Genomic DNA, 72,089 nt, shown 5'->3' with positions numbered 1-72,089 from the left:
TTTGTCAGGGCCTGGCAGGCATGGCTCAACTGTGTTCCCTGCAGCATCAGCAGGGGTGACTTCCCTGGGGATGGCAGATCATTTTCTAGATGGCTCACTCACATGGCTAACAAGTTGGTGCTGCTGTCAGCTGTGAGTTCTGGGGGCTTTGGATGGGGTTTGCTTCCTCTTCACCTGGGCCTTTATGTGGGCTGCTTGGGCTTCCTCACAGCATGGAGGTGGATGCTAAGCAGAAACACTCCAGGAGAGCAAGGTGGAAGGTATATTGTCTTTTAAGACGTAGCCTCACAAGTCATATAGCATCATTGCCACTGTGGTCATGAGCCTGCCTAGATTCAAAGGGAGGGTGCATAGACTCAACTGCTGCATGGTAGGGGTGTCGAAGTCACATTGCAAGAAGAGCATGCACATGGGAGTTACTGTTTGGTCAGTGTTTGGAGGATATAATCTGCCAAAGAGGCTGAGGACTTCAACCCAGGTCTGAGTGACCCTAGGCTGAACTTGAATGGGGAAGTCCTCGCCTGTGTGGAGTGAGGCGGCTCTGGACAAGCCTAACCGGGCTTTCCAAGAACCAAACAGAAAAGCCAGATTCTCCTTCCCTGAGGCCTCCTCCTCCCACCTGGCTGTGCAGATGTGTCACTTTTACTCCAGAGCAAACCATTCCATTGGTCCCCAGGGCCTGGGCTTTGCCAGGAGGCTGGAGCCAGAGCCTGGCACCATGGACATCTCTCAGGGGCGAGCTTGGCCCATGTTGCTGGGGTGCCTGGAAGAACTGCTCCCATCTTTTTTTCAGCTAGAATTCTCCAATTCTGGGTCACTCTAGTATCAGGGGTCTTCTGGGGGGTCTGCTTTCTGACATTGGTCTTCCCCATCTCAGCAAAGGACACCATGACCACCCAGAATTGAGGCCTCCTGAAAACCCCCTCCCCTTTCATTTCATTCCCCAGAAGGTCTCGTGGATTCTCCCTGCACCACGGCTCCCGAGCCACGTGCATCTCCCATCCCCACTGCCACCTCCTGTGCCCAGTCATGCCCAGCTCTCCCTGCAGTGGCCACCTAACTGGCCTCTCTCTGCCTACTCTCTGGCTCCGAACCTGCAAATCGGATCCAATTTCTCTCCTTAAAACCTCCTGTGCTTTGCCACTATTCTTTCAGCGTGATCCCAAATCCGTACCATGGCCCTGAGGCCTTGATTGAATTTGCCATTTCACCTCCTCCCTGTCCTGTGCACCCACTTGACCCCCAGCCACAGTGGTCCTTGCCCCATTCCTCACACACGCCCAGCTTCTTCCCACCTCAGAGCCATTGTGCTTTGTTGATTCCTCTGCCCAGAGGCTGTTTCCATGCCCTTTGCATGCCTCTTTACTTCTTATTCTTCTGAGTTGAGCTTAAATGCCTCATTTTGACCCTCTTGTCTCCCTCCCCAAGACGACCCTGTGTCAGAGGCACCGGTTGCCCCCGTTTGTCCTCTTCTTCCATAGAAACAGCAGCCGTGGGTGTCACTGAGACCATAACCATGCAGAACAGGGGGAACACTTCTCCTTCCCCACTGGATGGCTGGGGTGGTCATGTGCCCATGCCTGGCCAGTGGGATGTGAGGATGAGATGTGTGCCCTAATGGGCACTGCAGTCACCCAGGGAGAGATGACAGTGCCTGGACTGAGCTGTAAGCAATTGTGGTGCTGAGAGGCAGTCCGATTCTGGGTGTACTTTGAAGACAGAGTTAGCATAGTCTGCTCCAGGATTGGACATGGGGGTGGTGAAAGAAGGAGAGAAGTAAAATGGCCTCCAAGTGTGGTCTGGACAGCCAAGAGAAAGAGTTGGCTTTAGCTGAGCTAGGGATACTCCTGGGGAGGAAGATGATGTGGAGTTCACTTTGGGCCATGTGAATCTCTGATGTTTGGTAGACATCCAGCTAGAGAGGGGAATAGGAATCCAGGTACCCAGAGTTGGGGGAGATGTCTGGGCTGGAGATGTAAATTTGAGAGTTGTCAGTGTATAGATGGTTTCAAAACCACAAGACTGGATGGCATCCCCAAGGGCACAAGTGTAAACAGTAGATGAATAAAGTCCAATCCTCAGCATTAAGAGGTTAGAGACTGAGACAGGACAGCCACGAAGGTTTCCCAGAAGCCAATGAAGGACATGGTTTAGGGAGGGGACATGGCCAGCTGTGTCAAGGGAATGAACATGCCAAGTCTGCTGAGGACTAAGGGTTGATACTGCATTCAGCAACATGGAGGTCATAGGTCACATAAAGATCATAGGTGATGTGGAGGTCACAGGTGACATGGAGGTTATAGATGACATGGAGGCCATAGATAATGTGGAGGTCGTAGGTGATATAGAGGTCATAGGTGATGTAGAGGTCATAGGTGATGCAGAGGTCATAAGTGATATGGGGGTCATAGGTGATGCAGAGGTCATAAGCGATATGGGGGTCATAGGTGATGCAGAGGTCATAAGTGATATGGGAGTCACAGATGATGCAGAGGTCCTAGGTCATATAGGAGTCATAGGTGGCGTACAGCTATTGGTGGAGTGGTAGGAGTGAGAGGTTGAGGGGAGAGGAGTTGGAGCCAGGGATGGCAGACAGCTCCTTGGAAGCGTTTTCTTGGGAAAGCGTTATAGAATATGGCAGAAAGGGTGGCAGTGTCAGGACAAGAGCCAGCCACCTGCTCTGCACAGTGGCCAGTAGCTTTGCTCTTCACCCTGTTGGATGTTGAGCTCCTCGAGGGAAGAAAGCTCATCTGTTTTATCCCCATGTGTCCATCACCCAGTGAAGGGCTGGGTGATGTGGTTGGGCAGTGTTGGCAAGAGGGAGAGAGGAATGGAGGGAGGCTAGACCTACATACCGACTGACCAGGGGCCTTGCTTGGCCTCTCAGAGGAGCTGGGGAGGTGAGCTGTGTATTAGGAGGAGCACCAGCTCCAGAACCCACAGGCCAAGGTCCCGCCCCCAGCTCCACACCCCACAGTCGGGTGACCTTGCACAATCCCCTAACAACCCTGCAACAAACATAACAGGACCTATCTGCAGGATTGGTTGTGAGGTCTAGGGACAAAATATTTTAAAAGAGCCAGCATGGTTCCTGGTGACGTAATTGGCCCTCAATAAAGGGCATCTTACACAGTAATACCGAAGCCCCTGGATAATGAAAATGGTGACGGTCACCTTTCATTTAGTGCCTATTCCTGTGTTGTGTGCCCTACAGCCTTTATCTCTTCCTTACTCCATACAGCAGCTCTTTAAAGTGGGGATTCCTACCCCTTCAGTTCAGAGATGAGACACGGAGGCACAGGGAAGTGAGTTTACTCACCCAAGGTCACCTGGCCAACATATGGCAGAGCAGGGACTTGAACCCATGTTTAGGCTGACTCCACACCTGGGCCTTTACCTGCTCTGGTCTGTGGCTTCCCTGGGGTCAACAGCCCAAGGATCCCCTCAGTGCAATGCCAGATGTGTAATTTGTGGCCCAAGCACTGCTTCCCAAATGCTGTGAAATGTGTCAGAGGTGGTGGCCTCTTGGACAAAGTGGCCTGGAGCACAGGAAGATGAATGGTCCAGCCGGGTTCTGTCCAGGGCCTCTGGCCAAGCAGGTGTGGGTAGAAACCTCCACCTATCTAGGCCTCAGCAAATAAGATTTCTACAAGCGTGGATGGGCCGGCTGTTTGTTACTGCCAGGAGCTAAGTTGTTTCTTTATGCCATAATAAATCTGGCAGCAGGAGTCAGCGAAAGCAATGATTACTTCTACGACCTCTCTGCTGGTCCCTGATTGGGGCACATTATATACCCCAGGCACCCAGGAGATGGAGCCGTGACACTGATGGATGCCAAAGCCACTTGCAAGGCCCTCACTGGGAGAGGGGCCTGGCCACTCTCTCTCCCTGAGCTCCATGGACCTCTCCCTGCTGACCTCTGATGGACAGGAGCTTAATGAGCTTTGGCCTCAACACCCCCATGGCTAAGGGCAGTGCAGAAATAATGGAGTCATTGCATAGGCAGGATCAACAGGTTAAAGTCAGATGGTGGAGAATGAGGGCTTTGGATATGGGGATGTGAGAAAGCAAAGTTTATTCAGCCCTTAAATACATGGGTCGCATTGCTAAGTGCTCTCCAGATTGTCACATAGCAGCCTCCAGTGATGCCTGTGAGGTGGGTACTATGATCATCCTCATTTTACAGATGAGGAGACTGAGGCTCAGAGAGCTTAAACAACTTGCCCCAGGTCAGACAGCCAACAAGGTCATACAAGCAGCAGCAACCAGTGTGATCCTTTGAGAAAACAGGCCAGAACCCATCACTCATCTGCTCAAACCCTCCAGTGCCTCCTACTGCTCTGCGCGTGAGCACTGTACTCCTGACCATGACCTCTGAGGCCCACCTGCCCTGGCTCCGCCCTCTCTGGCCACATCCCTCTTGCACACTCCTGCATGCTCTAGCCTCTTCCCTTCCCCCATCACTCCGAGCTCCTTGCCTGGATACCCTTCTCCAGTACCACATACCTGGCTCCTGCCTTGTGTCCAGTCCCCAGATCATTGTCCCCTTCCTGAGATGCCCTCCCTGAATGCCCTGAGTGGCCCTCCAGCAGCCACTGCCCCCGTCTCTTTCAGGGCCCATGCTGTGTCTGTCCCTCATTGCTTTCTCACAGTGGGTGATGAGCTTGTTCATTCACTGGGTATTTGTTCCCACCAGACTGTGAGCAGCGAGAGGCCAGGGCCATGGAGGTCTTGTCCTCCTGTGTCCCTTGCACTGGACATGTGCCTGGCATTTGACAGGAATTCAAGTATTTGTTGAATACTTGAATTCCTGTCCAAGTGAGTATTTGTTGAATAGCAAAAGTTGTGAGTTGGGACTGGAGCTCAGGTCTGTCTGGCTCCAAAGCCTATACTTTTAAGCACATCATTTTTAGTCCTTGGATGACCACATGGCTTGATGTCATGAGGCTGGATTCCAGTGCTGGCTCAGCTGCTACCATGCTATGTGGCATTGAGCAAACTCCTGGGGCTCAGTCCTCTGAACTGTCCATGAGGAGGTGGAACTAGGTGCTTTCTATGAGTGTATTCTAAATAGGACAGCATTGGGTTCAACATCCCTCAGACAATAGGGCTGACATTGCTCAGCGGGGCCCAGGCCATTGGCCTAAGCATCTAGTTTCTGAGCCCAGTGGCTTTGCGCTGACTTTAGTCTTAGGGCCTGCACCCCTACCCTGGCTGGTCCTGGTGATCACAATAGTGACTGTTGTGCATTGTCCCTAATACACTGTTTCTAATATTCTCAGCGCCCCCAGAGGTGGGTATCACCAAGCCCATTTGACAGACAAGAAAGCCAAGGCTCAGGGAAGAGCTCTCAATGTCAGAGCTAGAAAAGAATCAGTCTCTGGACTAGAACTTGGGACTGACTCCAAAGCCAGTGCTCAAGCAAACTCAGCAACAACAGCCAGTCTATGCCTGCACCACACCAGCTACTTGAGGCTGCTCTCAACCCTCAGCCAGGCTGTTCTCCCAAGTCTGCTCTAGCTGGGCTCACCTCCACTGAACCTCACCATCAACAGCCTCTCCAGGCCCAGGGCTGGCAGGCGGCGGGCCGGCTTGAAACACTGCCGGATCATCCTAGCCTGCTGAATTCTCACGGTGAGGGTGGCCTGAGTCAGCGGGAGCGCAGGAGCTGAGAACTCCTTTCAAGAAAAAGGAAACTGGTCTAAGCTCACCTCCTACTCTCACCCTGGGGTGGGAAGAGGGACCTGACCAGAAATGTCATTTTCTGCTCATTTCAAAGTGAATAATGTGGCTGTCTTGGGCTGTGTTTATTCTCTTGATTTAATGCATTCTCTGTTTGAAAAGAACTGGAGGCAGAGTCCCCTCCCTGGGTCTCTTTCCTTGCTGAGCTCTGGGCTCCCTTCCCCTACCCCTTCCTCTCATACCCTCACCCTGTCCTCTGGTCAACTCTGAGTACCTCTCCCCATCAAGGTCCTTTAAAGATCCAGGTCCCTTATGCTCCCGTCATCAGCCTCTCTCCTCACCTCTGACTCTTTTGGACCCATCCGGAGAATTTGTATTCTTGTGCAGAGATAAGGATGAGCTTGAGTATCGAGGAATCATGGAACTTCTCATTTAACCACATTCTGTGAGAGAACCTCACAAAATGGCAAAATGTCCCAAGGCTGGTGGCACGGAAAGAGCCAGGGTCTTTCCTCGGCCTCAGGATCAGGGTGACTGTGGTCCACGCTCAGCTCAGCTTCCATCCCACACATTTTACAGATGGGAAAACTGAGGAGGAGAAGAATTTGTGACAAATAGCTGCTCACCTCTGCACTGCTCAAACCAGCCTCCAAAGGACTTCTCCATCCACAAAGACCTTAGTTATTTATGCAACTTTCACGGGAATCAATGTGCAACTGGCTGGGCAGGTCTTATCATTATTTCAATGAATGGGTATGGAAACAGGTCCAGAGAGGGAAAGTGACTTGCCCAAGGTTATTCAGCAAGTGAACTAGCAGGGCTATTTCAAAAGTCAGTCCTCTAACACCCAGTGGGATCTTTTCCATGCCTCCTACTCCTTACTTTAACCAGGACTAAAAGTAGGAGGGGAGGAGATGGGGAGCTGGCAAGGTTCTGCCCCAGGACCATGGCATGCACACTGGCTAGTGTCCTCTTTGTGCCACCCATATCCTGCCAAGCTCAGCAAAGGACCAAAGTGACCATTGACTTTTACTACTCTGGTCCTGAGACATGGAGGGGCTGCCTGTAATGACAACAATGCTGCTAAGCTGTATGCCGAGTCTGGCACCAGCACCGTCCATCCCTCCCCTGACCTTCCTGTGGTCCATACCCACTCCCACTGCTCTACACTTCAAATGCTACTTCAGGCCTGGGCCCTCTTCACAGCCCGTGTCCAGTCACCAGTCACCATTTGCTCCCAGCAAATGGTCTGACTTTCTCCCTGTTTGGGAAGTAGAGGCCATGAAACACATGGCCTTCTTCTCTTCCTTCTATGGAAGGGCACATTTACCTGTTCTCAGCCATTTTGTGGCAAAATCCACCCTCCCCCAGTGGAAGGCACCTTCCCACCTGGATCCATTCCCTCTGCCTCTGCAGGGTTCCATCCACATCCGCATCTCTGGAGTTCTGGCTCCATGTACTGGTAAAAAAAAAATGTGTGCTCAGCTCTCTCCTACTGCGTTAGCTCACCCAACTCTACCAGCCAAGGCTTCTCTGCATCCAGCATGCTCAACGTTCCCCCATGTAATCTCCCTGGTCCCTGGGACCGTTTCCGTTTTCTCCCCTCCCTTCCACACACTGTTCCCGGAAGTGCAAGGGCAGGTGCAGGGGCGGGAGGGGTTAATGTCTCAAGAGGTGGTGGTTAGTGCTCACACAGGAAGGTGGCTCTGGGGCACTCCAGCAGTCTCCCCAGCAGGACTGAGCTCCGCAGCTGCTGTCGCTGTAACCCATTCCTAATACACGCTGCATTGACTTTTCTCCCTGCCTTGCCTCAGTCGCCCGATTTCCTCATGTGTGCTCCTGGGGTACCCTCCCAGATAAACTGCCAGCACTGGGGCCCTTGACTCAGCCCCTGCTTTTAGGGCAGCTGCCCTAAGACACACGCCTGTCCCCCTAATTCTGGAAGGAGTTAACTGCTCCCTCCTCCTGTTCTTTGATGTCTGTTATTGTTTCTTGATGGAGAGTTTCTGACTCTTGTTCCAGACTGTGAGTCCCCGAGGTAAAGGCAGGCTCTTCCCCATCTCTGTGTCTCCTTAAACTGGCACGTCACCCCGGTACATCAGTGGCCAAGAAATATTTGCTGAGTGAGAAAGGGAATGGGTGAAGGGGACAGGAGTCTCCAGGACCACATACGCTGGGTGACTAGCCCTGTAAAGAGAATTGTCCCATGGGTGTGGTCCTCTCAACCCCGCCTTCTCCTCTCCATCCCTGCCTGCTCCTGCCTGGCCCAGAGCCCCTCACCCTGTCGTGGACCCCTGTCCTACCCACTATGATGCAGTCTGCCTGGTGTAGGCCAGGAAAAGTCCCCAGACGCGGGAGTGGGCGTCTCAGCAGGAGATTCTGGCTCTGGCTAAATGAAGGTCACAGGAACCGAGTGAAATGCTGTTATAATGCGACGTAATTCAGTGCTGCCTTCCAGCAGATGTTGCTTTGGAGGGATGGATTTGTCCCAGCTGGACTCTGGGGCGCTTTCTGAAGCACACGGAAGAACCACCTGCTGCTTCCAATGTGAACAGCCTCAGGAAATAGTATTTCGACAAACCAACTTATTCAGGCCAAACGTATGGATCCAGTTTCCAGCAGGAGGAATTACAATCCTGGCTGAGGAAGTGAAGCAGCTGCTGCAGAGCCAAGTGGCCATGCAGGCCACGTCCAGCCCTGAAGCCCCTGTGGAACGGGATGCTCCGAGCACAGATTGCCGGGAGTCAAACTCAGTGCCCTGGTCCCGTGAAAGACCATTTTACAGATGAGAAAACTGAGGCCAGTGGAGGCAAAGGAGGGCTTGCCCAAGGTCACACACCATGAGTCAGTGGCAGTCCCTGTCTGGGGACTTTTCCTGGGCTGCACAAGGCAGACTGCGTCATAGGGGGTAGGACAGGGGTCAATGGCAGGGTGAGGGGCTCTGGCGGGGGCAGGCAGGGCTCTGAGCTGAATCCAGACTGCTCTGGCCCCACCCTCCCCCATGGCTCTGAAGAGCAGGCAGGTGAGACTCGTGCTGAAATAAAAACTAAAATAACCAACATCCTGACCGACTCACAGGTTGGGCCTGCCCTTTTGTTACAGATGCTGACCTGGGAATGAGAGACTCTGGGATCTGATGCTGGTTCTGCCCCTACCTTCCGATGTGACCTGTTTCCCCACTCAAGCGGCATAATCTCTGCTTCCCAGGATGCTGTGATATCACATGAGGTCCAGGAGAAACTCCTTGGCATACTCTGTGAAAGTAAACCTGGGAACAGCATTATTGTCACCCACACACCTGCAGCAACGCGATGCTGAGGATGGGGATGGTTCCTCAGGTGAGCTGCTAGAAGTGAAGGAGAAATCAACGCCTCTTCTTCCAGGCATACAGCTCCGAGCCAGGGGAGGGGCCTCGAGTGGGCTGTAAGTCTGGAGGCCTTGGCCTTCCTCCCATAATGCAAGGGTGTCTCTGAAGCCATATCCCCCTTGCTGTTGCAGAAGGTGATATGGAATCTCATATCTCAAGCTGCTTGTCCACAGAAACTTGGTGGTGTGGGTTGTGGGGAAAAGACCAGGGAGATAGATGAAGAAAAGGAGGAAAAAAGGGGAGAGTGAGGAGGAGGAGTTCTGGCTCCATGTGTTAGTAGAAAAATGTGTGCTCACCTGGCTTATCACTCAGTATTTGCAGGACTTTGGTCAAGTCACTAAACACTGCTAACCCTGCAAAGTTTTCACATCTGTAAAATGGGGATGAGAATGGCACCTTTTTCTGAGAGTCAGGCTGGCAAGGCACTTAGTACCATACTAGGTTCAGTTTAAGTTCTCAAAACTTGGCAGCCAGCAGCGCAGGATGAGTCTCTGGATGGCCTTGGTGACCCAGCTCTTCCCCCTTTCCTCACTTGAAGTTCTCAGAATAACTGTACAGGGTGGTGATAATGCAACACATTCCAAAGATTAGGAGGAACTGGCAGGAATAGCCCAGGTTCTGTTCCTGTCCCTCCTAGAGCTGGATATCCTACAATGCTGTGGCCCAGTGAGTCATATTCTCCCCGGGGTACAAAACCCAGAGCAAACTGCTTTCAGAATCTCTTGGTTGCAGTGCAAGTGGAGCACATGCAGGCAAGACTCTGTCTACCTTGGGCAGTTTTCCTGAGCCTTGGAGGACTCTCCATTAATCAAAGACTTCTTTTGTCCTTTGCTGCCTTTCTATGAATAATAAAATTGCTTCACTTAACTTGTGTGAGTGTCCTGTCTCACCAGACTCATAAAATGGGTTGATACTGGTGCATAGTATTGGGCAAATGTTTAGAGTCTTCCTCTGAGATTGATAAGGGCACACAGAGCCTGCTTCACAAGCAGTGCAGTGGCAAAGCCAGAGTAGTCATTGCAGATCTACAGTGATGTGTTCCTCAGGGAGGGGCTACCCACTCCACGCTGCTGACCGTGGGGACAGGAGAATGAATGAGCTTGTTCATGGAGAGGAGCAGAAGGGCTCGCCCAAGCTGACAAAGACCTGAAGGACAGATTCCCAGACCACACAGGTGACAGATTGCATTTACCTACTTTTTGTCATGTTAATGGGGCTAGGAATTATTGATATCTGTCTAAGTGCAATTATATTAGTGGAGATTATAGTCGTGAGTTCATTGACTAGTGGTGATTATAATAATTAGTATAGTAAGAAGCTGAAGGCATGCCAGTAGATCAATCAGGAAGAAATGTGAATGGAGAGCTGTGTTAGTCTGCTTTCACACTGCTCATAAAGACATACCCAAGACTGGGAAGACAAAGAAGTTTAATTGGACTTACAGTTCCACATGGCTGGGGAGGCCTCAGAATCATGGTGAAAGGCAAAAAGCACTTCTTAAATGGTGGAGGCAAGAGAAAATGAGAAAGAAGCAAAAGCGGAAACACTTGATAAACCCATCAGATCTTGTGAGACTTATTCACTATCACGAGAATAGCACAGGAAAGACTGGCCCCCATGATTCAATTACCTCCCCCGGGTCACTCTTACAACATGTGGGAATTCTGGGAAATACAGCTCAAGTTGAGATTTGGATAGGGACACAGCCAAACCATATCATTCCCACCATGGCCCCTCCAAATCTCATGTCCTCACATTTTATAACCAGTAATGCCTTCCCAACAGTCCCCCAAAGTCTTAACTCATTTCAGCATTAATCCAAAAGTCCACAGTCCAAAGTCTAATCTGAGACAAGGCAAGTCCCTTCCACCTATGAGCCTGTAAAATCAAAAGCAAGCTAGTTACTTCCTAGATACAATGGGGGTACAGGTATTGGGTAAATACAGCTCTTCCAAATAGAAGAAATTGGCCAAAAAAGGGGTTACAGGGCCCACACAAATCCAAAACCTAGTGGGGCAGTCAAACTTCAAAGCTCCAAAATGATCTCCTTTGACTCCATGTCTCACATCCAGGTTATGCTGATGCAAGAGGTGGGTTCCCACGGTCTTGGGCAGCTCCACCCCTGTGACTTACTCCCTCCTGGCTGCTTTCACGGGCTGGCATTGACTGTCTGTGGCTTTTCCAGGTGCATGGTGCAAGCTGTCAGTGGATCTACTATTCTGGGGTCTGGAGGATGGTGGCCCTCTTCTCACAGTTCCACTAGGTGGTGCCCCAGTAGGGACTCTGTGTGGGGGCTCTGACCCCACATTTCCCTTCTGTAGTGCCCTAGCAGAGGTTCTTCATGAGGGCCCCACCCCTGTAACAAACTTTTGCCTGGGCATCCAGGTGTTTCCGTATATCTTCTGAAATCTAGGTAGAGGTTCCCAAATCTCAATTCTTGGCTTCTGTGCATCCACAGGCTCAGCACCATATAGAAGCTTCCAAGGCTTGGGGCTCTCACCCTCTGAAGTCACAGCCTGAGCTGTACATTGGCCCCTTTCAGCCACGGCTGGAGCCACTGGGACACAGGGCACCAAGTCCCAAGGCTACACACAGCCCGGGGACTCTGGGCCTGGCTGATGAAACCAGTTTTTCCTCCTGGGCCTCCAGGCCTGTGATGGGAAGGGCTACTGGGAAGTTCTCTGACATGGCCTGGAGACATTTGCCCCATGGTCTTGGGGGATTAACATTAGGTTCCTTACTACTTATGCAAATTTCTGCAGCTGGCTTGAATTTCTCACCAGAAAATGGAATTTTCTTTTCTATCTCATAGTCAGGCTGCAAATATTCCAAACTTTTTTGCTCTGCTTTCCTTATAAGACTGAATGCCTTTAACAGCACCAATGTTACCTCTTGAACACTTTGCTGCTTAGAAATTTCTTCTGTCAGATACCCTAAATTATCTCTGTCAAGTTCATAGTTCCACAAATCTCTAGGGCAGGGGCAAAATGCAGCCAGTCTCTTTGTTAAAACATAATAAGAGTCACCTTTGCTTCAGTTCCCAACAACTTTTTCATCTCCATCTGAGACCACCTCAGCCTGAACTTTATTGTCCATATCACTATCAGCATTTTGGGAAAAACCATTTGACAAATCTCTAGGAAGTTCCAAACTTTCCCATATTTTCCTGTCTTCTTCTGAGCCCTTCAAACTGTTCCAACCTCTGCCTATTATCCAGTTCCAAAGTTGCTTCCACATTTTTGAATATGTCTTCAGCAACGCTGTACTCCACTGGCACCAATTTACTGTATTAGTCTTTTTTTTTTTTTTTTTTTTTTTTTTTGAGGCAGAGTCTCGCTCTGTCGCCCGGGCTGGAGTGCAGTGGCTGGATCTCAGCTCACTGCAAGCTCCGCCTCCCGGGTTTACGCCATTCTCCTGCCTCAGCCTCCCGAGTAGCTGGGACTACAGGCGCCCGCCACCTCGCCCGGCTAGTTTTTTGTATTTTTTAGTAGAGACGAGGTTTCACCGTGTTAGCCAGGATGGTCTCGATCTCCTGACCTCGTGATCCGCCCGTCTCGGCCTCCCAAAGTGCTGGGATTACAGGCTTGAGCCACCGCGCCCGGCCTGTATTAGTCTTTTTTCATGCTGCTGATAAAGACATACCAGAGACCGGGAAGAAAAAGAGGTTTAATTGGACTTACAGTTTCACATGGTTGGGGAGGCCTCAGAATCACGGTGGAAGGCAAAAAGCACTTCTCACACGGTAGTGGCAAGAGAAAATGAGGAAGAAGCAAAAGTGGAAACCCCTGATAAACCCATCAGATCTCGTGAGATTTATTCACTATTATGAGAATAGCATGGAAAAGATGAGCCCCCATGATTCAACTACCTCCCCATGGATCCCTCCCACAACACGCGAGAATTGTGGGAAATATAATTCAAGTTGAGATTTCAGTGGGGACACAGTCAAACCATGTCAAGGGCCATAAGCAAATGACTGTCATTTCTCCCCCAAGACAGGTCCTCCCACCCCAAACTGCCAGAGCTTGCCCCTCTTAGCTTACTCCTCCTTGAAGTAGCTAAGGCTGCAGGACTATGGGAAGACAGGGGACTCAGTTGTTTTTAATAATTTTTTATTTTGTAATTGGGATAAAATGCCTGCTGAATATTTGTTTTAGACTTTGCCTCCTAAGTTACTGAGCTATGAGATGATACTTTAATATGAGGGCTGTATCATCACATGCCACAGCTTGTTTTGTACATAGTTAGCTACTCACATGCACAAGGAAGCAGACACACACACACACACACACACACACACACACACACAGACACAGCACAAAGAAACCCTAAGAGGCCCTTCAGGGTATTAAAGTCCAAAACTCATGAAAAATCCTTTTCCTGGCACCCTGAGACCCACACAGGAATAACTGTCCCATTCTTGTTCTTCCAGCTCTCCTCTCCCTCCAGTTGAACTTGTCCTGTGGACTGGGGCTCCTGAATGGAAGGGAAGTTTCCATTTCTCCTGGGCATATACTGAGGAGTGAGTTGTTGGGTCATGTGGTAACTCTATGCTTAACTTTTTGAAGAAATGCTAAACTGTTTTCCACAGTGGCTGCACCGTTTTGTATTCTGGCCAACAGTGTATGAGAGTTTCAGTTTTCCACATCCTCACCAACAGTTGTTGCTGTCTACCTTTCTGCTTATGGCCATCCTACTAGGGATGAAGTAGTATCTCACAGTGGTTTTGATTTGCATTGCTTTAATGACTAATGATGTTGAGCATCTTTTCATGTGCTTATTGGCCATTTGTGTATATTCTTTGGAGAAATGCCTATTCATATCCTTTGCCCTTTTATAGATTGGGTGGCTTGTCTACTTATTGTTGAGTTGTAAGATTTGTTTATATATTCTGTATTTAAGTTACCTATCAGTATATGATCTGCACAAATTTTATCCTATTCTGTGGGTCGTATTTTCACTTTCTTGATGATGTCGTTTGAGGCACAAATGTTCTTAATTTCAATCAAGTACAATTTATCTACTTTTTCTTTTTTCACTATGCTTTAGGGTCATATCTAAAAACTACTGCCTAATCCAGGGTCATGATGATTTGTGCCTATGTTTGCTTATAAGAGTTTTATAGCTTTAGCTTTTACATTGAAGCTTATGATATATTTTGAGTATTTTTCTGTGTATGGTGTGAAATAGGGGTACAACTTCATTCTTTTGTGTATGGATACCTAATGGTTCCAGCACTATTTGTTGAAAAGACTATTCTTTCTCTCATTGTATTGTCTCGTCATCCTTGTTGAAAATTCATTGAACATAAGGGTAATGGTTTATCTTTTGACTGTCAATTCTATTCCATTGATCTATCTTTATTCTTGTGCCAATAACCACACTATTTTGATTTCTGTAGCTTTGTGGTATGAGTCTTTCAACTTTGGTATTGATTGTTTTGGGTATTCTGGATCTTTTGAGTTCCTTATGAATTTTAGAATAAGCTTGTCAATTTCTGCCAAAAATGGCAGCTGAATTGTGATAAGGATTCCATTGAATCTGTAAATCAACTTGCGGTATATTGCCATCTTAATAATATTAAGTCTTCTGATCCATAAACTTTCCCTTTATTTAGATTTTTCTCAATTTATTTCAAAATGTTTCATAGGTTTCAGAGTATAGATTTTGCACTGCTTTTGTTAACTTTATTCTTAAGTATTTTATTCTGTTTGATGCTACTGCAAACAGAATTGTTTTCTAATTTCATTTCAAATTGTTCATTGCTAATATATAGAAATACACTTGATAGTTGTGTATTGATCTTGTATTCCTTCAACTTTGCTGAACTCGCTTGTTAGAGTCAACGATTTTTGATAGATTCCTTAGGGTTTTCTATATAAAAATTATCTAATCTACAAATAGAGATAGTTTAACTTTTTTCCACTTCCATTTGGATGCTTTTAATTTCTTTTTTCTTGCCTAATTGCCCTGCCTAGAACCTCCAGTACAGTGTTGAGCAGAAGTAGCGAGGGTAGATATCTAGGCTTGCTTCTGATCTCAAGGGAAAGCATTCAGTCTTTCACCACTACATATTATGTTAACTGAGGTTTTTGTAGATGACCTTTGTCAGATTGAGAAAATTTCCATCAATTCCTTGTTTATTGATTTTTTTTGTTATGAAAGTGTGGTAGATTTTGACAAATGCTTTTTGTGCATTTATTGAGATGTTAATGCAGTTTGTGCCCTTTATTCTACTAATTGATATATCCCATTGATTTATTTTCTTTTACAATGTTATCTGTCCATGTTAATTTATTTTTTCATTTTAAAAATTTTAATGAATTTTATTGTTGGAACAGTTTTAGGCTTATAGGAAAAAATTTCCAAGGTAGTATAGAGAGTTTCCATGAAGCCCTCTACCCACTTTCTCCCATTACTAATATTTTAGAATAGTATGATACATTTCTTACACTTAATGGACCACTAAGATACATTATTGTTAACCAATTCATACTTTATTCAGATTTCCTTAGTTTTTACCTAATGTCCTTGGATCTCATTCAGGATGCCACATTAAAATTAGTGGTGATCTATACTTAGGTTTCTCTTGGACACACACACACACACACACACACACACACACACACACACACACACACACATTTTAGTGATACATAATAGTTGTACATATTTTGGGGATATATGTGGTATCCAATGGGGACATTCATCACTCCAAAATTTCACCCCTTCTTTATGTTAGGAACATTCTAATTTCTTTTCTTCAGCAATTTTGAACTATATAACAAATTATTGTTAACTATAGTTGCCCCACTGTGCTATAGAACACTAGATCTTATTCCTTCTATTGAACTCCATTTTCATACCCATTAACTGATCCTCTGTTTTTTCTCTCCACCCCACTTATCCTTCCCAGCCACTGGTAACCACCAATCAACACTTTACTTCCATGAGAACCACTTATTTGATCTCACTGCATGTGAGTTGGAACAAGCAGTATTCATCTTTGCACCTGGCTAACCTAACTTCACTTAACATTACTGGCCTCCAATTCCATCCATGTTGCTGAAAATGACAGGATTTCATTCTTTTTGTGGCTGAATAATATTCTATTGTGTATATGTAAGACATTTTCCTTATCTGTTCATCCATTGATAGCTATTTAGGTTGATTTCATATCTTGACTATTGTGAATAGTACTTCAATAAACACAAAAGTGCAGGTATCTCTTTGATACATCCATTTCCTTTCTTTTGGATAAATACCCAGCAGAGGGATTATGTGCATTACATGGTAGTTCTGTTTTTAGTTTTTAGAGGAACCTCTATACTGTTTTCCATAGTGGCTGTACTAATTTACAGTCCCAGCAATAGTGTACAAACATTCACTTTTCTCTGAATCCTCACCAGCATCTGTTATTTATCTTTTTGATAAAAATCATTTTAACTGGGATGAGATGATATTTCACTGTGGTTTTGATTTGCATTTCCCTGACGATTAGCGATGCTGACCATTTCTTTTTCATATACCTGTTGGCCATTTGTATGTCTTCTTTTGAGAAATCTCTACCTACATCTTCTGCCCATTTTAAAATCAGATTTTATTTTTCTGTTGAGTTGTTTGAGTTCCTTATGTATTCTGGTTATTAACCCCTTGTAACCCCTTGTTGGATGGACAGTTTATAAATATCTTCTCCTACTCTGTAGGTTGTCTCTTCACTTTATTGATTGCTCCTTTTGCTGTATATAAACTTTTTAGCCTGATGGAATCCCATTTATTTATTTTTGCTTTTGTTGCCTGTGTTTTTAAGGTCTTACCCAAAAAACCTTTGCCCAAATTGTCCTAAAGCATTTTCCCAATGTTTTCCTCTTGTAATTTCATGGTTTCAAGTTTCAGATTTAAATCTTTAATCCATTTTGGTCTGATTTTTGTATGTGGTGAGAGGTAGGGGTCTAGATTCATTACTCTGCATATCTAGTTTTCCTAACACTGTTTATTGAAAAGACTATCCTTTCCTCTATGTATGTTCTTGATGCGTTTGTCAAAAACGAGTTGACTATAAATGCATGGATTTATATCTGGGATCTCTATTCTGCTCTGTCAGTCGTGTGTGTCTGTTTTCATGCCAGTACCATGCTGTTTAGATTACTATGGCTTTGTAGTATATTTGGAAGTCAGGTAGGTGATGCCTCCAGCTTTGTTCTTTTTCTTAGGATTGCTTTGGTTGTTTGGAGTCTTTTGTGGTTCTATACAAATTTTAGTAATTTTTTTCTATTTCTGTGAAGAATGTCATTGGTATTTTGGTAGTGATTGCATTGAGTTTGTAGATCACTTTGGGTAGTATTGACATTTTAACAGTTAATTCTTTCAATCCATGAGCATGGGATATCTTTTCATGTTTTTCATCCTCAATAATGAATTTCTTTCATCAGTGTCTTTTAGTTTTCCTTGTAAAGATCTTTCACTTCTTCGTTAAATTTATTTCTAGGTATTTAATATTTTTTGTAGCTATTGTAAGTGGAATTACTTTCATGACATTTTTTCAGATTTTTCACTGTTGGCATACATAAATGCTACTAATTTTTGTATGTCAATTTTTTATCTTGTAACTTTACTTGGTTTATCAGTTCTAACAGTTTTTTGGTGGAATCATTCACCTGTGAACGAGAATAAGTTGACTTCTTCCTTTCTAATTTGAATGCCCTTTATTTCTTTCTCTCTCAGCCTAGGACTTCCAATACTATGTTGAGTAAAAGTAGTAAAAGCGTGCATCGTTGTCTTGTTCCAGATCTTAGAGGGAAGGCTTTCAATTTTTCCCTGTTCCATATGATGTTAGCTGTGGGTTTGTCATATGCAGCCATTATTATTTTGAGGCATGTTCTTTCTATATTCAGTTTGTTGAGAGTTTTTGTCATAAAGGGATGTTGAATTTTTTCAATTGCTTTTTCAGCATCTATTGAAATAATTGTATGGTGTGTGTCCTTTATTCTATTGAGGTGATGTATCACATTTATTGATTTGCATACGTTGAACCATACTTGCGTCACTGGGATGAATCCCCTTGAGCATGATAAATAATCTTTTTAATGAGTTGTTGAACTCAGTTTGCTAATATTTGCTGAGGATTTTGCATCTGTGTTCATCAGACGTTTTGGTCTGTTGTTTTCTTTTTTGTTGCATCCTTGTCCAGTTTTGGGATCAGGATAATGTTAGCCTTGTAGAATGAGTTTGGAAGTATTCCATCTTCAATTTTTTGGAATGGTTTGAGTAGAATTGGTATTAGCTCTTCTTCAAACATTTGATAGATTTCAGCAGTGGAGCCATCAGTTCCTGAGCTTTCTTTGATAAGAGACATTTTATTACTACTTTGATCTTGTTACTCATTATTGGTCTGTTCAGGTTTAATCTTGGTAGGTTGTATGCATCCAGGAATTTATTCATTTCTTCCAGGTTTTCCAATTTTTTAACTTCTAGTTGTTCATGTTAGTCTCCAATGATCCTTTGTATTTCTATAGTATCAGTTAGTCTCCCTTTTCATTTCTGATTTTGTGTCTTCTTTTTTTTAGCCTAGCTAAATGTTTTTCTTTTCAAAAACATTTTGTTTATCTTCTCAAAAACCCAACTTTTGGTATTCTTTTAGTCTCAATTTAATTTATTTCTGCTTGGATCTTTATTATTTCTTTCCTTCTATTAATTTTGAGTTTGGTTTGTTCTCACTTTTCTAATTTCTTGAAGTGCATCATTAGGTTGTTTATTTGAAATCATCCTAGTTTTTATTTCTTTTTTATTGCTATAAACTTCCCTGTTAGTACTGCTCTTGCTATATCCCATAGACTTTGAGATGTTGTGTTTCCATTTTCATTTGTTTCAAAAATTTTTAATTTTTCTTCTTTATTTCTTCATTGACCTATTAATCATTCAGGACCATGTTGTTTAATTTTCATGTATTCGTATAGTTTCCAAGTTTCTTTAGTTCTTGATTTTTAGTTTGTTTCATTATAGTCAGAAAAGATACTTGATATGATTTCTACTTTTGTGAATTTGTTCAGACTTGTTTTGTGGTCTGACATATGGTCTGTCCTGGAAAATGTGCCATGTGTTGATGAGAAGAATGTCTATTCTGCAGCAGTCAGATGAAATGTTGTGTAAATGTCAGCTAGGTCTATTTGGTCTAGAGTGTAGTTTAACTCTGATGTTTCTTTGTTGATTTTCTGTTTGGATTATCTGTCTATTATTGAGAATGGGGTGTTGAAGTCCTCTACTGTTATTATATTGAAGTCTATCTCTCCCTTTAGATTTATTAATGTTTACTTTATATATTGAAGTGCTTTGGCATTGGGTACATTTATATTTATGATTGTTATATCCTCTTTGTAAATTGATACAATTATCATTTCATAGTGACTGTCTGTTTTTATAGCCATTGACTTGAAGTCTATTTCATCTGATGTAAGTGTAGCTATATCTGGTCTTTCTTGGTTTCCTGTTGCAAAAAATATCTTTTCCATCCCTTTACTTTCAGTCTACATGTGTCTTTATAGGTGAAGTGAGTTTTTTGTAGGCAGCATATAGTTGGGTCTTATTTTTTTATTCATTCAGCAGTTCTATGTCTTTTAATTGAAGATTTTAGTCTATTTGCATTCATTGTTATTATTGATAGGTAAGGACTTGCTATTGCCATTTTGTTGCTTGCTTTTTGGTTGTTTTGTATAATAACTCCTGTCTTTCTTTGTGGTTAAGTGATTTTTTTTTCCTGGTAGTATGTTTTAACTTACTCCTTTTTATTTTTAGTGTATCTATTATAGGTTTATGGTTTGTGGTTACCATGGGGCTTACAAAAAAAATCTTATAAATAAAACAAATTACTTTAAACAGAGGATAACTTAGCTTTGTTCAAAAAGAGAAGAAAAGAAACAAAGGGAAAACTAAAAACTCTACATGTTAACTGTGTCTCCCCACATTTTGACTTTTTCTTGTTTCAGTTTACATCTTTTTATATTGCTTCCTAACAAGTTGCCATAGTTGTAGTTATTTTTGATAAATTTGTCTTTTAGTCTTTGTACTAGAGATATGAGTAGATTATACACCACAACTACAGTATTAGATTATGAATTTGTCGTGTATTTACTTTTCCCTGTGAATTTTATACCTTCAAATATTTTCTTCTTGCTCATTAGTGTCTTTTTCTTTCAGTTTGAAGAACTCCCTTTAGAATTATTGTAAGATTGGTCTAGTGGTAATGAATTCCCTCAGCTTTTGTTTATTTGAAAAATACTTTATTTCTTTTTCACGTAAAAAGGAAAGCTTTGCTAGGCACAATATTTTCAGTGGACAGGTTTTTTTTTTCCTTCAGTGCATTAAATATACCATACAACTCCTTTCTGACCTGTATGGTTTCTGCTGAAAAGTCTGTTGCCAGACAAAACAGAGCTCCTCTCCTTTGTTATTTGATTCTTTTCTCTTTTATTATAATTATTTTTTATTATACTTCAAGTCTAGGGTACATGTGCACAACGTGCAGGTTTGTTACATATGTATCCATGTGCCATGTTGGTGTGCTGCACCCATTAACTCATCACTTACATTGAGTATATCTCCTAATGCTGTCCATCCCCTCCCCCCACCCCACGTACAGGCCCCAAGATGTGATGTTCCCCTTCCTGTGTCCAAGTGTTCTCATTGTTCAGTTCCCACCTATAAGTGAGAACATGCGTGTTTGGTTTTCTGTCCTTGCGATAGTTTGCTGAGAATGATGGTCTCCAGCTTCATCCATGTCCCTGCAAAGGACATGAACTCATCATTTTTTATGGCTGCATGGTATTCCATGGTGTATATGTGCCACATTTTCTTAATCCAGTCTATCATTGATGGACATTTGGGTTGGTTCCAAGTCATGAGTGAACTCCCATTCACAATTACTATGAAGAGAATAAAATACCTAGGAATCCAACTTACAAGGGATGTGAAGGACCTCTTCAAGGAGAACTACAAACCACTGCTCAACGAAGTAAAAGAGGACACAAACAAATGGAAGAACATTCCATGCTCATGGATAGGAAGAATCAATATCATGAAAATGGACATACTGCCCAAGGTAGTTTATAGATTCAATGCCATCCCCATCAAGCTGCCAATGACTTTCTTCACAGAATTGGAAAAAACTACTTTAAAGTTCATATGGAACCAAAAACGAGCCTGCATTGCCAAGACAATCCTAAGCCAAAAGAACAAAGCTGGAGGCATCACGCTACCTGACTTCAAACTACACTACAAGGCTACAGTAACCAAAACAGCATGGTACTGGTACCAAAACAGAGATATAGACCAATGGAACAGAACAGAGCCCTCAGAAATAATACCACACATCTACAACCATCTGATCTTTGACAAACCAGACAAAAACAAGAAATGGGGAAAGGATTCCTTATTTAATAAATGGTGCTGGGAAAACTGGCTAGCCATAAGTAGAAAGCTGAAACTGGATCCCTTCCTTACACGTTATACAACAATTAATTCAAGATGGGTTAAAGACTTAAATGTTATGCCTAAAACCATAAAAATCCTAGAAGAAAACCTAGGCAATACCATTCAGGACATAGGCATGGGCAAGGACTTCATGTCTCAAACACCAAAAGCAATGGCAACAAAAGCCAAAATTGACAAATGGGATCTAATTAAACTAAAGAGCTTCTGCACAGCAAAAGAAACTACCATCAAAGTGAACAGGCAACCTACAGAATGGGAGAAAATTTTTGCAATCAACCTATCTGACAAAGGGCTAATATCCAGAATCTACAAATAACTTAAACAAATTTACAAGAAAAAAATCAAACAACCCCATCAAAAAGTGGGCGAAGGTCATGAACAGACACTTCTTAAAAGAAGACATTTATGCAGCCAACAGACTCATGAAAAAATGCTCATCATCACTGGCCATCAGAGAAATGCAAATCAAAACCACGATGAGATACCATCTCACACCAGTTAGAATGGTGATCATTAAAAAGTCAGGAAACAACAGGTGCTGGAGAGGATGTGGAGAAATAGGAACACTTTTATGCTGTTGGTGGCACTGTAAACTAGTTCAACCATTGTGGAAGACAGTGTGGTGATTCCTCAAGGATCTAGAACTAGTAATACCATTTGACCCAGCCATCCCATTACCAGGTATATACCCAAAGGATTACAAATCATGCTACTATAAAGACACGTGCACACGTATGTTTATTGTGGCACTATCTGATTCTTTTCTCTTGATGCTTTTAGAATCCTCTCTTTGTCCCTGACCTTTGAGAGTTTGGTTGTTATATGCCTTGGGGGTGGTCTTATTTGGATTAAATCAATTTGGTAATCTCTGACCTCCTATATACCTGGATATTTATATCTTTCTCTAGGTTTGGAGAGTTTTTAAAATTATTTCTTTGAATAAGTTTTCTATCCCTTTCTTCCTCAACTCCCTTTTCCGTGCTAATTACTCTTAAATTTGCTCTTTTGAGCTTATTTTCTATATTTTGTAGGCTTTCTTAGTTCTTTTTAAATTTCTTTTTCTTTTTCTTCTCCTTACACTGTATTTTCAAATAATCTGTCTTTGAGCTCACTGATTCTTTCTTCTGCTTGATCAACTCTGCTGTTGAGCCTTTAATGAATTTTTCAGGTCAGCAAATGTGTTTCTCAGTTCTAGGATTTCTGTTTTTTTAAATCTAGTATTTCAATCTCTTAAATTATCTGTTAAATTTATCTGATAAATTCCTGAACTACTTTTCTGTGTTATCTTGAAGTTCACTGAGTTTCCTTAGAACTGTATTTTGAATTCTCAATCTGAGACCTCACACATTACTATCTTGTTAGGATTAGTTACTGGCTCCTTGCTTTGTCCATTTGGGGAGGTCATAGTTTCCTGTTTGCTGTTGTTTCTTGTGGACTATGCCTATGACTGCGTTGAAGGATTAGTTATTTATTCCACTCTTTGAGGTCTGGCTTGTTTTTGTCTTTCTAGGGTATAGGATATGTTTGCTTAGATGTTCTCTGCGATTGCCTCCTGAGGTCCCTTAATCTTCTATCTCTTCCTCCTTTTTGGCACTAGATGGTGCCTTACACCCAGAATTGACTCAGCTCTTGCAAATATTCAGAGCGCTACCTATCCCAAATGGGGGGAATGGTGTCCCAGAGGTACCCAGTTGTTTGGGAAGGATGATCCCAAAGGAGATGCCACAGCTAGGTGGGAAAGCAGGTTCATGCCCAGAAGACCCATGAAGCCTGTCTCCTAGAATGTGGTGCTGCTGAACAGCCACTGTGATTTGACTTTTCCTTTGGCTGAGATAAAGAGCAGAGTTTTTCAGGTGGGGTTGCTGGTTTTGCCTCCTGCCTTTGTTTCTGGCTGTCCCCAGTGGTTTTGCTCCCTGCAGGCACTTGTGATGCTTCCCATGAGTTGTGTCAAGAATGGCTTTCCTGAAAGGGAACCCAAGATGGCCCAAAAGCTGGCTGTTCATTTTGAACTCACTTTTTCCAGTGTAAAAACTGTGAGTACAGGAGGAATTTTCCATACGCGGTGCCTGGCAGATTGAGGGAGAGGTGTTGTGGATACAGAAGTCCATTTCTTCTACCATCTGCTCAGAATTTTTAATCTTTCTGAGGCCCCAGGGATTGTCTCAGTCTCATATTTGAGTTTTGGGATATCGCTGGTTGCAGTCTTGGCGCTGGATTTTTTTTTTTTTTTTTTTTTTTTTTTTGGTTTTCTGTGGAGGCGAATGAAGCCAGATTGCTTCTACTCTGCCATTTTGGTGACATCACCCTGCTTTTCGTATATTAAGCCAAATTTGCATTCTGGATAAATCCTACTTGCTTATGGTATATAATCTTATTCACATTCAGCTTATTAGTGTTTTGCTGAGGATTTTTGCATCTATATTTGTAAAGAATATTATTCTACAGTTTTATTTACATATTAGCTCTTTCTCTAGTTTTTGAATCAGAAAAATACCGGCCCCACAGAATGAATTGGATAGTATTCCCCCTTCTATTTGAACAATGTAGTTGTCCTAGTTGAATAAAGGATTGGTGGCTTACAACAACTGGGGCCTTCCACCCTTTTGTTACCCCCACCTGAAGAATGGACACTTGCTTCTCTTCCTGTGATTCTGAGACCACTCAAGTGAGCACCCAGGGTTAAATCTCCAGTCAGACTGGATTCTTTCCTCCCCATGTCCCACATTTTTCCACTCCCAAGTCCAGAGTCCAAGAGCAGTTTTCCCGCATATATTTCCAGTTCCCTTTTCTCTTTTCCCTTTTCCCTGTCCTGCTCTAAGGCTCTGCTCACCCCTCACCTGTATTATTTCACATGTTCCTCGCAGGCCTCTATGCTCTCCCACTTCCAGTTGCTCTGCAGAGACAGTTTACAACCCCAATAAGATCAAGCAGTGGCCCTGCTCTGTGTTCTTCTCTGACACTCATTTCCTGAACTTCAAGGATTCCAGAAGGCATCCACTATGAGCCCCTTATATCAAGGCAGGGCTTCTATATCCCCAGGGTGCCTAGAGGCAGGAGCTGAAGCAACCAGCCACTGGCACACTTCTTCTTGGAGCTTTCCAATTTAGTACTTCAAAACTATGCATATTTTGCTCTCTGTGATTTATCCATGGTGTTTTAAATATTAAGTAATGGGCATTTCTCTGATCTTGGAGAAAGATGACACCCTGGGAAGATGCTCCATGCCTGCTCCATGGCTCACTGCTATGTACTCCCCAAGGGGACGAGGAATTAAAGTGTTAGATGGAGACAACTTCTTGGAAGTTAACTTTACTACAAGTTCATGAAATAATGCCCTTTATTGCTTATTAAAACAATCATGAATAAGATTTCCCCAGGGACTGCACAGCACCCGGTCTTCTCTGAGCAGACCTCTAACTTCCCCATATAACCACCCACCACTTAATCTCTTTGCTCCAAGCCTTATCCTCAGATCTCAAACACAACATATGCATAAACAACATAAACAGTCATGCACACACCCACCCCACACACAGCACACTCTGGGGCTCAGAACATGACACTCCAAAGTATGATGCTTTGGCATGCAGAGTACTTTGAATTAAAGGAGATCAGAAGGTCTTGAAAGCAGTCTTTCTGACCTTCTCCTATCTGCCTGTCTTCTGCCCCTCTTTCTCCTGCAGAGTGAGTCTGAGTCATAGAAACCAGAATTCCTCTTCCCCAAGGTCGGTCGTTAAAACTAGAACTCCTCTCCTGCAAAGCAAGCCACAAAAATGTAGGGGGTCTTCTCCCTTGAAGACCTTCCTTCCAGAGGGGCCCTGCTCATACCCAGGGTTTAGGGGAAGCCAACCTATACAGAGAGGCTGAGAGGAATCTCTCTCTCTCTCTTTTTTTTGTTTTTGAGATGCAGTCTCGCTCTGTCTCCCAGGCTGGAGTGCAGTGGCACGATCTCAGCTCACTGCAACCTCCGCCTCCCGGGTTCAAGCAATTCTCCTATGTCAGCCTCCTGAGTAGCTGAGATTACAGGCCTGGCTAGTTTTTTTTTTGTATTTTTTTTTTTTTTTTTTTTTTTTTTTAGTAGAGACAGGGGTTTCACCATGTTGGCCAGGTTGGTCTCAAACTTCTGACCTCAGGTGATCCACCCGCCATGGCCTCCCAAAGTGTTGGGATTACAGGCGTGAGCCACCACGCCCGGCCCCGAGAGGAATCTGAACAGACAGGACTTGCTGGGTTCCCCCACTCAGTCTATTCGCATTGCATCACATCCTTTTCTTCAATCATGTTTCTACATAACTGCCCATCTTCAACTATCCTTGGCGTAAAAATAGACCATTTCCCCTGGGTGGTGGGTTCTTCATTTCCAAAGGCTCCTATGTTATGTAAGACTTTGATTAAATAATTATGCTATGTTTTTCTCTTGTTAACGTGTCTTTCGTTATAGGGGTATAGCTGTATCATACCTTTCCACACCTACACACTCTCTCTCTCACACACACACATTTATGTACACTCACACACATACACACTCATGCACTCTCACATGCACTCACACACACATTATAGCCCTGGTCAAGCAACCCTACATCAGTCACCATTCCATGGACAGGATATAAATATCTACACAGTCCCCTCAGGCTGGTGGAAAGGGACTAGCATTTATTGAGCACCTACTATGTGCCAGACACCATCCTGCACCCTTTATATGTGCTGCCTCCCTTAGTCTTCTCACCAATCCTTGTTTACTTTATTTATTTTTTTTGAGACAGCGTCTCGCCCTGTCACCCAGGCTGGAGTGCAATGGTGTGATCCCAGCTCACTGTAACCTTCCAGTTTCAAGCAATTCTCCTGCGTCAGCCTCCCGAGTAGCTGGGATTACAGGTGCCCACCACCATGCCCGACTAATTTTTTGTATCTTTGGTAGAGACGAGGTTTCACCATGTTGGCCAGGCTGGTCTCAAACTCCTGACCTCGTGATCCACCCGCCTTGGCCTCCCAAAGTGCTGGGATTATAGGTGTGAGCCACCACCCCGGTCCTTGTTTACTTTACGAAGAAGTGAACCAGAGGCCCAGCGAAGTACCTTGCTTCAAGTCACTCGTCACACAATTCATGGGGTGCTAGGATGGGTGGTTCCAAATCCTATGGCTTGTTCCTTGCCCCTCCCCATTTCCTCGATGAAGAGAAATTATCAGAGGATCAGCACCTTCTCATTATTAGTTTGGACTAGTGGAGTGAACTGCCCATGGGGTAATGATGATTTCACCGCTTGAGGTGTGTAAGTGGAGGGGGTCTAGGCCCCGGTTGGATGGAAAGGGGAGGCCTAGGCACCTTCCAAGGTCCTGTGCCGAGAGGATATCTGGCCAGCATCTCCTGTGAGTGTGTCTTTTTTTTTTTTTCAGCCCGAGCTGTTTGTGTTTATTTCAGACCTGGAAGAATTTCTCATAAATCTCTCCTGCTCCCTCAGCTGTGCTTACTCTAACCTTAAGGAAAAGCTGCTTTTTCACGTACAAATCTAGGCTATTAGGTCTTTCTGAAACTTAAAATTCCACTTGGGAATGAACAGAAAAGCCAAGGCAAAGGCTGTTTCCTTAGTTTTGGCAGAGGCAATTATCTGGGTGGAAGCCCCCGTAGGAGTCCCCCTGCCCAGCCCCATTGCCTTCCTCATGCTCTGCCTTCTGGGCCTCCTGCAGAGACGGATGGAGGGTGAAACCTGGGCCAGGCTTAATGTGAATCCCAGTTGCCGCACTCACCAGCTGGGTGACTCTGAGTCTCAGTTTCTTCATCTATAAAATGAGATTGTAAGAGTCCCTTCATTTAAGAGTCACTGTGAGGACTGAGAAGAGAAGGCACACAGGAGGGCAGGCCAAATTCTGGGCACAGGAACTATGTTGCTATGGTCATTGTTTCCATTACCTTTAGTGTCTGATACCTCAGACTGTGCAAGTCAGACTGGATACTGCTTCTCAGATGACAGCTGGTGCATTAGTCCATTTTCATGCTGCTGATAAAGACATCCCTGAGACTGGGTAATTTACAAGGAAAAAGAGGTTTACTGGACTCACAGTTCCACACGAGGCCTCACAATCACGGCAGAAGATGAAAGGCACGTCTCACATGGTGGCAGACAAGAGAAGAGAGAGCCAAGAGTAAGGGGAATCCCCTTATAAAACCATCGGCTCTCGTGAGACTTTTACACTACCACGAGAACAGCATGGGGGAAACTGACCTCATGATTCAATGATCTCCCACCCAGTTCCTCCCAAAACATGAGGGAAATATGGGATGTACAATTCAAGATGAGATTTGGGTGGGGACACAGCCAAATCATACGAGCCGGGGTCTGATTCTTTCTTCAGAATTACCTGAGGGCTTTCCAAAATGCAAAGTCCTGATCCCCACCTCAGGAGAATCTGATTCCTCGCTCTGGTATGAGTCTGGGGAATCTGTATTTTGTTGTTGTTGTTGTTGCTGAGATGGAGTCTCGCTTGCTCTGTTGCCCAGGCTGGAGTGCAGTGGCATGACCTTGGCTCACTGCAACCTCGCTGAACCGGGTTCAAGCGATTCTCCTGCCTCAGCCTCCTGAGTAGCTAGAATTACAGGTGCCTGTCACTATGCCCGGCTAATTTTTGTAATTTTAGTAGAGATGGGGTTTCACCATCTTGGCCAGGCTGGTCTTGAACTCCTGACCTTGTGATCCACCCACCTCAGCCTCCTAAAGTGCTGGAATTACAGGTGTGAGCCACTGCACCTGGCCTGAATCTGTATTTTAACAAGGCGCCAGGAGGATTCTGGTCTTGTTGACTGCAGCCCAGGTGTCCGTGTAAGCTCACACACTCAGCAGATGCAGGCATGGTCCCTAACCTGGGGGCGCTGGAGGATCAGTTCTGGGTACAGGGCTCCCTTTTGGGCCTTCTCTGCTGCAGATCCTCCTCTGATGTCTGAGTGGAGCTTGAAGAATATGCCAACCACAGCCCATCCAGCCCTAGCTGGTGCCCTGGCCTGAGCCTCTCTCCTCAGTCCTGGGTCTTGGGTAGTGGAGAGGGCATGAGCTCTGGAACCAGGCTGCCTGGGGCTTGGATCCTGCTCTGTCATTTATCACCTTGTGAGGCAGCTGCAGCCTGGGGATTAGAGCATGGGCCCTGGCATCAGACGGCCTGGGGTCGATTCTTGGCTCTGCCACTGACAAGCTCTGTGACCCTGACAAGTTGATTAACCTCTCCGGGCTTGTGTTTCCTCCTCTGTAAAGTGGGAATCACCATTGTCCCTCCTTTATTAGGTGGTTGTGAGGTCTGAGTTAACACACACAAATCACACTTGGAAGAGAGCCTGGCTGCAGGTAAACACCCAAGCAGTCTTAGGTGTGGTTATCAGTGTGGTGCAACCTTAGGTACTCATGCCTAAACTCCTTGAGCCTCAGTTTCCTCATCTGCAAAGCAGAGAGAGCAATGTCCCCCTTTGGAGACTGGTGTGAATATTGATGCGATGAGATCTGTAAAGTACCTGACCTCCTGACACTCTGCCCATTAAGACACATGGTGGGACTGTAAGCTTTGTCTCCAGCCCCTACTTCTATGCCAATCACTCATTATCTACCTGTCACTCACAAATATCCAATTGTTTCCAGTTTCACCTGATGATAATAATACAATCTTCTTATGGGGTTATTAGAGGATCACATGAGCAAATGCTCGCAAAATGCTCAGTGCAAGTCTGGGCACCTAGAAAGCACTCAGAAAGGGGAGCTTATTTATCACCAGCTAGGATGTGGGTCAACCCCTAGGAGGGTGCAGTGGTCAGGGAGGAAACCCAGCCTCTGGAGTCAGTTTTGCCCTAACAGGGAGCTGATTGGAGTAAGACCCCTTTCCCCTAGTGAGCCTCAGTGTCCCCATCTTTAAGGTAGGCATTGAGCTGGAATGGAAGGCCTGTCTCCGCTGACTCTCTGAACACAAGCCTCAACCCCAGGTTGATCCCTTTCTTGTCTGGCCCTTGTCCTGTCTCCTCATCTCTGCTGTAGACTCAAAGAGTAAAAGAAGCCTCCTGTGGTGAGTCCCACACCAAGGAGGTCATTTGAATCCTCTGGTCCACACTGAGAGTGAGACTATCATCTCTCTAAGAGTATCCACGAGGGTCCCCAGGACAAACAGTTAAATGCTCATCACCATGGAAATCCTTACCACTCTCCAGTTAGCTTCATTTCAGTCTGGATTCAGCTCCTTGCTTTGACTGGGCATGGGTGGGGGCTTCTAGGAGGTCACAATGGAGGGGCAGAGATGGGAAAACCATACTCTATGGGGTCTAGTTGACAGTAGAAGAGAAAGGAAATCCACATGTGTTGAGTATAGGCTTCGTATGTCATTATGAGTAAATCCATTTTACATATGAAAAAATAGAGGCTCACAGAGTCATTTGCCTGAGATCACACAGCCAGTAAGAGATGGAGGCAGGACACAAACACACCTGGGTTCTCTTCCTTGAAAGCCATTCTGGGATTTGACTGTGTGAGGCTCAGTCTGCCCTTTGGGGAAGCAGATCCCTGACTTTCCTGCCTCTGTGGACAGGTCTCTGAGTGGCAGCAAGTCTCCTCGAAGAGGCAGAAAGCAGAGCTTGAACCCCCCTGACATGTCCATCTCCTGAAACTGTGGGGCTGCTGAACTAGAAAGATTCTTCTAGAAACTAAATCCAGCTCCAGACTGGTCCTTGTGCAGAATAACACTCCTGGACCAAGCTGGTCAGTTTCCCCAGGTCTGGTCCTGTTGGGAAGCGGTGCTGAGTGCTCCACAGGAGCCTTGCCTTGCCCTCTCCTTGGGAGGAACTCCTGCATGGTTCCAGGAGCACTGACTCTGGGGACAGATCTAGCTTGTCCAGGATCTCAACACCACCACTTGTAAGCTGTGTGGTTTTGGGCCAGTTGCCGACCTTCTCTGAGCCTCAGCTTCCTCGGATAGCACCTTCCTTACTGACTTGTTGCAAGGGTTAAGATGTAGGTAAAGTGTCAATTACACACTCTCTCTGTCTAACATCTTTTAATCATCTGAAATTGGCTTCCCTTCATGGTCCTTATTACAACTGGGCCATAAAATATTTTGTGTAATTCCCTGTTTATTGTCAACCTTCCCCAAGAACAACTGTAAGCCCCCTGGCTTCTGATCCTAGAGAGGGAATAAATGAGGAATGAGTGATAGAATCTCTCTTCCTAACCTTAAATCCTCCCAAGACTACCGTGCCCTACTCCAGGCTCTTGCCTTCTGCACGCTACCTGCCTCCAAGAGAGGCATCTGAGTTTTAGAAGAATCAAGCATGGGCGTGGGATCACCAGCCCAGACCTCACCTCCCTCCAGTGTTCTCCCCAGGGTAGAAGGTGGGTGCTCCCACGTCTGCCTTCCCTGCTCCTGCCTGTGAATACAGACACATGTCCCTACCCTCTGAGCACTCAGAGGTGCAGCCCACACCACACTGCAGGGCAGGGCACTGGCTTGCTGGTTTTAAGGAATCAACCTGGGCTGACCCCCATGGGTTTATTTTATTCTTTGAGTCTTGTCCCCATGCATGGCCCCCTCATCATTACCTGCAATGAGAAAACTGAAGAGAGTCCCTGATCTTGGCTGCCCAGGTCAGCTGCAACTGGAGAGTAAAGGGTTAAGCTTTGGGGGGGAATTTTTCTTACCCTACAATCTGATTGTGGCTCAGCGAGCCTTCAGCAGAGATAGAGGCTGTGTGCGAACCGAGGCCTCTGCAGTGCAGCCTGCATAGGAAATTTCATCTTGCAAGATTTCCTGCTGCTCTAGCCTGGGGTTGAGGCCTCCAGGTTGTCCCTGTCAGTATTGCACATGGCCCTGATCCTAGAAGGTTAGAGCAGGAAGGTGCAGCTCCCACACGGATTGGTCAACAGCCTCATTCACACCTGCTCTGTGGCAGGACTGTCCCAGCTTTGGGGGCCACATGAATGGGTTGGAGATTGCCCCTTCCTTCAGAGAGCTCACAGTCTATGGGCTGATGGATGAATCCCAAATCTAGGCTCTGAGAGTGGGTGTCACTCAGCCCAGGTCCCACAGCCAGGCAGTGGGTGGGGTTGGGACAGAATCCAGGGCTCCTGGCACCCAGGCTGCCCAATCAGGACTTACTATCCAAGGCGCCAGGCCAACATCAGGGATCAGTGGACATTTTCCAGGGCAAGATCTTTTCCCCTGATAAGAAATACAGATGGAGACAGAATCTAAAGGAAAAGGACTTGACTAACATGTGGAGGTGCCAGGCACTTACTGCTCTTTTTCCAGCTCTATCAAACTCTGCCCTCTAGAAATGCCCTGTACCTGTTAGGAACGTTCAGGTGAAAGTTGACAACAGATTGGCTTAAAGAAAGGCAGGAATTTGCTGGTTCAGCCAGCCTGGGCCTGCAGAGGTAGGTCTGCCCAGGTGTCATTTGGCCCAGGGCTTCAGGCTCCGGCCCAGGCCATGCAGCCCTATGCTGCTTCATGACTCTGTTCATTCATTCTTATTGTGCCCTTCACCTGGGATTCTCATCCCCACCCTGCTTCCCAGCCCATCCTCCAGATCCCAGCTGAAGCCTTGCCTTCTGCAAATGTGAAATGAGTCGCTTCTGCTGGGGGGCCCCCTGGCACCTTATTCCCACCACCATTTTGCAACACCATATGGTCAGGTTTTCTTACTGCACCCCCTCCACCCCCAACACACACAGAGTTTGCCAGTTCCTTGAAGTCTTCATCTGGACAAGTCTTAATTAATTTCTCTGTTCTCAGCCTCTAGGTACTGCCTGGTTTAGAGCAAGAGCTCAATAAATATTTGTTGAATTAATGAAAATGTTTGTGTTGAAGACATGACTTCAGTGAAGTTGTTTGCATTTTAACAAATGACAAGGCCTCAAGCCACAGGACTGGAGCTCCAGTGGTGGAATTCCAGGCACCAGTAAGCTAGAGACAGAGGCTTTCTCTATTCTTTAGTGCCTGGGGGAGGAACTGGCTGTCTTGGCAGGTGGAATTTTCCATTTATGACTTTCTGGCGCAAAAACAATCATATTATCTCCTGAAAAACACGAATGTGCCACGGAAACAAATGTGCTTCCCCTTCAGCTTGCTGGTGGGAGGAAACTTCTTAGCCCTGTTGGATTTCCCTGCGCTGGTTCCAGTTGACAGAATGTTCCTTTCTCACATGCCCATGGTAGTGTCTTGGCTGGCTCTCCCTCCATCCCTGCTCCCTGACCCCACAGCCTCAGGGCCCCACCTGCCAATCCAGCTCTGCCTGGCTGGGGAGACTCCCATGTTAATTGGGAGTTGAAACGAGGTTTGTTTGTTCTGCAGTTCAGACATTTCCACATCAAACCCACTGGCCTGGCTGCTTCTTCCCACTTGACCTGGGGCCATTTGTGACCTCACTGGTCCTTCAGCTGAGCCCACCTCATGCCTCAGCTCTGCACGCTGAGCACCCTCTCTGCCCTCAAGCTCATCCTCTCCAGCCCACCCTCCAGTACACCCTAGAATGCCCCTCAGCAGCACAAAGCTGGCTGGGTCCCTCCCAGCTGGAAACTCTTCCCAGGTTCCCAGTGCCCTCAACTCACAGCCCATGCAGAGGCACAGACATCAGCCAGGTGCAAACCAGCCACACAGAGGGAAGAGCATGTGCAAAGGGCCTGAGGCTGCAGTAGGCTTCACTTGTTTGAGGAACAGCAGGAAGTCAGTATGGCTGTAGCTCGGTCTCCCTTTCTGCTTATAGCCATCTGAATAGGGATGAAGTAGTATCTCACTGTGGTTTTGATTTGCATTGCTTTAATGACTAATGATGTTGAGGGGGACAAGGTCAGAGGGAACAGACTGGGGAGGGGCTTGTGGGTTGTGCCAGCAGATTTGAATTTTCCCTCGAGTAAGACCGGAAGCTGTGGAGAGCTGGGAGCTGAGCGGAATGGAATGTGCTTTACCTGTTACAAGTTTCCTCTGGCCTCTGGGGAGAGCGGGTCCACATGGAAGCTAGAGGCTGGTCAGGAGCCTAGACTTAGCTGTTTCTGCCTGTGGGCCCCTGATCTCACCTCCTCTGGGTGTGGAGACCTGCCTCATTCTATTGACCCACATCACAGGATTCAGCCCTTACTCTTGAGCCCATAATGTGGCCAGGCCCTTGCATCCTCCCCAGCCATAAGCCCACTCTCCGGAGTCTTGTGTCTGCCCTATCTTCTTGCTGCCCAGTCCTGGGCTCTCCCTTCCTGACCACAGTCACAAGGCTCCTGAGGCCACCCCCGATACCCAGCTTTCGGGAGCCTCTTATTTGCCTGTGGGCCTGAGAACCCACAGCCACCGGCCAGATCTATCCTTCAACCTCTACCCCAGCTATGCAGGGGTGCCTGGCCTGAAGTAGCCTGTGATGGGTGGAGAGATTCAGAGCCTGTGTTTGAATCTGGCCCTGCCACACAGTTGCGATGTGACGTTAGTCAAGTCTCTAAACCTTTCTAGGTAGCAGTAGGTAGCGATTGCCTTGTCTGTAAATTGGAGAGAACAATGCCTACTCCAGGGGAGGTCCTGAGGATGCAACCTCACATACGGGGGCTTCTGGCAGCTCCTGGCCCCCAGCAGACTTTGCACTCACTTCGGTTCCTCTTCTGCTACCTCCTTCCTGGAAGATGAGAAAGTGAAGCTCCTTCCCTAAGGTGACCCAGGAAGGATCTGTCCCTGTCTCCCAGAGCAGTGCTCTGGCCATGACATACTGCTCTGCACCTCAGTTTCCTCAGTTATAAAATGGGAATAATAATCATGCCCCCTCCTCCAGTTGATGATGTGGGGACCCACTAGGTTGATTCACGTGGAGCACTCAGGGCAGTGCCTGGCATATTGTGACCACTCAACCACTGTGAACCGAGGCTCAAGTGTGGCATCTGTCCCCTCCTGCTCTCCGTCTTCCCCACAGTCTTTGAACATCCGGTAGAATTTAACAGCTCAAAGTGCCTCCAAGTGTCCATGCCTCCAAGTGTCAAATTCAACACCCACATTTTGCATGTGGGAAACTGAGGCCCCGGGCAGGGACAGATCAGCACAAGGCTGGACTAGGAGGCAGAGGTGGGACTGGACTTTCTGCCCACAGGTCCTTCCGTTTCCTCCTTGGGGCACTCTGTGGGGCAAAGCTCAGCTGAGAGGAAGGATTCGAGGATTGAGGCTATTGTAATCATTGTTATTGTTATACCTGCAGAAATGACAGCAGATCCCACCGAGAGCCAAGAGTCAAATGGGAGACAAGAAAATCAAGCTTAGGGGGCTCAGAGGAGCTGCTCCCCAAGAGGAGAGAATGATTCCTGCCCAGGCACTGTCCTCGCCAACTCTGCCCAATGCTCTCCCTTTTTGCCGGCTTATTAATGCAGTTTTCACCCCAATACACACAGGCGTGGCCTCAGTCATTCTGAACCCTCTGCTAGGCTGAGGGAAGTCCCAGATCCTGTCACCACAAATACCATTGAGTGAGGATCAAAGAGAAGGGGTCAGGCATGGCACAACCCCTCACCCACACCATCTCATCCAGTCCTCCCACCCCACAGGGCAGGAAGGCACAAAGCCCATTTTAGAGATGAAACAACTGAGTTCCAGAGAGGTTGGGTCACCTGACCAAGCTCTGTGAAGCAGAAAGTCTCCCTAAGGAGGGAGCTGAGGCTGGGAGGTCCAGGAGCTCACCCAAGGCCAGCCAGCCAGGGAGGAGGGAACGGGGACCCTAACACTCCATCCTCCTGACCCTAGAGCTGCATTTTTGAATCCAGGCCCAACTCGCACCTCATCCAGTAGGGGTGAGCCTCCTGCAGCCCTGATTCCACCCTAATCCCCTTGGTCAGGGTGGCTGTTGGGCAAGGCTGAGCTTACAGGCAGTCTTTCATAATTACAAATCAGATGACATCACTCTTGGTGAAGGGTCTTGGGTGCTGTAGAGGGGACTCCAGCCTTGTCTGCTGAGGCAGCCTCATGACCACACACCAGCACCTGGGTAGCTGCAGCCCAGTGTAACCCAGGGCCCCTGGGAGGATGTTGGTTCACACGGGGAGCTGGAGCTGCACGGTGTCTTCAGGTCTCACTACCGCCCCTGTGGAGTGCACAGTGGTCTCCACTTTACTCTGCGGAGGCTCTCAGAGGTGAAGAGAGGCCCAAGCTCACTCAGCTGGGGAAGAGCAGAGTCAGAGCAGGGCTGCCTGGGCCCAGAGCCCCAAGCCAGCCCCTCTGAGCTCTCATCCTGGGCAAGGCAGTGAGGTAGACATGCCTGTCTGCAGCCATGCCTGCTGCTCCCCACTCTCCAGCACCCGGATGGCTCAGCAGCGATTGTTTCATTACTTAAGTCACATCCAGTAATTATTACTCCTTTGGCTAGTCATTGAGAAATTATCTCAGCCACTGGGGTGGAAGGTGAACGAGAAATTGCTGGAAAAGAGGGAAACAAGATCAGCTTGATATAAGCTGAGATGGCTCGGGATACAGAGAAAGACCCGAGGTCAGAGAGGTCGGCCAGGGGTCCAGGGCAGTGGGCTTCCAGCCCAGAGACTCCATCACTGACTCCTGTGTGACTGGGGCAGGCCCATGGCCCTCCCTGAGTCTTGGCTCTCTCCAAGACACTCCACACTCCCAGCCTCATGACCCCTCCTCCCACAGTATTGGCCATGACAAGACCTAGAGCAGACCCAGCTGTCCATGACTGGATGTGTGGCCTCCCAGGTCCCAGCCCGTAGAGTCTCTGTGGAGGCCGCAGGGGTGACTCCAGGCTATGAGGTGGGAGATTTGGGCTGAGGTCCCTGGACAGGCAGACGCGGAGCTTAGAAGACAGGACAGGGCCTGAACAAGATAGGAGCCAGCTATTGAACTTGGGCTTGCAGGGCTGAGGTGGGGGACATAAAACCGACCTGAGTCTTAATATGCAAATGAGTTCCATAACTGGACTCCCGTTGGCTTGGGGAGCTGTGCAAAGCCATGGTCTTGGAGAGGCTTCTTACTTTCTGATAGAGTCACTCGCTGCACTTCCAGCCACATCTTCCCTTGCTGATCCTACCAAAGGCCACTCATCTCTGCTTCCCAAAGGTGCCCTGGGCCCCACTTCCTGGCTATTCTTCCTGCTTCCTCCCTCCATCTTGAATGCCCTTCCCTCCTGACGGCCTACGACCCATGTCCCCACACTGCTGTCTGTTGAAACACCACGTACATGGAAAGCCCTGCTCCAAAGAGACCTTTCCCCGACCCCTGCCCAGGTCCCACAGCCACACATCATCTCTGCCTCTTCTGCTCCAACCACACAGAGGGCAGAGATGAAATTCTCCTGGGGTAGCACACAGGGTTGGCTGTAGACATGCACGCCCACAAACCGGGCCCTGCCACAGCAGGCTGATGGTCAGAGCCGAGATAAAGGTCCCTGTGCCTTGGATGCTGTGATTCTATGAATTTTGAAGTGGAATGCGTGGTGCTTGTCAAACCCCAAGCAGGCCCGAGTGGGAGCTGAAGCTTCTATGTGGTTGGAGGCAGTGAGGGGTCTCTGCAGGAGTGGAAAGAGTGTGGAGGTGAAGCCAGGTGGACAGGGTTTGCCCCCGGCCTCACATTGCCTGGCTGCATGGCCTGGGGCCAGGTTCCTCCCATCTCTGAGTCTGTCTCCTCGTCTGTGGGATGGGGGTGGTGATGACCACTGACCCGCCAGCTTCCTGACCCTCACTAAGGCGCTCAATCAGTGTGAAGCTGATTGTCCCCATAGGACAGTTGCTTATATGTTACTTGGGTGCCCACGATGTTTCTGGCACGCGGTCACGTGTGAACCCACCCAGCCCTTTTGAAGCCACACAGAACAGGACGACCTAGTTGCCACTGGGGCCTCAGGAGGCTCCGTCTCAACATGGCGGACAATGGGAAGAAACAGTCCAGCAGCCAAAAATAACCTGGAGAGCAATTTCAGCTTTTATTTCCCTCTTTCAAGGAAAATTAAGGGCTTATAGCCCTTAATATCTGGCATATAGACCCTGTAGCATTTCCCGAAGTCCTCACTTCTCAGAAGGGAAAGCTGCAGGAGACCTTCATGAAGCCACATCTGCAAACTGTTCCCTGATGAGAAGCTTGCTGGCTCTTTCCTCTGCCTCGTCCCCTCTTCGCCAGCTTCTCCTGCTCCCTCCCTGATCTTCTTCATTATACAGATTAATTTATCTTTCCAGATCCTCTCCATTCTCACCTCTCCTGATTCCGCAGCCCCCACGACTTCGGAGCCATCTCACAAAGATAATGTTCCCCTTTGAGGGCAGGAGAAGGGAAGAAGCGAGGTGGGCAGAGATAAAATTCTCCTGGGGTAGCACACAGGGCTGGCTGCAGACATGCACGCCCACAAACCGGGCCCTGCCACAGCAGGCTCACAATCAGAGCCAAGATAAAGGCTCCTCTGCCTTGGATGCTGTGATGGCATGAATTTTGAAGTGGAACGTTTGGTGCTTGTCAAACCCCAAGCAGACCCAGGTGGGGAGCTAAAGCCTCTGTGTGGTTTGAGGCAGTGAGGGGGTCTGGGACCTAGAGAGACTGGCCAAGGAGGAGGGGCCTCCCCTTCCCCTCCCAGGCCCCTTTACCAGTGCACACTGCAAGGCACCCCGTCTGTGCCAAGGTCTGTGCTGGACACTAGAGGGCTGAGTGGAGTAACTAGGACCTTGCCCCACTCACCCAGCCCCTGCCAGCTTCTGCCTCCGTCCCTGCATATGGCATGGGCCCTTGCGATTCCACTGAGCTCTGGAGGTGCCCTGCTCTGGGAGACAGAGATAGGATGCACATGCAGAAGCGGTACTTGGAGACAGAGCTACAGTTCAATTCAAAGCAAAACAATGCCACCGCACTGTGATGACTGGTATGAGTCACTGTGATGCCTCCAAGCTGAGCCTCAGTGTTGTCACCTGACACTGGCTGTGAGGACTAAATGAGACAGTGCAGAAAGAGGACAGAGCTCCATGAACCCAGCTGTGAGGTTCTGTCACCTTCTCCAGCCACGCCTCCCTAAAGAGCCCTGCTCTTCTCCTGTGCACATCAGCGAACACCAGCACCACAGCTGGACCCTCAGGGCAGGGCACAGTGGCCTCGCCTGCCTCTCCTCACAGGTCTTAGTTCAATGGCGATAATGTAAGGAACCCCAAAGAACAGGGTGACCAACTCACCCCCGTGGCCTGGGACTTCCCTGGTTTCAGCACTGGAAGTGCCTCATACCAAGAATGACCTCGGACCCTGCCAACTGGAAATGGTTGGTTACTTTATTAAGGACAGAGTTGACCAGAGTAGGGTCTGGGCTCAAGCAGATGGGGAATTCGGGGAGCATTCAGAATTGAGGCCTCCCTCAGCCTCCCCCGCTGTCCAGGTGAGAGGGCACAGGTGGGAGTTTACCTGATTACCACACGGGGCCAAGGCAGGGCTGACAGACCCAGCCAGGTCTGCACGCTTCTCTGAGTATCCCACCTTGAAACAGAGACAGGAGCAGGTACTTAGAGACAGAGCCACAACTCAATTTAAATGAAAGCAATTCCATCACATTGTAATGACTCCGTGGTTTACACACTCACTCGGTAGATTTCATGCTGCAAATGAATTCTTTTTAAAGAGCTATACCTTTCCAGGAGTTCACGACTTCTCTCGATTTATCTGCCTTAACAGATCTTCCACAAGAATGAACAAGAGATGCTCTCATTTAAAAGAAAAGAAACAGAAAAGGTTATCAGCTAGTAGAGAGGAAATTCTGCTCTTAACATAATGTAGCTTAAAAGGAAATGCTGCATTTTGTCAAAGAGTCAGCGATGAGCCTCTTATCACATATTTGCTCATAAAGGCAGAAGGGAAGAATGCCCTCATGCCGGTGTCCCATCGTTAACAGGTGGAGGAGAAGAATGATTTCTGTGGGATTCTCAAAGTAAATGGGCAATTTTCATGCACATGGAGAATCTATTTCTGCAGACTGAGTTCAGGCCAGACCTGCTCTGTCAAAGCCCGACAGAGAGACCCGAGATGGTGAGGGCAGGAGAGGGACAGTGGAGGACCGTGCTATGGCTTGAGTGTGTTTCCCAAAGTTCCTTGTGTTGGAAATGTAATCCCTCATGCACCAGTGTGGAGATGTGGGATCTTTAATTGGCTGATGGATTAATGTGAAATGAATTCATGTCATTATGGTGGGAGTGGGTCTGCTATGAAAACAAGGTAAGCCCTTTCTTGCCCTCTCCCATGCACTCTCTTGCCATGTGATGCCCTGTGCCATGTTATGACATGGCAGAAAGGCGCTCACCTAGTGCAGCCTCTCGATCTTAGACTCCGCAGCCTCCAGAAACGTGAACCAAATAAACCTCTATTGTGGATAAATTACCCAGCCTGCGATGTTCTGTTTCAGCCACAGAAAATGGCTGAAACATGTGGGATTCTGGAAGGGACAGGCAGAGCGAATGAGAGCTGTGGGAACGATGACAACCCCTCCACAGCTCCAGACTTCACTGTCTCAAAGGCCCCTCCAGACCCCCAGCTCAGGGTGACACCTGCTGCCTTTGATCAGGTGAGTCTTTTGTGCCCGTGTCAGACACTTCACAAGGAATAACCGAGAATCGGAGGGAGGTGCATCATTTCATAGAAGAGGAAACTGAGGCTAAGGGAAGGGGAGGAACCTGCCCCGGGTCACACATCCAGCAGGCAGTGAAGCGGGACACGAGTCCCAGATGTGGGACTGTGGAGCCCACAATCCTGACCCCTGGGGTGTCCTGACCAGGGGCTGGGAGGGAGCCTGTCCATCAGATGCTGGGCTAAGCATGTTACCTGTTAAAGGTTATTTCACTCCACACTGCAGTCCTGGGAGGGGGCATTCATATCCCCATCCCTGGCTCAGAGCAGTGAGGTCACTGGCCACCTGGGGCCATGGAGCCCTGTGCTTGGAGGAGGGTCCAATTCCCTCCACTCACTCCATACGCAGGGCCTCTTCCCTGCAGAGAGTGGCCCCTGGGACACAGCGTTTCTGGAGCACCCCGCCCCTCTCTCTCTCCTGTGCCTGTCAGCACTCAGGCTCCCACCCCTCACCCTGGTGCTGCTGTCCAGCGCCCTCCTGGGCTTGCTTTGCTTCCAGGCCCCCTGCTAAGCTCACCCACCATTGCTGCAGCATCTCTGCCTGGTCTGAGAGGAGTCCCTGCTGCTGAGCTGATAGGAGGGGTTTCAGCTCACCCCTTCCAGGCAATGTGAGCTTTAATAGGTGCCTCCCGGAGACAGCACACTTGGCTGCAGTGGCCACATACAGCTTAAGAGTTGGACCTGGGCTACCATGTTGTCCAGAGGCACGATGGCCTGGTCAGGGGACAGAGGTGGTGGGAGAGAAAGAGTTATTTATTCTTTGCGGCTGCCTGGGGTTGTGTCCAGCTTAGGCCCTGACTTATTGTGTGAGCTTGTACAGTAACTCCCCCAGCCCCTCTTCCCTTGCTGCCCCAGACCTCTCTGACTATAGTCACTACGGTGGGTTACCTCAAGTGCTGTTCCTAGCCTCATTTCTCTCGGAGTCCCTGAGACCTGGATGAAAGGTTCTACTACATTTCCACAATCCAGGATGGCCTGGGCCCCTGGGAGTTCAGGGAGCTCACGAGAGAGCCCGAGAGAGGCCTGAGGTCCAGGCTACCATGACTTGGAGCTGCCAATTTCCCCCCTCTTTCCCACTACAGCCCTCCTGTCATTGACTGTGACTCAACCCTGCCCTCTCCCTCCTTCCCACTAGAGCTTTCCTGTCATTGACCGTGACTCAGCTCTGCCCTCTCCACTCCATCCTCAATCTCAAGAGTCTTCACACCAATCCGCACCCTAGCTCCAAGCACAAGGCATTATAAGACGGTCCAATGGTTCCTACTTTAGACTACACAACAAAGGAAATGCAAGCCCAGCCCACCGAGGCTTGGCCCCTGTGGGGATTTCCTTCCCCTGCTCCGCCAGCCAGACAAGGCACCTGCCTCGTGGGTCCTTCATTCCATGTGAATGGAAACCCCGGTCCCTGGCAGATGTGTTCGTGCTTTGGTTGCATTTCAAATTGCTCTTCTCCGGGGCAATTTCATTCTCTTCTTTTCCAGCCTCCAGTCTCCCATTGCTGGGACTCCCAGCACTCCCTCTCTAATACACCCTTTTGTGTTGCTGCAAATTGCCTTCAGTTCCATCAAAGCAGACTGCCAGCTTTCCATAAAGTCCAAATTTCCTGGCCCTGGAAGAGCAGCTGGTTCTTCACCTTCTTTCTTTCCCTCCCAGCCAAGCACCAAGCCCTCATGGTCTCAGCCACAAAGGAGGAAGAAAGAACACCTGGGATGTGACAGGACGGTCTCCCCTATGGCCATAAGAGCAACTCTCCACGAAGCGCATGAACCATCTCAGTGGGTCCGCCTTCCACGCACACCCAGGAAGGAGAATTCACACGATCATCATGAAATAACATGGATCATAACTCATGATCATGGAGCCCTTCCTGTGGGCCAGGTGCTGAGCTGGGCTCTTTCAGGCACTCTCTTAGTTCTCTGTAAACTCTCAGAACTCTGTAAAGTGAGTGCTATGACTATCCTTACTCTACAGACAAAGTCATTGAGGCTTAGAGAAGTAATAAGCTCCCCCCAGTCCACACAGCTAGTAAGCAGCAGAGCATGTTGGAGCCCTGCATATGCTGATGAGGGAGCCCTGTGTATATCTAGGTGTCCCCACACCGCTGATGAGGGAGCCCTGTGTATATCTAGGTGTCCCCACACCAACAAGCCCTGCCCACGGGCATCGAGAATGCACTCCTGTTTCACTGATGACACTGATTCCCATGTGCAGCGATGCACATGCCCTCATGGACACAGCTAATCCCGGTGCCCAGGTATTCCTGATGCAGCCTGGCCAGATGGCCTTTGGATTTAATGATGGACCCCAAAACACCCTCCACCTATGCCCCACTCCAGGCCCAGGGGCCTGCTTGGTAAAATGATGATGAATGAGTGAATGAATGCTGCGTGATCATGAATGAATGATCTGAGCACTCTCTCCCCACATTCTGGTGGCCATGGGCACTAGAAAGACCTGCAGATCTCTGCTCCTTCCTGCCCTTAAACTCATTTGCCCATTTACAAGCCTCTCACGCCTACTGCCCTGCCGGGGAAGCCAGCCTTCCTCAGCGACAGAAACAATAAACCGAGGCTGTCCTGGCTTAATCAGCTCCAACATGGGCTATCAGGCATGTGAATTATGGGCTCCCAGCCCTTCATCACCCTGAGTCACTGTCTTATCTTTATTCATTCTGGAAAATTAAATTAGCACTGCCTTTCCAATATTTTTTCCAGAGCCACAATAGTGGCGAAGAGAGAACTGGCCAGCGGAGGGATGTCTGATGTACTTTTGACCTTGGCCCACTGCCTTGTAAAATGTCAGGCAGGAAGACCTCCTGGGGATGAGGTTTGGGGTCTTCCCCAGGATGAGACAAATTTCTTTTCTTCATTTCCTTTCACTCCTGAAGAGGAGTCAGCAACTCTCCTCCAACTCAGCTTACCCAGCTTCAGGAATACGACGATCCCATTTCACAGAGGTGGACGTGGAGGCTTAGAGGTGTCGGGAGACTCATCACAGGCAGGAGCAAGTAAGGGACATGTGGACTCAGGACTGTCGCCTCCCATGTGGGGGTCCCTAGTGCAGGGGCTTCATCTTATCCCTGGTGGGCACCCTGCGGGTGCTTGAGAGGCTTCAGGTTGTGCCCACCTCTAGCCGCTCATGGCTCAGAGAGTAACTGCCTAAGTGGCTCTGGGCGTGGGCTTGATGATCAAATGCTGGGCAGGTCTCTCTCCTTCCATCAGTGCATCTGGTTCAAAGCTAAGACAAGAGGAGAAGAAAGCTGTGCTAGGTGCAGATGCATCCCCCTCCGCCTCTGTGTTGCTAAGGGCACGCGGGTGGAATGCAGAGTGCGTCTTGACGGCTGGACTTGGGAGAATTAACTTCTCCACTCGGGGCTTACTTTTCAGGCTGCTGTGAGCAGAGTCAGGAGGTGGTGGAGCGGAGCGGGGGGTGGGGAGGGGAAGGTGTGAACTCCCAGTCCTGACGCTCCGGCATCTGTGGCTTCTCTGCTTCCTCTCCCCATCGCAATTTGTGTGTATATTAATCTCTCCCTATCTTTTTTCTGTCTTGCTATCTGTGTCTTTTTCCCTCTCTGCCCTGCACTCCATGTTTTCCCGCCGTCTGTCTGAATTGTGTCTGTCTCCCTCCATTTCTGTCAGGGTTTGCGTCGGAGCTCTGCGCGGTGTGTGTGTGTGTTTCTCACTCCCCGGGTGGGTGCCTCCATCACATTCATTTTTAGAGACTTTCCGAAAGGTTCTCTTTCTCGTCCGTGTGTGTTCGTGTGCACACACGTGTATGTGTTTTGTGTTTCTTTATGTGTTTTGCTGCCTCTGTTATCCCCTCCGTGTCTCATACTCCTTGGTTTTTGTTCCCCCCTCTCTGTGTGACTCTCTGCTGTCTCCACTCTTCTCTCTCTGCAGCTGGCCTCTCTTACCCCGTCTCCCTCTCTCCATGGTGGGCTGGCTTTTCTCTCGCCCCTGCCTCATATTTACTGCTGATATAAACAGGGAAGCCTGGGAACCTCTGATTGGATGGCCAGTTCCAAAGGAGGGTTGGTCATGGTTTGGGGCAGGCAGGGAGGGGGATCTTGGCAGTTATTCTGGAAAGAACACCTTGCCACCCCAAGGGAGGGTAGGGGGTGAGTCACCTTGTCTGGTGCAATGAGAAAAAAAAAATCAAAGCCCAAGTCCTGTCCTTTCCACTTCTTGTGTGACCTTGGGCAAGTCACTAAACCTCTCTGAACAATTAATAAGATGGGGCCATTGTAAAAGTGAGATGAGATGATAGGTGTAAAACAGGAAGCCTAGTGTACAATATGGGGTGCAAGAAATAAAGGGGTGAGTGGAGACTCAGAGGCAGCCCTGGCATGATCAAAGGTCTGTGGGCTCTGGGTAGAGGGTGGGGGAAAGCTCCCCTGTCTGTCGAAGGAGAGGTGAACTCAGCGTTCCCCAGTCAGGAGTACCCACTGATGCTGTGTGTCCCTGGGCAGGCTGCCTAACCTCTCTGAGCCTTTGTTTCCCATATAGAAAATAGAGATACAGCAGCTACCCTCCAAACCACAGGGTCATTCTGGAAACCAAGGCATATCTGTGAATAAAATGTCATTCATTCATTCAACAAATATTTTTTGTACACCTACTATGTGCTTTGAAAAGCCTGAACTGTTATCCCCATCCATCAACTGTGTGTGTTTGTATATATTGAGGTGACTCCACTTCACCTCCCTGTGCAGTACGTCCCTCCCGCTCTGTGACCTGCGGGACGGGGATGGGGACTCCCGCTCCCAGCGCAGACACGGCCTCCTGGTAGCCACGTGCTTGGAGCTGTTCAGGGACCACAGGCCCAGCTCTCTTTAAATTCTTTGCTCCAGTCTGTACTGCAGGAGGCCTCAGGAAAGGCAGGTTTCATGAATGAAACATCAAAATGTTTACCAAGCAGTAAACACCTGACAACAGCCCTGGTTTCCTGGACGAGGCGACGGAGGTGCCCGGTGGACCTGGTTCCTCTGGGTGCGCCCTTGAGCCCCTCTGGGCACAGCCCCATGGCTGGTGAGCCCCCCACCCCACCTGTCCCTGAGCATGGGGACCTGTGGGAGCCCTGTCTACTGAGCACCTCTGTGTGAGTACTCACTGAACATGGGGCAGGGCTGTGGTCACCTCAGGTATAGAAGAGCAGCCAGGTCACAGGGGCCAACCAGGGTCCAGGACCCCAGAAGGCAGGTAGTAGGGCCAAGTGAGGGCTGGGGCAGGCTAGCTCCAAGCCCACTGCAGGCCTCAGCTCTGCTGGTGGGTGGCAGTGAGGACAATGCCAGGTGGAAACTTCCAGGCAGGAAGGCTAAACTGCCCTCTTGGGGTCGGGCAGCAAGTAGGCCCTTGACACCCTTCGTCTCCCTATGAGATGGCCTCATCCTGTCCTCCACATGAGGAAACTGGGGCTCTGAAGGTGCCCAAGGCCACATGGGAGGGAGAGAGGACAGGAGATGCGCAGAAGAGTGGACAGGCCAGGCCAACCTCTGAGGCCCCTTCTAGGGACAGGGCCAGTTCAGCTCTGTTCTGCCTGACCCCCAGAGGGGTGAGGATGGAAGAGAAAGGGAGTCAGAAGCAGAGAGGGCCTGGCAATGGTTACAGGCAAAATAGGGGAGGTGGAGATACACACACAACACTCACACCATGTGCACGGACTAACACAGGTACATGCCACTTACTTATGCAATGCTGGGTGCACCCACAACACACACTCACAAACCACACTCGTGCAGGTGCCAATGCAGGCTGAGCCCACCCACAGCACACACTCACAAAGCACATTCATCCAGGTGCCCGCGCAGGCTAGGCGCACCCACAACACCCACTCACAAAGTACACTCGTGCAGTTGCCAATGCAGGCCGGTCGCATCCGCAGCACACACTCACAAAGCACACTCGTGCAGGTGCCAATGCAGGCTGGGCCCACCCACAGCAAACACTCACAAAGTACACTCATCCTGGTGCCCGCGCAGGCTAGGCCCACCCACAACACACACAAAACACAGTCAGATAGATGCCTGTGCAGGCTGGACACGCCCATAGCACACACTCACAAAGCACACTCGTCCAGATGCCTGTGCAGGCTGGGCGCACCCACAGCAAACACTCACAAAGTACACTCATCCTGGTGCCTGTGCAGGCTAGGTGCACCCACAACACACACTCACAAAACACACTCAGGTGCCTGTGCAGGCTGGGCACACCCACAGCACACATTCATAAAGCATATTTGTGCAGGTGCCTGCGCAAGCCACACACGAAGCACACTTGTCCAGGTGCCTATGAAGGCTGGGCATGCCTGCAGCACACGCTCACAAAGCACACTCGTCCAGATGCCTGTGCAGGTTGGGCACGCCCACAGCACACACTCACAAAGCACACTCAGGTGCCTGTGCAGGCTGGTCGCACCCACAACACACACTCACAAAGCACACTTGTCCAGATGCCTGTGCAGGCTGGGCGCACCCACAACACACACTCACAATGCACACTCAGGTAGGTGCCTGTGCAGGCTGGGCGCACCCACAACACACACTCACAAAGCACACTCAGGTAGGTGCCCGCACAGGCTGGTCGCACCCACAGCACACACTCACAAAGCACACTCGTCCAGATGCCTGTGCAGGTTGGGCACGCCCACAGCACACACTCACAAAGCACACTCAGGTAGGTGCCTGTGCAGGCTAGGCGCACCCACAGCACACACTCACAAAGCACACTCAGGTAGGTGCCCGCACAGGCTGGTCGCACCCACAACACACACTCACAAAGCACACATCCAGATGCCTGTGCAGGTTGGGCACGCCCACAGCACACACTCACAAAGCACACTCAGGTAGGTGCCTGTGCAGGCTGGGCACACCCACAGCACACACTCACAAAGCATACTCGTCCAGATGCCTGTGCAGGTTGGGCACGCCCACAGCACACACTCACAAAGCACACTCAGGTAGGTGCCTGTGCAGGCTGGGCGCACCCACAGCACACACTCACAAAGCACACTCAGGTAGGTGCCTGTGCAGGCTGGGTGCACCCACAGTTCATGGCCCCCAGCTGTTGCGGAGCCTTCCCCTGCTGGCCTTGCTGCTCCAGCCTGGGCTCCACCTCTCTCTCTGGTGGGATCCCCACTGGCTGGCCAGGCTCCCACCCCACTGCCCACCTGCTCCTAAGGATGGGCTCTGTCTCTCCTTGCGCCCCTCAAGGCCCTTCCTTCCCTCCCTCCTAGGTGACGCAGCCTCCACTACTGGGCCCATCTCTCTTTTTCTCATTGCTGTGCTTTCTCCCTCTCTCTGTTTCTCACTTTTCTCTCCTCTCACTACCTCTCTCGAGTACTCTTTTGAGTCTCATGTTTTAGCTCAGGCTCTCGCTTTGCCCAGGCTTCACGTCATATCTGCCTTTCTCTGTGTTTCTTTTATTCTAATCTATTCTCTGTCTCTTTTTTTCCTTATTGTGGATTCACTCTCTGCTCCCCTTGAGTCCCTCTTGGAATGCTGGTTTCTCTGATCTGTGTGTGTCTTTCTCTGATACACACACAGTCTTTCCCGCTGGCTTCTGGCCTCTGTCCCTGTCCTCCCCACTGCCTCTGAGACTTGGCTCCATTCTGGGCAGCAACTCCTCAGTGGGCCAGCCTCCAGGCATCTGCTCAGACCTGGCCCAAGGATAGAAGGAAACCAGCGGGAGCCCCTGAAAGTTGGTGGGGGGCGGGGCAGAGAGACAGGCCCAGTGGGAGGTGCCGCCCAGGACTTGGGAGGGAAGGTTTGATTTTCAAAGCACAGGCTTGTGGGCATTTAATGTTGACCATTCTGTGGCTCCTCCCACAGTCTGGCATCTCCCTCCTCTGTGCCTCCCTCCTCCAGGTTTGTCCCCAGCTTAACTCTAACAAGTGCCTGGGCCAGACCCTTACCCTGCAGGCAGGGACTGGGCCAGAGGAGGGGTGGGTCCTGCAGTGGAGGGCTGGTGGGCTGGGGATGGTCTGGAGGGACTGTCTGAGACCAGGAGCTCTGCTTCTTTGGAGCCATGCCCTCTCTCTCCGCATTCCCTCTTAACCCCACCAACCACGTCTTCTCTCCAGCCTTGCTCTAGCACCTTCTCCAGAGGGGACCCCAGCCCTCGGAGTCTGAATTCCTCACTACGAAAACAAGCGCAGTGGTGGTCCCCACCACACTGGGTTGGGAAGGATGAAGGAGTTGGCACCACAGGGCACCAGGCAGTGGCCAGGAGCTCAGTGGGGGCTCGGACAACAGTGGATGTGAAGGAAGGAACAAGATGAGGTTCAAGGCCTGGCCCATGGACCATTGAAAACAGTATCATGCCTCTAAAATAATCTGCAGTTCAGTGCAACTTAATATTGGCTGTGTCTGATCACAGCACATGTACAGGCTGTGCACATACAAGGCCAAGGAAAGGGAGAGAGGAGAAAAGAAGGAAGTAAATTAGCTTTGTCCAGGGCCCCAGGAAGCTGCTGGATGCCAGGAGGGGCCCTCAGCTCTTGCTAGTGGTCACAGAGCCCCCTGAGAGAATCAAGCCTCTCTTGGGCCAGCCGTGTGGTGCTGAGGGCTCAGTCTGGGGTCTCTCTGATGCTCCTGGTCCAGGGACAACCGCCTTCCCCAGGTCCCCCAGCCCCAGGGCAGAGGCCACACCCTCAGTAGGGCTTTGCCAGCCCTGCCAGCCTTCTGTCCTAAGCACCCAGCTGCATCTTGTCTCCACCCTGCCCCTGTGCCTGGCTGGTCTCTGCCTGTGCCCAGGCGTGGTGTTTGTGACGCCGCTTGACTGTGTGTCCCTTGCTCCTCCTCTCTTCCTGTAGCCCGTGCTCCTCTCTGATCTTGCCTGTCTTTCAAGGTACACTTTGGTCGCCCACCTACTCCAGCAAGTCCCCTTCCCAGTTAGTCCCACCCCACACATGGGCCTCATAGGGAGTCAGAAGACACCAGAGGTCAGCCCCTGGAGCAGTCAGACCTCCCAGACCACGGTCAGGTCCAGGCTGTCCCAGCGCGGCTGTGTGTGCTGTGCTGTTTCCTCTCCTTGCTGAGCGTGTTTCCCTATCAGCAAAGCAGGGGTGACAGTGCTGTCTCCCTGGGCTGCTTGGAAGGGCTTACTGAGCTCTAACTATGCATTTCACCAGCACACAGTAGGTCTCAGTCTGGGCTTGTCCTCTTGATTGATCCCCCTTCCCCTATCCTAGTCTGGCAAGGAAAATAAGTCCAGACAGAGAGGAACTTCCATGAGGGGAAAGAACCTGTCCTCTGCAATTCTCGAGTTAAGACCCTTTCCCAAATATTCCTTGGCCTCCAGAGCAAGCTGGGCATATTACACACATGGGCCTGGGAAAGCCTTACTTCTGCCTTGGGGCACAGAGTAGGAGCTCAGCAAAGGCCTTTGTTAATCCTTCATCAGAGTGATAGCATAGACCAACCATTTATGGAGCACGGGGCTCAACATTTCACTGGGTGCATTTACTTAACCTCTCTGAGCCTCAGTTTCCCCATGTGTGCCTTGGGTCATGATGCTTGCCTCACGGGGCTGCTGCAAGCAGAGGATGAGATCATGGTCTGCCATATCAGGAGCTGGGCCAGCAGCAGATGCTGTCCGTGTTTCCAGTGGCTCCCTGCCTGTGCCTGGCCCTGTCCTGCCCAGCTTCAGGTAGGAGTCTTCCCACCTCCTGGCTCATGGAGAAGTCCCTGCTCCCCTCTCGGATGCTGAACACCCTGCCTGTCCATCCTTCAGGGCTCAGCCTCGGCCTCGCCCATAAAGTCTGCCTGAACCCCAACCAGATGAACCCTCACCTGGCTCTGAAGCTCTGTCCAGCCCCTCTACCAGCCTGAATTTGCCTCTAGGAATGACCGTGATGACCAAATGAAAAACCGTAAGTAAAATCCTGGGTGACCTCTGCAGAGTGTTCACTCACTGGGCACTGTGGTAAGCTCCCACTTTGCTGGATGCCACTGGGTCCTCACCATATACAACTGTCCCTATTTCAGAGCTGATGAGACCCCGGCTCAGAGAGGTTGCTGCTGCTGGCTGAGATCACACAGCAAGGAGGTGACTGAACAGGACCTGGGGAGCTGGCTTTGCTGCCATCCCTCCCTCCCAGCCCTGACCCATGAGTTCCTGAAGAACAGAGCTCATAACTGCCTGCCTTTGTTCAGCATCACCTAGACCACCAAGGCCCAGGGCTCAGCCTGTGTGATGGAAAAGTGTGGCCTCCATGGAGGAAAGATTCCTGGACTGCACACAAGGAGATCTGATTCAGCTACCACTTCTCTGGGTAGGTCACCAGAGTCACGTGACTTTGGGCGGTCACCTTCCCTCTCTGGGCCTCAGTTTTCCCATCTGTAAAATGGAGGTGTGTTATAGTCCGTTCTGTGTTGTTATAACAAAATACTTTAATACTGGGTAGTTTATAAAGAAAAGAAATTTATTCCTCACAGTTCTGAAGGCTGGGAAGTCCAATATCAAGGTGCCAGCGTCTGGTGAGGGCCTTTGTGCTGTGTCATCCCATGGTGGAAGGAGAAAGGGCAAGAGGGTGTAAGAGCAAGAGGGCGAGTGGGGGCTGAACTCACTTTTCTAACAAGCCCACTCTGGCGATAACTAGCCCACTCCCAAGATAATGACAATAATACATTCGTGAGGGCAGAGAGCTCATGACCTGATCTATTCTATTCCTTCTATTCGACCCCACCTCCCAACACCGCTGCATTAGGGATGAAGTTTCCAACACATGAACTTCGGGGGACACATTCAAACAAGCAAGATGTCAGAGTCCAGGATAAGTTCCCGTTCTTTGCACCTGTTGTCAGCAGATGAGATCCCAGACACTTCCTCTTCCCCTTAAGCCTGATTCTCCTGGGCCTCTAGCAGCAGGTCAGTTGGCCTTACTCTGCTCTGGGCACATTCTCCCCTGATCCACAGACAGTGTGGTGTGTACCTCTGGGGCCATCAACCTGGAGCTGGCTCCCTCCGACCCAACTTTGGGTCAGCACCAGAGAGTACATGAAGCTACAGAATAAGCAGGTTTTTTTCCCTTCTTTTGGTCTCAGGTGGCAGGGGATATAAAATATGTTTCTAGATTAGAATCAAGACAGAGATATGTTGGAACAGATTGCAAATGTCCCATGAACTTTAAAGGTAAACACAAATCTTCAAGGGTTCTTCCCCAGAAGAGGTTAAGAGGCACTGGTGGAAACAGATCTTTGGAAGCATAAGGACAGTTGCTTGCCCCATCCCTACCTCTTAGCTGCTGTGCAAAGTTGGGCAACTTGGGTCATCTCCCTGAGCCTGTTTCTTCGCCTGTAAAACAGGCAGAGGTATTTTGAATGAATGGGAACTAGGGCTCATGTTCTCGTGGCATGCAGCATAAGGTGTCATTCCTCCTGTAAGTATCTATTTGCATGACTTACATGCAATGGGTTAAAGGAGAAGAAATGGCTTTATTTTAGAAAACAGGCCCCTGGGGATAAAGACAAAAATGATTCTGAGGAAGGGGACGCATGCACCAGGCTCCTTCCATCCCCTACCTTAGGGCGGGGTTTCCAGTTTCCAGGGGAGAAAGGTGCAGGCTAGAAGCAGAGCCATATTCAGGAGGCTCTGTGTGAGGCTCAGGACTCAGGCCATGCTGCTTAGGGGGCCAGGTAGCACCCAGGGTCAAGAGATGGGACATTCTCCCCAGAGCAGGCCACAGATCCAGCACAGCCTGGGCCTTCTAGGGTTTTAGGATGAGCACAGTGCAGAAATTCCATGCCCAGCCCTCAGCAGAGGTGCAGGATCCAGGACACCAACATCGGTGGCAGAGGCAGGAAGCCCCACTGATGGCCTGTTGTGGTGGGCAGTCCACAAAGAGGGCAGAGAGGATGGCTGAGGGGGAGTGGCACTGAGTACGTGAGTGCCCACGATGCGTGCTTGGAGTAACTAGGGGGGTGGAGCAGGAGATGAGGATCTGCGGCATCTGGGTGGGCAGAGGTCTGTCCCCTATTGTCAATGTGGTCCCTTTAGTTCTTGCAGGCTGGGAAAGAGGATAATCTGCGCTGCCCAGAGCAGCAGGCTGTGAGGGATGCTGTGCTCTGAGAGATACTGATAGGCACTTCCCGAAAAAGGATTCCATCCTGAAATCTGCTTGGGTGACTGTATTAGATTTTCATTTTTCTTTTTAACTTGTTCTCTGTAACAAGCTGAACATCTCAGGGGCTTTTAGCAGCAAACACTTCTCTTCCTGTCTCCTGAGTCCATGGCCCATGACCTAGGGTGGGGGGCTCTGCTTCAGGTTTCCATAGGTTCTGGAGCTGCTCCTTAGGCCTGTTCTGAGCCAGCAGCTCCATGTTCTTCTCATGACCTCTCCCAGCCAAAATGTAAAGGGGGCACCTGGGAAAGCAGAGGAAGCCTCTTCAGGCACCCGCGGACATCTGGGAGCTGTTGCTTGTGTCCCATGGGTCAGCAAGAGACACGTCACGGCACCCAACATCCAGGGACAGGGAAATGTCTTTTGCCCACCCGGTGCTCTGCAAGGTCACATGACAGGGGGAGCAGGAGAGGAACTGGGAACGAAATCTCACCTGCCACCTTAACATCGCAGGCTCAGCCCCCTCTTGCAGAATCACCAAGCACCCAGGCCCCAGTTTGCCAGCGGGGGCCCCCAAGTCCTCCAAACTCCTTACCTTTAACAGCATGTAAACCAGCCTGAGCCCCTGCCCTGTGTGTTGTGGGATGGCGGAGGTCTCCCTAGAGTCTGCAGCTCGCCAGGGCTTCAGATTGCCGTATTCTCCTCCCTCTGGTTTCTTGACGCTGCTCAATTTTATCCTCCTCTTTCCTTGGGCTGCTGTCTCTCCACACTAAGCTCAGGGCCTGAGCTTGTAGATCCCGGCCTTTCCTCTGTCTGGCCGAACAAAGGGCCATCTATTTTGAGTTTCTACCCTTTAGTATTATAAGGCACTATTGAAAGTGGATGATTATGATTATGACTTGTTATTTTCTCCCATACATGATAAAATTCTTTCCCTATCTGGCTGGTAAGCTACAGAGAACACTCTAAAGATTTCTCTCCTGCGTGCTCCTCCTGCTGGAGCTGGCCCCAGGCACTGTGGAGAGTTCTCTTTCATCCTGCCACACACGTTAGCACCTGAAAGGTGGGCTTGGACAAGGCCACAGATCTTTATTTGAATGTCTGTTACCTGCCCTCCGACCTTGGATGTGCAGGAAGAGGCATCTAGGGTTTAGGGTTGTTGTGAGGCTTAAATGAGGGAAACTGTGTCAAGGCCCCTGGGCATTGGTGGAAACGCTGTGTCAGTCTCCCTCTTCTTTAGAGAATGTCCTCACCTTAGGATGACCCTATAATTACTGTCCAAACCAGGACATCTGAGAGTGCAAGGCGATACTGCTGTTAACTACACTGAGGCTATAGGCAGAAACTGGGACTGTCTCAGGCCAAGTGGGACTTACGGTTGCCCTGTCCCACCCCAACCTCAGCACACACTCCAGTGCCTCCATTCACCCCCTCCCATCTCCGCGCGGATGGCCCATGGCAACTGCATGGGGATTCCCCACAGGCTGCCTGCTGACATTGGGGACTTGACCATCAGTGGTGCCTCATACCTCTCCAGGGTAGAGTCTGTGATCAGGGCTTACATGCGGGCATGCTGTACTAACTCAGCCTTGTGCTTCTCTGCTGGGAGCTGGTCCTTAAGTCATCTTCCTCGGCCCTTTACGACAGTACAAGTGAGGCCCCTGGGAGAGGTCCCTGTCTGCAGAGCCTCCAGCCCCATACAGTAGCTGCCTACTCCAGGATTCTCTGCAGAGCAGGAACCAGACTTCCCTGGACCAGCTAGGGTGAGGGTGGGCAGTGTGGGGACAGGGAGGAGCTGGACAGACCTGGATGAGATCCTTCTCTGCCATTGTGTGATGTTGGGCAGATGGCCCCACCTCTCTGGGTCTCGGTTCCTTCATCTGTACAGTGGATCTAGTTGTGTCTCCCTCTCAGGATTGTCATGAGAACCTAGTGAGTCCCTGGAAATCACTCAGTCTCATTCTGTCTCCACAAGGTCAATAGTACCAGTTCCTGAAACACACACACACACACACACACACACACACTGCATGCAATCACATGTGCACACACACCCACACTCACCCCTAGGATATTTTTGCTTTTCTTGCTCCTCTGATTCACAAATTTCCCCTTCCTTCAGGAGTGCGGCTCAGAACCCCCTCCCCCAGGCAACCTCCCCAGGATTCGCTAGAACATCAGCTTGTTGGAGCATCCCACCTCTCCAGCTGCTGCACTCTGCAGGCCTCGAATGGACCTTCATGACCCATGAGTCACCTTGTCCCACCATTGACTGACAGGTCTTTTGCCCTCTGGACTGTGATCCCCTTCACGGAGAAACCTTATCCTGCCCTTACACAGGGGCCAGCCAGGGCAGAGGCAGAAAGAGATTCACAGGATGAATTAAATGAGGCTCCTGGGAGGGAACAAAGGAGTGAGGACGACTCCAGATGTCTCTCCTCCTTCCAAATCCATGGCCTGCATCACACATTCAGATTGCATCGCCAAGGGTCACTCTTCAGTTGTCTCATCCACCACAGAGGATGCCTATTGCTCTGTCCATCCAGGCGGTCCATCAGTTCTGGGAAAAGCTACTTGCTTGAGGCAATGCCCGCCCCCTCCCAACCCCCCAAACTCCATCTGTGTGATCCTAGTGGTAGCTGCCATTCACTCTCCAGGACAGGCTCATGAGAGTCCTTCCCTGGGAGCTTCCACATCAGAACCCAGAGTGGAGAGCTCCCACCTCTCTGATGTGACTCCACGAAGGGGGACCCTGAGGTATAACCCATGGCTCATGACCTGTGGCTCTCAGCTTGAACTGTGGAAGATGCCATTTGTGGTAGAGGAGGAGGCAGTGGACACTAAGGAGGCAGTCTGTTTCTGAAGGAGGAAGCAAGCAAACTTGAGGGAAGGAGGGAGGGAGGGAGGAAGTGAGGGATGGACAGGGAGAGAGAGAGAGAGAGAGAGAGAGAGAGAGAGACCGAGACCCAGTGTTCCAGCCTGATTATGGCCCGGCTATGTCCCCACCCAAATCTCACCTTGAATTGTAACAATCCCCACATGTCAAGGGCAGGGCCAGGTGGAGATAATTGAATCATGGGGTTGTTTTCCCCAATACCGTTCTTGTGGTAGTGAATTAGTCTCATGAGATCTGATGGTTTTATAACGGGCAGTTCCCCTGCACAAGCCCTTTTGCCTGCCGCCATGTAAGACACGCCTTTCTCCTCCTTTGCCTTCCACCATGATTGTGAGGCCTCCCCAGCCATGTGGAACTGTGAGTCCATTAAACCTCTGTTTCTTTATAAATTACCCAGTCTCAGGTATGTCTTTATCAGCAGTGTGAGAACAGACTAATACACAGCCCTTCCCAGGATTGGTTAAAAGAGACAATGCATTTCTTACTTTGCTTACATCATGTTTCTGTTACTTGCAGTCTGAAAGTCCTGGCTATCATGTTGTGTGTGCACAATTCTTGGGTAAATTATAAGCTCTGTGAAGGCAGTGACCAGGCGCTGCTTGGCGTGGGAAGGCAAACAGGCAGTCTGTGGTCAGAAGACTTATATTTCTCTCCTGACTCTGCCAATCCCCAGCCATGTGTCTTGGGCATGTGATCATCAAAGCAATTCAGGATTGAAAGAAGCCTCAGAGAACCTCAGATTGAACCAACTCACTGGTGACTACTCCAAGATCAGACTGCAAAAGAGCAACACGTTCTCAGTAAAATTCACTTTTCCTAACTATCAAATGAGGCCATGATTTCTAAGGGCCTCTGGGGTCAAATATATATATATAAAATAATAAACCCCTACAATGTGCCAGTACTGCACTTGGCCATGGGACCGGACAATGAATTAGACTTGATCCCCGCCCTCCACTCTGTGTGGAGGGAGAGACATCTGCTTTCTCTCGACCTTTAAGCCTCGGTCCAAGAGCAAAGATTGGTCTAAAAGGGCCTTTTGTTGGTGGATTCTGGTTATAACAGCAGGAGGATCCCACAGCACCCAGAGGCCTCCCCACACTTGCACTGGTTCAAACAAATTTCAGACCAAAGTCCGAGGGAGTTGGTGGAGACGAGGCCACGTCTTCTCCAGTTGGGAACTCTACTCACGACTCACCTGCTGCTCTGGGGAATGATACTTGTCAAGGTTCATTTGGAGCCGTTTGCCTCCCAGACCCTGTGCTCCCCACAAGACAGCCCTGGCTGCTCTCCAGGAAGTGAGGGGAAATTACTTCTCCCCCCACCTCTTTGACTGATCTAGCAGTTGGGTGCAGCAACATCTCAGTCCTGCCAGGCCTGATAATAGAGCTGTCATGGTCAGACTGGCTCTAGGAGGTGAGCAGGGAGGATTCCAGGAAATTGTGGAGATTGCCTACAACATGGGCCACCTCAAATGAGATTGCCACAGTGAGTGGTTTCAGACCCTGCAAACTGCATCTTGAGCTCCTCTTTCCCTGACCCTCAACAGGGCCTGTCACTTCACCTCTCTCGGCCTCCAATTCCTAAAGCACTCCCCAAGACCATTATCATTAGAGATGGCTGGATCTGGGCTTGAACCCCTGGGCAGTAACTGACTGGTGTGTGACTACGGGCAAGTTACTTTTCGGTAGTGTGGAGGAAATGGGTACAATAATTTTTTTAATTGGCCCATTTCTCTGACAAAGGACAGAAACTCAAATTGGCTTAAGCCAAAACAGGGAATTTATAGTTTCACGTAACTGAGAAGTTCAAGGGAATTCAGGTATGGCTGGATTCAAGTGCTCAGGTGAGGTCGTCAGGCACCCATCACACCCTATCTCTTGGTTCTGCTTTCCTCTGAGTGGACATCACTTCCAGGCAGCTCCTCTTCTCCTGGAGGCCCCAGTAGCTTCAGCAGAAGAAGAGCATTTTGCTTGTCCCATAATTCCAACAAAAATCCCAGAATAAAGTCTCATTGGCCAGGCCAGGTTATCTGCCCACTCTTGAAACTGAGGGTGGGACCGATCACACTGAAATAACAATTGGTCTGGGGAAGGACGGTAGTGGGTCCATATAAAAATGGGAGGAGCTGTTACCAGTGGAGGAGAGAGCAAGTAGAGGTTGCATTTCTATGATAATCATAGCACGCCAGTTATGGTGCTAATTCCCTTGGTCTATTTAATCCATCTAATCCTCCAACAATGTGATCAGGCAGGCAGTATTATTGCCTCCATTTTATAGATCAGGAAACTGAGGCCGGAGAGGTTTGATACCTTTCTCAAGCTTGTCAGTGGCTGGCCTGAGATTTGAACCTAGGGCCTTGGACTTGAGAGCGAGTGTTCCAACAACAGAATGCTCAAAAGGATCAAGAGACAACAAGGGGCTGGAAGGCAAATGCCTGGCAGGATCCAGTGCTCAGTTAATTAAGATTAACTGTGGGTGCACTGAACCCTCACGGAGCGCCTGCTGTACTGCAAGGGGCTGGGGTTTGATGCAGAAATGAGCAAGCAGAATTCGTTACCATCGGGAGGACACAATATGGTGGGAATGAGGATATACGTGAACAAGTAACTATGATTTCACATGAGGATGGTAGGAAAGGTTCGAGGTGTTGAGTTCAGAGGTGGCTGGAGAGGCCCACTGGGTGAAAGGTCAAGGTGGGCCCCAGGAGGCTGCAGCAGCTGTGATGGGCCTTGAAAGAGGGGGTGGGAAATCACAGTCAGTGGCACTCCCTTTGTGTCAGGCCTTAGAGATCCACTCCAGCTAACCTATAACAGAGTGGGACTCAGGACCCAGGCAGCCTCACCAAATCCAAGGGCAGGATTGCGATTGGAGCCCAGAACAGAGAAGGCTATGGTGTGAGCAGCACTGGGGTCCTCTCACATCAGGATTCATCTCTCTTCCCTTGCCTGTCCTGCTTCCCCCTTCCACCCCCATCTTTCTCTGCAGACCCGATTTCTCCTCATGTCCAGGCATAAGAGCGAGCTCTATCATAGGCACCGTTAAAGTTTACCTGTTAAAGGTCGCATTCCAAACTCCAATCTGTGGCTACAATGCAGGGAGATGCTCAGAATGGCTGTGGGGTCCACTGCAAGAGGTGGCACGTGGGAGAGGGAAGACAACCCAAGAAGGCCCCCATAGGAAGAAAGTCACCAACCCTGACACGTAGGGAGGGCGTTCTGAAGACCGGAGGATGGAAAACGTGGTCAGGAACAGCGAATACACCTCTTGAGTGCAACTGTGAGAACCTGTAAAGGGGTCTTGAGAGGTGGTCCCAACAGCTGTCCTGTCTGTTCTACCTCAAACTTCAGGACACCTTACTCCACAGTCAAACCTCAGGTCACCTCATTTCTAAGACAAAGCTACAGGTCACCTCTCTCTCCCACCACCCTCAGGTTAACTCACTCTCCACTCAGTTCTCAGGCCACCTCCCTCCCCCCAACCCCCAGGTCACCTCACTCCCTCTCCACCTCCAGGTCACCTCACTCCCCCTCAACACCCAGGTCACCTCACTCCCCCTCCACCCTCAGGTCACCTCACTCCTCCTCAACCCCCAGGTCACCTCACTCCCACTCAACACCCAGGTCACCTCACTCCCCCTCAACCTCAGGTCACCTCACTCCTCAACCCCCAGGTCACCTCACTCCTCCTCAACCCCCAGGTCACCTCACTCCCCCTCAACACCCAGGGTCACCTCTCTCCCCCTCCACCCTCAGGTCACCTCACTCCTCCTCAACCCCCAGGTCACCTCACTCCCCCTCAACACCCAGGGTCACCTCACTCCCCCTCCACCCTCAGGTCACCTCACTCCTCCTCAACCCCCGGGTCACCTCACTCCCCCTCAAAACCCAGGTCACCTCACTCCCCCTCCACCCTCAGGTCACCTCACTCCTCCTCAACCTCCAGGTCACCTCACTCCCCCTCCACCCTCAGGTCACCTCACTCCTCCTCAACCCCCAGGTCACCTCCCTCCTCCTCAACCCTCAGGTCACCTCACTCCCCTCAACACCAGGGTCACCTCACTCCCCCTCCACCCTCAGGTCACCTCACTCCTCCTCAACCTCCAGGTCACCTCACTCCCCCTCCACCCCCAGGTCACCTCACTCCCCCTCAACACCCAGGGTCACCTCACTCCTCCTCAACCTCCAGGTCACCTCACCCCCTCCACCCTCAGGTCACCTCACTCCTCCTCAACCTCCAGGTCACCTCACTCCCCCTCCACCCCCAGGTCACCTCACTCCTCCTCCACCCCCAGGTCACCTCACTCCCCCTCAACACCCAGGGTCACCTCACTCCTCCTCCACCCTCAGGTCACCTCACTCCCCCTCCACCCTCAGGTCACCTCACTCCCCCTCCACCCTCAGGTCACCTCACTCCCCCTCAACACCCAGGGTCACCTCACTCCCCCTCAACACCCAGGGTCACCTCACTCCCCCTCCACCCTCAGGTCACCTCACTCCCCCTCAACCCTCAGGTCACCTCACTCCTCCTCCACCCTCAGGTCACCTTGCTTTCTTCTCACCCTCACACCTGCATGAAATCTAAGGCCCCTCCTGAGGCCTCCAAGGCCTTTACCTGATCTGTCTACCATCTCTTGGACCTCCTATGCCCTCCTCATCCTGCTGCAGCCTGATGAAGCTTCTGGGTGTTTCGTGACCATGCCCAGGACTTTCCCACTGCAGATCTCCTGGCTCTGAGTTCCCCTCACCTTCTGCCTGGAATGTGTTGTCTTGTGTCATGGGTTCATTTGCTGTCTCATTTCACTGTAAGTGAAGTGAAATCCACAGCAGTAACTTCTGTGCTGTCCATCCCAGCCTCAGCAGCAGGCATGGGCCCTGGTACACAGTAGGTGCTCGGCAAGAGCTTGCTGAAGGAGGGGATGGTGGGTGGCCAGTGTGGAGGCTCTGACGCCTGTCCAGAAGGCAGGAGTTAAGGGCCTAAATGGGGCAGTGGTTGTCGGGGAGATGAAGGGGCCCAATGTGAGACACACTTGGCAGGAGAGCTGTGGTCCCTGAGCATGGTCCTGGTGAGGACCATGGAGGGGCCTCCACCTCCGTCAGCCTTGAATTCGCCCAACTGCCTTTAGGAGCCAATGAGGTGTCAGCTTCAAAACTGGCCTAAAATTCCTCTTTACATCTGGAAGGGGAAAACAGATCCCTTCCTCATGGTGAAGAAAGCTCTGGCAGGGATCAATTCTCCTCCAGGATCTTGGAGGAGCCCACAGTTCTACTGATTCACTCTGAGAGTGACGGTGGCCACCTGGAAGCCAGAAGCCTGGTAATGCAGCCTGCTCCTCCACTTACGGCTGCTTGGACTTGGGCAGACATTTCCCATCTGTGGCTCAGTTTACCGTTCTAACGACTAGGGACAAAAACCCCTGTAATAGTTTCCTAGGGCTGAGGTAGCACAAACGGAGTGGCTTAAACCAAGCAATGCATTGTCTCACAGTTCTGGAGGTCAGAAGTCCAAAACCAAGGCATTGGTAGGGCCATGCTCCCTCCCAGTCCTCCTGGGGAAGATCATTTCTTGCCTCTTCCAGCTTTTGGCTCTCCTGGGCATTCCTTAGCTTTGCAGATGCATCACTCCTCTTTCTGCTTCCTTCTTCACACGGCATTCTCCCTCTGCGTCCCTTTGTCAAAATTTCCCTCTTCTTATAAGGGCACCAGTCCTATTGGATTAGAGCCTACACTAGTGACCTTGTCTAAACTTGATTATATCTGCAAAGACCCAATTGCCAAATAAGGTCACATTCATAAGACCAGGGATTAGAACTTCAGCGTATCTTTTGGGAGGGTATCCACCAATACCACAGTGTCTTGATTAATGTAGCTGCACAGGAGGCCTTCATGTCAGATAGAGTGATTCCTCCCATTTTCTTCTTTGCCAAGATTGGTTTAACTATTCCAGAGCCTGTGGTTTTCAATACAACCCATTCTACTCCCCACTAGGATTTTTCTTTTTTCTTTTGAGACAGGGTCTCTATCTGACTGCACCCAGGCTGAAGTGCAGTGATGCAATCAAGGGGAGCTTTGCAGGAGCATGCACCAGTGTTAAATTATGGAAACTGCTCTGGGGTCTTTTCCAGGCCCATGACTCTGTGATCTTTGATTTCCTGGCTTCTGAAGCCTCCTGGGAAGGTGATCCTGGTAACCCAGAGACGTAAACACCCCTGAGGTAAGGAGATGTGATGGATTGGCCGTGTCTTCTGGTTTGCTTGCTGTCACATTTAATGCAGGCTCCAAGCCTGGCCACTCAGTCACTGTCATCCAACACTTCACTCAGAGCTAACACCCGCTCTTTCCCATTAATGAGGCTTCATTTGGAGACTCTGGCCTTTACCCCAATCTTGTTTCTCCTTTCCCTTCCTGTCACATCCAGGAGAAAGGTGGTGTTCAAGTTATCTGTCACCCAGAGGAAAACTTAAACCTTGTGAGGCAAAATTCTCCAAGGAGTTGTTTTTCTGATTTGACTCTTGCAGAGAAAATCTTGACTGTATCATGTGGTCCTTCCCCCATCCATACAGCTGTATGTAGTGTTACCTGAAGTGGCTTCTTGACTCATAGATTTATGAAATTGTTTGAAGAAATTTTGAGAAAGATGAAGTCAATCTGTAAGAAGAAAAACTGTGGACAATTAGACAATTTCCCATAAGGGTGATTCAGTGCAAAACACTTTGAATAATATTCAATGGAACTTGTGCCCCAAAACGGTAGATACCAAATATCCTTATAATTCCCAGCATCCTTTGCAGATAAGTTGTCATCATGTGACTGGTAATGGTCAATGGACTGTGAGCAGAAGTAACATGAATTATTTCTGGCCTGAGGCAGTTACGAGTAGATGTGACAACTCCATTCTTCTCTTCCACTGCAGTGGAGAACAGGGGGACCACATATCCCATATGGATCAAACAGGCTTTGTCTATCTTGTCCATTTCTGGTCCCAGCACATAGGAAAGTGTGAGGCATATAGAGGTATCCAATAAGTACATGATGCATGAACAGATGAATGAATGAATGAATGAATGAATGAGATAATGAAGTTTCTACACACATCTCCAATGTTTCTCCATTAAGCAATGGAAAGAAAACCCTTGTCCAGGTGTGGCTTGGGAGAAGGTTTCAGTCTTCCTCTTCCTTCTTGCTTGGATCGGGTTCCATGAATCCTTTCCTGGAGAGTCCTGCTGTCCTTGCTTGGGAGACAATTTGTGTATCTCGAGTCTGCTTCCTCACAACAAAGTCTGTTTTTACATGGTCAGAGGAATCCTCCTCACACAGGCTTTCACAAAAGCAGTTTTAAATTCCAATGAGGTCTACTTTATCAATTTGTTTTCTGCTATGGATCACACTTTTGGTGTTTAACAACTCTGGCTGGTTGCTGTGACTCACGCCTGTAATCCCAGCACTTTCGAAGGCCAAGGCAGGTGAATCACTTGAGGTCAGGAGTTTGAGACCAGCCTGGCCAACATGGTGAAACCCCGTCTCTACTAAAAATACAAAAATTATCCAGGCATGGTGGCAGGTGCCTGTAATCCCAGCTACTTTGGAGGCTGAGGCAGGAGAATCACTTGAACCTGGGAGGCAAATGTTGCAGTGAGCGGAGATCAAACCACTGCACTACAGCCTGGGTGACAGAGTGAGATTCCATCTCAGAAACAAAAACAAACGAGCAAAAAAGGACTCTTTGCCCTAGGTCATGAAGATTTTCCTACATTTTCTTCTAAAAAGTTTTGTAGTTTTGTGCTTTATATTTATCATTTATGTATATTATTCATTTTTAGTTATGTAGAAAGTGTGTTGAGATTCCTCTTTTGCTTATGGATTTTGTGATTGCTCTAGCACTATTTGGTGAATAAGATAAGCTTCCCCCATCCAACAGCTTTTGTACCTTTGTCAAAAATCATTGAACATGTTTGTGTGGGCCTGTTTCTTGGTTTTCCATGGATGTATGTATCCCTCTTTTAGTACCACGGTGTCTTGATTAATGTAGTTGAATAGTAAGCCTTAATGCCAGCTAGAGTGATTCCTCCTATATTCTTTGTCAAAATTGATTTAACTTTCTAGAACCTGTATTTTTCCATATAAGTTGATGAATAGTTTGCCTACGTCTACTAAAAAATCTGCTGGGATTTTGATAGAAATTGCATTAAACAAGTATATCAATTTGGTAAGAACTGATATCTTTACTAAGTTGGATTCTCAAATCCATGAGCACAGTCTTTCAAAATTTATCTTGTAAGTGTTTAATATTTTTCAGTATATAATTCCATATATATTTTGTTAAGTGTATATCTAAGTATATTATTTTCTTTAGTGTGACTGTAAATGGTATTGTGTTCTAAAATTTGATTTCTGCATATTTTGTTAGCTTGGAGAAACATGCTTAATTTTTGTGTGTTAACTTTGTAAACTGAGAACTTAGTGAACACATTTACTAGCTCTGGGAGATATTTTCTAGATTCTTTGAGATTTTCTATGTAGACAACTGTGTCATCTGCAAATAGAGATAGTTTTATTTCTTCTTTTATAAACTATATACCTTTTATCTCTTTTTCTTACCTTATTGCAGTGGCTATAAATTCTAGTACAATGTCAAATAAGAGAAATGAGAGCAGGCATATCCTTGCATTTTTCCTAATCTTTTGTATTGTTTGTTCCTAATCCTACAGTGTTTTACCACTAAATAATTTGTCACCTGTGGTTTTGTATAGATGTTATTTATCTTCCTGAAGAGATTGTATAATATTGGTGGTTACTCCTCTTCAAAAATTTGGTAGAATTCTCCAGTGAAACCACTTAGACTGAAAGATTTCTTTTTCAGAAACTTTAAACATTATGAATTTAATTTGTTTGATGGCTATAGGATTATTCAGATTAGCCATTTTATCTTTTACCTTTAATAGTTTATGATTTTTGAGGATTTGGTCCAATTCTTCTATTTTATGAGCATAAGGTTGTTCATACAATCTCTTATTATTCTTTTTATAGCTGCATGGTCTATAGTGATATTCCCTATTTCATCCCCAATGTTAGTGATTTGTGTCTTCTCTATTTTTTTCTTGTATCTTCTTATTGCTGAAGGTTTATCAATCTTATCATTTTTTAAAGAGCCAGCTTTTTTGCTTCACTGATTTTACTTGTTTTCCTATTTTCAATTTCATTGATTTTTTTGCTCTTTTCATTATTTCCTTAATTCTGCTTGCATTGGCTTTATTTTACTCTTCTTTTTTTAGTGTCTTGAGGTAAGAACTTAGATTATTGATCTGAGATCTTTCCTTGTTTCTAATGTAGGTATTTAATACTATTCATTTTTCTTTCAGCACTGTTTTGGCTGTACCTTATACATTTTTGATATGACGTATTTTTATTTCCATTCGGTTTTAGTATTTTTTAAAAATTCCCTTTAAGACCTTCTTTTTGACCCATGGATTTTTAAAGAGATGTATTGTTTAATTTCTAAGTGGTAAGGGATCTTCCAGTTGTCTTTCCATTATTGATTTCTACTTTGGTTCTGTTATAATCAGAGAATACCCTGTATAATTTCAATTCATTTATATTTGTTGACATTTGTCTCATAGCCCAGTATATAATTTATCTTAATGAATGGTCTATGGTTGCTTGAAAGAGTGTATATTCTGATGTTGTTGGCAGAGATTGGAAGAATGGATTAAAAAACTACACTTTTCTCCCATATGTGTCAATTAGGTTTTGCTGGTTGATTGTGTTTTCCAGATCTTCTATATCTTGGCCAATTTTCTGTCTAGTAGTTCTTTCAGTTGCTGAGAGATGAATGGTTTGAAGTGTTCAACTATAATTGTGTATTTGTCTTTCAGCTTTATCAATTTTGTTTAATGGATTTTAAAACTTCGTTGTTTGGTGTGCACATATTGAGCGGACTTTATATCTTCCTGGTGGACTGGTCCTTTTATCATTGTGTAATGTTCTGTTTTGTCTCTAGTAATAGTCTTTGTGCAGAAGTCTACTTTATCAGACTTTTAAAAAAAGACAATTTTTACATAATATATCTTTCAAACTATCTTTAGTTTGAATTTGAAGTGGGTTTCTTATAAGCAGTCTATAATTTGGTTTTGTTTTTTTAATCCACTCTTCCAATCTCTGTCTTTTGATTGCTGTATTTATACCATTAACATTGAATGTAATTTTGGATATGTTAATACTTAAATTTACCCCTTTATTATTTGCTTCCTACTATATATTTAGTTTTCATTCCTCTGTTTGTATTTGATTGTCTTTCTGAAGATTACTTGAATGTTTGTTAGGATTCTATATTGATTTATTTATAATATTTTAAAATATATCTATTGGCAGAGTTTTTGTAGTGGTTGTTCTGGTTGTTACAATATATACTTATGAGACTTATAGTTTTCTACTAGTATCAACATTTTACCTCTTCAAGTTAAGTGTGGATACCTGCCTTCCTTTTATTTAGATTCTTAGCCAAAGATTCTTTACCTTCCCCACTTTCAAATATCGTCTTGGGTATCAGATGGTGTTATAATTTTTGTTTCAATAATCAAATATGACAAAACATTCATGACAAAAAATAGTCAATTTATGTACCCATATTTCTGCTTTTTCTGTTGTTTTCTCTTCCTTACTAATGCTCCAAGATTTCTTCTTTTATTATTTTCTCTCTGTTTGAAGAACTTCCTCATAACCAATTTTTAAATATACAACTGCTAGTGGAAAACTTTAAAATTTCCCTTTGTTTGAGACTGTTTTTATTCTCTTCCCATTTCTTAAGGATGGTTTCATCAGATACAGAATTTGTGATCGATTGTTTTCAGCACTTGAAAAATATTGTGCCACTTCTTTCTGGCTTCTACAGTTTTCAAATGAGAGACTCTCTGTTATTTGAATAGGTGTTCCCTTTGAGGTAATTTGGTAATTTGTGGTTTCTCTTTAGCTGCTTCCAAGACTTTTTTCTTTGTGCTGAGTTTTAAAGTTTCACTATTATGGGTTTTGGCATGATTTTTTTCTGATTATCTTCTGTGGTATTTGGTTAGTGTCTTGGATCTATAGATTTGTTTCTTTTACCAGGTTTGAAAAGTTTCCAGTCATATGTGTTCCAATACTTTCAGCCCTTTATTCTCTTTCTCCTTTTCTTGGCTTCTGATTGTATGAATGTTGGAACTTTTCTTATTGTCCTACGAGTTCCTGAGACTCTTCCTTCTATATTCTCTTTGTTGTTCAGGTTGGGAAAATTATATTGTTTTATCCTCAAGTTCACTAATTCTATTCTGTCATCTCCACTCTACCATACAGCACGTTTGTCAAATTTCTGTAACTGCATTTTCAGTTTTATAATTTCCTTCTGGATTATTTTTGTAACGTTTATTTCTTTGCTGAGACTTCCTATGTTTCCATTCATTTCAGGACAATGTGTAATGGATTATGGAAGCATTTTATGATGGCTGCTATAAAATTATTGTCAGATAATTTCAGGATCTGACTCACCTTGGAGTTTGTCTTCAGTTGATTGTCTTTGCTCATTTACACTGTGGAGGTATTGGTATGACAGGTGATTTGCAATTGTATCCTGGTCATTTTGCTGTACCAACAACCAAGAGAATCTTGAACCCATGGGACTAAGAGGCTTGACCTGAGGTTTTGACTCATTGAAATGTTGGGAATCTCATAGCTGTGGTATAAGAGAGGCTGTCACAATGATGTTTTGCAGTTAGTGCTGATCCACTTGTCACCCTTCTTTGGATGGTAACCACTCACTTCTGAATGTCTTGCTGAGCTCAACTCTTTTGACCTCAAATCAGGTTCCCACACCAGCTCCCAGAGCACCGTTTCTGAAATAAAGCCTGACTCTTGTATTACTCCTGCTGAAGAACAGCATAGTGGCCAACATCTTGGGTTCCAGAATGTGCATACCTGGGTTCACGCATAAATACAGTTCTACCACTGGGTAGGCTGCGTGGACATTAGTGATTTACTTCATCTCCCGTTGCCTCAATTTCCACATCTGCTAGTGGAGAGGATACTGACTTCTATCTCCCAGGCTTCTTACTAGGCTTGAATGAATTAATGCCAGTAAGGGCCTTTGACAGTGCCCAGTGCATAGTAGACATTCCATGAGTGTTAGGAGGGAAATGATGCTCTAGTTGCCCCAAGGATGTGCCAAACTGTGGTTTGGCTTTCAAGGTTCTTTACCATCTGGCCCCTGCTGACTCTTCAACCTCATCTCTGGTTATTTCCTGTATTACACTTGACTCTGAAGTTGCCCTCTAGTTCCTGACACACCTGGTCTCACTGTCACCTCTGCCTTGACCAGTTTCTCCCTGCTTCCCCTGGAAGCTTTAGCTCAGGAGTCACTGTCCTAGGAAGCCCTCCTCAATGCTCCCCCTCCCTGCCACATGAGTTATGTGACCCTAGTCTGTGAGTCTGCGCTCCTGGAGCCTTTACTCATATCCCTGTGATGGTGGTAAAATTAACATATTCAGCAGTATTTATTGAACATCTATGAGTGTGCTTGGCACTGTGTGGGAGCTGGAGAAACAGTGGGGAAGATTCATCTTGTGGTTCTTGCTTTAGTGGAGAGGATGTTCTAGGAATAGAGAACTGATGTTGGCTGTGTCATCAGTGGGTGTCCCAAGCTCACAGCCCCTGTGATAATAATGCATGCTTGGGCTTTAGGCCTGGGAAAGCACTGGGGCCCTTATTCTAGATAAACCCAGAGGATGTAGGATGTGGCCAATGGAGATAGAGCTGATGTTGGAGAAAGGGGCTCACCCTTGCAGGCATGTGGACCTCCCCTGCAGACCCTAGGACCAGACAGGGAGGAACTCACCATCAGATGTGTGTTGACCTCCCTCCAGGCTCCCCTGTGGTCAGGATATGGGGGCTGTTGCTACAAAACCTCTGGTGGTGGAAGAGCAGAGCAGACATGAGGTCTCTGGGCAGACGGTCTCCAGAGAATGAGCAGCGAGCTTGTCCTGATCTACCTCAAACTCACAACCTTTTGGTGAGAGGTGGAGGGCAGTGGTGCCTGGGGGGAAATCTCTTCCCAGGGAAACTATGAGTGAGGAAAGCCTCCCCCTACCTCTGAGTAATGAAATAACAGCGTAACCCCTCATGGAGCATTGCTCTGTGCCAGCACAGCTGTTACCATCTTACCCAGGGAGCCGAGAGGCTTACAAAAGTGAACTCACTTGCCCGATCCCCGTGGAAGTGGGGAATCAGGAAATGAACCCAAGCCTGACTCAAAGTTCTTATATTTCACTGGTTCCCCCAACAGTGACCTCAGGCCTGAGCTCTGCGGGCCTCACCCTGACCTGGGATGGCTCACTCCATGCTGAGTGGCTCTGACCATCAGAAAGTGCTTCTTCCCTTTGAATTCCAGGCTGTCTCCTGGTGGATTCCACCAACCAGTCCTTGTTTTGCCCTCTGGAACTGCACAGTGAATTTCATCTCTTCAGTAACTGCAAAATAAATTTAATAAACTCCATTAAAGTGTGTAATCTCACAGATAAGATGCAGAATTTCTGTGCTTAAGACTTCTTTCCATAATTACTAGCACTATGGAAATTGCAGGGATTAGAAACTTTACTGGAAACGAGGACAGATTGTGTTGCCAAGAGAGTTCAAATGAACTGAGAGTTCAAACTCCTGCACAATAAGGTGGGCTGGGATTTGCATAAAATTGGAAGGTGGGTCCAGGCCCATTAACTCCATGGGAACAGTGACCTAGGATTTGCTTAAGAAACTGGGAAGAGTGGGAAGGAGGTAGGAGGTGTCAGGTGTCGTGAGTTGATGACAGACTGTCTTTGAAAAATTAATTTGTTAAATGTCTGTACTGAAAGGAATGTTTGAAATTGAGAAAAATCCCACTTTCCAGATTGAAGAACATTGCTGTACCATGACCACTTCCTCTCACCCTCAGGGAAGAGGGGGTTTACCTCAGAGGACACTGTTGTTGGCCTTTGGGCGACCTGGGACTCGGACACAGTGGCTTTACCAACATGCCAATAAATCCTGGTCATCAGGTGATCAGGAAACATCTTTGGTAGCAAAAGAAGAGCCTTTTCTCCAGTACACATCTGTCATCGAACATCTGCTATGTGTCACGTGCTGGGGCTTTCTCCTGGAATCCCCTTACCAGCCCCACTTGATACCAGTCATCTCCATTTTACAGATGGGAAAGCTGAGGCTGAGAGTGACACAAATGCTAGTCCAAGTCCACCTTGTTAGCCATTCACAGAGCTGAACTTGAAACCCAGGACTGCCTGACTTCACCACCAACATTGGAGCAGCTGGAGAGACTCTAATGCTGGTCCGGCAAGCAGGTTTCATTTCACAAGCTAGTGTTGGTTGGTTGGTTGTGTCTTCTTGATTGACATATTTTCTTGACAAGGAATTTGGGACTGAATTCAGGGTGAGGAAGAAGGAGTGCTGTGATTGATTGGTGATGTCTGCCACATGAGTGCAGAGTAGGACAGGAGTGTCATAAGGATGTTATTTGAGCTGAAGTCTGGCAAGCCAAAACCCCAGTGTATGAGAGTGTGCTGGGCCCCACGTCATGGGCAGGGCACCTCTGATCACTGCTTGCTCTTGCCTGTGGTGGATGGCCATGCAGTCTGGTTCTATTCTCAGGTGCTGGTTCTCCAATTCTCTGTTCTGTTCCCAGGGGCCCAGGCTTGCTACTTCCCTGGGTTGGTGTTAAGATTGAAAGAGGTGATGGATGAGAAGGCCCTTGATGTCCAGGTGAAAAGGATGGGGAGTCATTTAAACACAACTTGCTTCTCTCAAAACCAACCGAAGACAGCACAAGATGAAAAGAGAGAAGAGATTTCATCGTTTAAACCAGAAATTGGCTATGACTGCATCCATAAACTCTGAAGCCTTTCTGCCAGGACCTGTGAAACCTAGACCAGAGCAAATACAGAAACTGAGACCCACAAAAACTTCCTTGAGCTTTGAATAGTGGTCATTCAACATCTCTCCAGATGTGAATGGCTTATCCAAACACCTTTGGCTTGAAGATCCCTAAAGACTCACAGGGGAGTGGCGGTCACCTACAGGGAGAGCCTCAGAGCTGGCTGGCAGGCTGAGGGAAGACCCTCTCAAGTGGAAAGCCACCAGTGCCTACATAAGGCCCCTCAGTGTGTCCTTTGGTGGAGAGAGTCCAGGGAGATGGGAGAGGCACAAAGACACCTCCACCAAAAATGTCCAGACCCACCTCTGCCTACCACTGCCCTGCCAACCTCCACCCCATGATGGAGGAGATGCTGCTGTCAGGTCATCAGGGCCTAAGTCACTGAGTGGGTCACAGGCACTAAGGGCTGGGCACACGCCCCTTCCCCAAAGCCTTTCTTCTCCCACTCCTGTCACTGCCATGTGATGGGCAGGCCGTATGACATCTCTCATCATTTCTGCCTCCTCCAGCCAACCAGTTGGGGGTAAATGAGGCCAGAGGCTGCCACACAAACTTGGCCTTACTGGCCCCCATCTTTGAATGTCCTTCCTTTATAGTCAGCCACGGCGGGGGGCGGGGGCGGTGACACTGGAGCAAGGTCAGTTCCGAGGCTGCCTTACGTGCTCACATCACGCATGGGGAAGGGCCACAGTTGGAGCAGGGAGAAGTGCCGCGGATTAAGAGAGAGAGCAGAAGGTGACATGCTCATGAGGGCTGGTGCCTCTCGAGGATGTGGCAAAGCATGCTACCATCAATGAGATATTGTTACCACATTGCTTTGTGGCTGGGGGGAAGATTTGGTGTCCTTCAAGTCTTTGGACACGTTCCAGCATGCTTTGAGTCTTCAATGCTGCTGAACCCTGGCAAGCTGAGAGGCAGCACCCAGAGTCCCTGACTTTGGCAGGTTTGGCAGCCACCCCTCCGCTCCCATGCTCTGGGCTACAGCGCCCAGGGCTGGAGGCTGCAAGGGACCAGCAAGGATGAGGCAGCCCTGTGTGTGCCCCGCACTGGGTGCCCTCCCTGGGCCCCGCCCAGCCTCCCCCATCTTCCTTGTTCTCCATATTGCAGGCCAGGGCTCCGGGCACCATGAGGTTACTGAAAACCTGGAGGAGGTGAGCCGGAAGGGAAATTGCTGTTAAGCGTTTCTCTTTCTTTTCCTTTCTGCTGCCTCAGTCATCTCGTCCTCATCCACGGATCAGGCCAGGGCTTGAGGCTCATAATTTCAAAGTCCTTTTAACTTTTCTAGGGCAGAATTGTATTGCTTTTGGCCAAAGGCCACTCTGGAATTTAAAGAGCAAAGAGCAGGTACAACTCTCTCTTTAGCGTTAAGTCACAGCGTTCAAAACCGGACGCGCAGGGCCGATTTGGTGGCTCCACCTGGGGTGACCCTCCCTGAGCCTGGCAGAGCCAGGACCCACGTGGCAGACATGGCCGCATCGGCTGCTGGACTAATTTCTCTTCCAGGTTTGCCCTTGGTGCATTCTCAGCCGTGATCACTGCCAAGGAGCCCCGAGGTAGCTGCAGGGCCTTGACAGAGCGTGAGGTGCCCCAGGGCAGTGCTGCAGGGTGGGGGGGGGTGCTCAGAGCCCACCACCTGCCTTGCAGGCCAAGAGCCAGACCTCTCCCTGCCTCAATTTCCTCGTCGGCAACACGGAGAGAGAGTAACATACTCCGTGTGACTGCTTCCAGGGTTGAATGAGGTGATGCAGGTGAAGTGTATGCCTGGCACAGTCAGCTTTCAATAAACATGATTGTTATTCAGGTTCCTTGAACTCAGGCATTCCAGAACTTTCCATCAGAGCCCAGTCTCCCGGGAATGGAAAGTTATGAGGCAGACATTGGCAGTTAATTTTCTGTCTCTCACGGAATCACCTGGAGCCCTGCAGTGAGATCCAGGCAAATGTAAAGGAAGAAAATAGAGTCACCTGTCTAGCCCCAACTGGCCTCATCCGGTAAAGGACACGGGTCCTGTGGCTGGATCAAGGCCTAGTGTGAGTGAAGTGAGGGGCTGTGGATGGGGTGGTGAATCCCTGCTGGAGCCAGCAGAGT

Source organism: Rhinopithecus roxellana, chromosome 12 (assembly GCF_007565055.1).
Source record: "Rhinopithecus roxellana isolate Shanxi Qingling chromosome 12, ASM756505v1, whole genome shotgun sequence".
NCBI classification, from domain to species: Eukaryota; Metazoa; Chordata; class Mammalia; order Primates; family Cercopithecidae; genus Rhinopithecus; species Rhinopithecus roxellana.
Note: the sequence above shows the minus strand (reverse complement) of the source record.